Source organism: Vitis riparia, chromosome 1 (genome assembly GCF_004353265.1).
Source record: "Vitis riparia cultivar Riparia Gloire de Montpellier isolate 1030 chromosome 1, EGFV_Vit.rip_1.0, whole genome shotgun sequence".
NCBI lineage: Eukaryota > Viridiplantae > Streptophyta > Magnoliopsida > Vitales > Vitaceae > Vitis > Vitis riparia.
Genome location: NC_048431.1, coordinates 2,255,836 through 2,309,340, shown reverse-complemented (window position 1 = coordinate 2,309,340; position 53,505 = coordinate 2,255,836). Strand labels below are relative to the sequence as shown.

The 53,505-nt window shown below is 31.5% G+C and overlaps 6 protein-coding genes across 15 annotated transcripts; 3 read left to right on the top strand and 3 right to left on the bottom strand.

Annotated features, from left to right (window-relative positions):
* Positions 1 to 5,064: 5,064 nt before the first annotated feature.
* Positions 5,065 to 11,019, bottom strand: LOC117932142 (5'-deoxynucleotidase HDDC2-like). Of its 2 annotated transcripts, none has more exons than XM_034853263.1 (8): positions 10,693 to 11,019; positions 10,157 to 10,275; positions 8,565 to 8,602; positions 6,647 to 6,784; positions 6,475 to 6,554; positions 6,024 to 6,060; positions 5,518 to 5,568; positions 5,065 to 5,401 (listed from the first exon to the last, which is right to left on the bottom strand). In XM_034853263.1, the coding sequence occupies exons 1-8, from the start codon at positions 10,975 to 10,977 to the stop codon at positions 5,316 to 5,318; spliced, it is 834 nt and encodes a 277-aa protein (XP_034709154.1). In that variant the 5' UTR covers positions 10,978 to 11,019; the 3' UTR covers positions 5,065 to 5,315. The 2 variants fall into 2 exon arrangements, with proteins under 2 accessions (XP_034709154.1, XP_034709229.1); XM_034853338.1 differs by having other exon boundaries at positions 6,647 to 6,757.
* A 5,022-nt stretch (positions 11,020 to 16,041) lies between these two features.
* Positions 16,042 to 17,192, top strand: LOC117932577. Its single transcript, XM_034853886.1, has 3 exons — positions 16,042 to 16,170; positions 16,349 to 16,579; positions 16,862 to 17,192. Exons 1-3 carry the CDS (start codon positions 16,065 to 16,067, stop codon positions 16,975 to 16,977), a joined length of 453 nt encoding a protein of 150 aa, XP_034709777.1. The 5' UTR covers positions 16,042 to 16,064; the 3' UTR covers positions 16,978 to 17,192.
* Positions 17,193 to 20,320: 3,128 nt separating this feature from the next.
* On the bottom strand, positions 20,321 to 25,114 carry LOC117932267 (5'-deoxynucleotidase HDDC2-like). 7 transcript variants are annotated; one of them, XR_004654161.1, is made up of 10 exons: positions 24,776 to 25,114; positions 24,246 to 24,364; positions 22,830 to 22,867; positions 22,151 to 22,243; positions 21,978 to 22,057; positions 21,530 to 21,566; positions 20,983 to 21,024; positions 20,803 to 20,866; positions 20,517 to 20,662; positions 20,321 to 20,421 (listed from the first exon to the last, which is right to left on the bottom strand). XR_004654161.1 is itself a non-coding variant. In XM_034853469.1 (9 exons), exons 1-9 carry the CDS (start codon positions 25,058 to 25,060, stop codon positions 20,647 to 20,649), a joined length of 774 nt encoding a protein of 257 aa, XP_034709360.1. In that variant the 5' UTR covers positions 25,061 to 25,114; the 3' UTR covers positions 20,321 to 20,646. The 7 variants fall into 7 exon arrangements, 4 of the variants coding, with proteins under 4 accessions (XP_034709360.1, XP_034709510.1, XP_034709683.1 ...); XR_004654137.1 differs by having other exon boundaries at positions 20,321 to 20,418; XM_034853469.1 differs by having other exon boundaries at positions 20,321 to 20,662.
* A 1,453-nt stretch (positions 25,115 to 26,567) lies between these two features.
* Positions 26,568 to 27,421, top strand: LOC117914633 (uncharacterized mitochondrial protein AtMg00810-like). The gene is made up of 2 exons (XM_034830047.1): positions 26,568 to 26,630; positions 26,972 to 27,421. The coding sequence occupies exons 1-2, from the start codon at positions 26,568 to 26,570 to the stop codon at positions 27,419 to 27,421; spliced, it is 513 nt and encodes a 170-aa protein (XP_034685938.1).
* Positions 27,422 to 30,609: 3,188 nt separating this feature from the next.
* Positions 30,610 to 35,258, bottom strand: LOC117924506 (5'-deoxynucleotidase HDDC2-like). Of its 3 annotated transcripts, XM_034843133.1 has the most exons (8): positions 34,976 to 35,258; positions 34,437 to 34,561; positions 33,419 to 33,456; positions 32,342 to 32,452; positions 32,168 to 32,247; positions 31,721 to 31,757; positions 31,232 to 31,273; positions 30,610 to 31,115 (listed from the first exon to the last, which is right to left on the bottom strand). In XM_034843133.1, the coding sequence occupies exons 1-8, from the start codon at positions 35,243 to 35,245 to the stop codon at positions 31,030 to 31,032; spliced, it is 789 nt and encodes a 262-aa protein (XP_034699024.1). In that variant the 5' UTR covers positions 35,246 to 35,258; the 3' UTR covers positions 30,610 to 31,029. The 3 variants fall into 3 exon arrangements, with proteins under 3 accessions (XP_034699024.1, XP_034699032.1, XP_034699040.1); XM_034843141.1 differs by lacking the exon at positions 31,232 to 31,273; XM_034843149.1 differs by lacking the exon at positions 31,721 to 31,757.
* Positions 35,259 to 44,530: 9,272 nt separating this feature from the next.
* Positions 44,531 to 45,346, top strand: LOC117922451 (RING-H2 finger protein ATL18-like). The gene has a single exon (XM_034840586.1). It carries the CDS (start codon positions 44,537 to 44,539, stop codon positions 45,074 to 45,076), a length of 540 nt encoding a protein of 179 aa, XP_034696477.1. The 5' UTR covers positions 44,531 to 44,536; the 3' UTR covers positions 45,077 to 45,346.
* Positions 45,347 to 53,505: the final 8,159 nt, after the last annotated feature.

The following is a 53,505-nucleotide window of genomic DNA, read 5'->3' as shown; positions in this document are numbered from 1 at the left end:
AAATACAAAAAATGATATTCGGCTTTTAGATATAATATATATAAAATAATTTATTCTTAGAACAAATTCTCGAACCACACATGTTTGTGTTAAAAAATTATGAAAGTGTTTTCTATTTAAAAAACTAAAAAGCTATTTTTAAGGATAATTTGTAGGTAAGGTCGTTGTATTGTTTTCCAAAGATTGATTTTCAAAGAAAGTGTTATTTTTAATAAAATGAAGAATATTCACATATGTGATGGTTTTATATGTTGTGTTTATAATTGATTAGATCATATGAAAGTTATATCCAGCTCACCACCTCAGCTGATTTTGTCCGAATATGCTGCTGATACTATAAACAAACCCATGATTACTGTTCTTTGTCTTACTTTTTGGACCTTTTCATATCCAGCCCACAGTTTGACTGCAATTTTCTAATGCCGACCAACCTCTGCTCACCCCTTTGATTAATCAATATCATAAATGTGAAGGAATCAAACCCCAAAATTCTCATTAAGTAATTAGCATTGCAGAGGATGTGGAGCTAGGGTTTGTCAGAGGTAGTGCTTGGAAGGGTCGGGTCGGGTCGGGTGAGTATGAGATTTTTTATAAATCGTTTCGTTAAATCTAATTTAAAATTATTTTTGAGATGAGGATGAGGATAAATTTAAATAATGAGATGGGTCGAATAGATTAACCCGTCTCGAGGATGAAAACAATGGATTGTGGGTGAATAGGAAAATGGGTCCTACCCATTTGAGAATGTTCAATAAAATGACAAAAGTCTTTTTGTATAGTGGTGGACCCAATTTGACAATTATTGTCGAACCCGTGAGAATGAAATTCAGAAGTAGGTGTTGTACATTTTGGGATGATTCAAATCCTGCCATCACTTTCAATACTCCATGGTCCATTATTAACCCTCCAATGAGTCCATGACTTGGTCCTTTTTCAATTCAAATCTCATAGGTTAGGTTCTTCACCTTGAAATTTAGGATGGGTTTGCTAATGAGAATAAGAGTTCAAGATTGGAATAAAAAGAAAACTAAGAATAGATTACGTGAAAGAGAAGAATTAAAGTTTAATGCAGGTTAATTTTGTATTTAATAATAATAGACGTTCATAAATTTTATAATTTTTTTATGACGTTTGAGATACATCACTCAGACAATTTATTCTCGGGTTTAAAAATAACATTATTGCATTCTAAGACTATAAACATAAAAATAATTACAATTCTTTTAATTTGAATAATTTTTACACAAAATCTGTAACATGGTGGTAGCTTTTCCTTTTCCTTTTTCTTTTTCCTTTATTGCTCTTTTCTTTTGGTTTTCTCTTTATCTTTTGTTTTTTGATTTTTTTTCTTCTCCCTCCATAGAGGCCAAGCACTGTCGGTGGAGGTCAAGTGGACCATCCTAAGAACTTAAGGCAGAGTCCAATTAAGCTTAAGACCTAAATTTTGGCCTGCCACTCCCCATATGAAAATGACAATCCTACCACTTGATTACAAAAGACTTGAAGTAGGTCAACCACGAACCCTGAGGCAGTTCAGTGTGGTCACTGGGAAATGGGGAAGTTGAAATTGGAAGTAAACCCCAAGTACTATATCTCCATCCAACATCAATTGGACTTATTTTAAATAAAAATCATCATCTGGGTTGAGTAATTTAATCATTTGACCTCAAAGCTTAATCTTACAAGCTATAATAAGAAAACAAAAATAATTGATATTATAATTCATAACTTCTCATGAAAATAAGGCTATATATCATATTAAATAGATCGGTAAGTCTAAGTTGTCGGCTAATAATGGGTCAACAATGTAAATTAAAAGATGAAAATAAATGGGATGAAAGAAAAAGGGCTGAAAAATCTCTAGGATGGGAAGGGAAATTCCATATATAGGGGCCAATGGTCTGCTTTGCTACCTTGGATACTCCAAGGAGAAAAACTTCTCTTTTCTTTGTGGGAACACAAATATCTAGTACACTGGAGACAAAAAGATTTCTTAGTTCTTGTTAAAGATGTATACCACCGTAGATGAGTTGGTAATTTAAAAATATAATGCAAAGATCCTCCACATAGAGTTTTCAGTCTTGTAAATTTGTATGTTAGTGAGGGAAGGTTACATATAGAAGTGGTGGGTTTCTTCTTCTTCTTCCTTGTCTGGTTTAAGAGGAGTGGGTGCAGAGGGCAGGGAGCATGGTGTGTTGGGGTTTTTAAATTTTGGCGAAGTCCTTTTTTATACAGGAAGAAACAAAAAATCATGGATTGCGTGGCCCTCAAAAATCAGTTACAGATTGAACATATAATTATTTGTGGGCAAATGGTCTGAGCCAAGTCATCACACAAATGGATCCCCTTGATGGGAGCATATTGATTTGGCTTGGTTTTTCCTTTTTTTTTTTTTTGAAGGAAAAAAAAAAGAAGACAAATTCAGTTATTAATCTCATTCTATAAAGGCAGGAAGAGGTTAGCTAATTAACTGACCTCATAGGGACAACAATGTTACTGAAACACTGGCCTAGGACCAACATGTATCCTTGGCAACAGTGTGTAGAGACAGGGAATGAATACTTGCACGGTTCCACCATCTTCAGCCACTGAATGTGCAAAGTGTCAGCCCCACTAACTACTTCATACTTAAGTTTTTAAGCTTAAGTTGAATTATTAGTTTAATATCATATCAGAAATTTGATCAAGTTTAAGTCTTGAGTTGGGGTTTTTCTGTCTGTTTTATTGTCTCGTGTACTTGTTTATCTGTCAATTATGATTTACCTCCTTCTATTTCAAGTACAACAACAGTAAGGACCCAAGGAGCAAAACCATCTATTTGTTATTACTTAGATCTTTCGATATTTACGTAAGGTTATTGCTCTCAAGACAAATTATAAAAGGCAAGCAAGATAACTATTGGGAAATGGTCTGCTCCCCCTTCTAGAATCCTCCAAGCCTCCACAGTTGGTTATCAGATTTAGAAATATTATCTCAATTAGAGACCACATAGCCTGGCAAAACCAAGATCGTCCTCATAGGATGTTGCGCCTCTTAAATTTGTAAGCTAGTAGGAGGACGCATATATAAGTGGGAAATATGCTTCCTCTTCTCTTTCCATGTTCAATCCTTCCTTTCTGGTTTGAGAACCAAGGCAGTAGGGACGGTCGCTAAGGAAGAGCATGGAGTGCTGAAGCAGGTGCACGCTGGAGGTTTTGTGGAGGAGCACAAGAACCCCAGAACTGCTGCTGTAGTCATGGAGGAGAACCCTAGTCACTGTGTAACGCGGCAGACGTGTTCAGGTACCCATGGATTGTGGTTCGACATGAGGCAGTTTGAATCCTGGGAGAGTCTTTTTCATTGTTCCCTTCCGAATTCATCGCTTGTGTAATCTTCACAAATCAGTGGCACATTGGCCATAAAAAAGCAACCACACATTGTGAAAATTCAAAGTCAAACCATGAGCAAAGAGCAAGAGTGTGTGTGTTCACGAGCGTGTCTCAATATCATGAATGACAATGGTATTTTGTTCAACCATTTGACGCCACCAGTTCCATGAATACCATTTCACTGTCCATCCTCTTGACTTGGGTCATGTCATTGGTTTTTACATCGTTCTTCGTTGGCTTCCACATCAGACATGTGGATCCCTTGATTGGAACGCTACTTTGGCATTAGTGAACAATAAAATTCAGATTCAAAATGATTGGTTTACCGACCTCATTGGAGAGAATGTTGCCGTCTTCTGGCATCCTAGGTGCATGGAATGAAGATTTCGAAGATCCTCAATAGTACATATAATAGAATAAGCAACATTTCCAGCAGCCTCAGCTGAGCCCCAACAGAGAAATCACTGTTAAGACACATCTCAACAGCAGACACTAAGAATTAGAACCAACACCTAGGAAATCATCAATCGTTTGATGTCCCTCTTCCATGTGCCCACCCATCCGGACATCTCTTTCATCACCGGGTTATGCAGTTAGAGAGAGCCTCTCATGGAACACATGAGACAACAAACTTAGAAACTTAGCTCCACTGCAACTGTTACTATAAACACCAGCGTTACTTGGATCATTATGTAAAATATGAATATAAAAAGGCAATGAAGTTGGAAGAAGAATGAAAATTTCCCACTGCTATCATGTTGAAGTACAAAATGGTCATTAAAGTGACACCATCTTTGATCAATGTAAGGATAACAGGGAAGACAAAAAGGAAAAGAGATCATTTGTACTATGATACCACAACAAGATATAATACCTCTATGTGCTGGCTGCGACGTTGGCCATTGACACATTTTTCCGAGGCAACATGCTCGCTTGAGGACTTGAGGGCTTCTCAATGAGCCGAGAAAGGGCCGAGTGCATGGGGAGGGCACTCATTGCATGGGGGGAGGGGCATCCGTGTGACTTTTGATGGGCAACGTCGAGCAGGAGGCATGAGTGAGCCCCCATGGTGAGCCACGACGTTGGCCACTAGCACTTTTTTCCGAGGCAACATGCTCGCTCGAGGGCTTGAGGGCTCCTCGACGAGCCGAGACGGGGCCGAGTGCCCGGGGAGGGCACTCGTTGCATGGGGGGGAGGGGCATCCGTGTGCCTTTTGATGGGCAAATTCGGACGGGAGGCATGGGTGAGCCCCCGGGGTGAGCCGCGACGTTGGCCATTGGCACGTTTTTCCGAGGCAACATGCTCGCTCGAGGGCTTGAGGGCTCCTCGACGAGCCGAGGCGGGGCCGAGTGCACGGGGAGGGCACTCGTTGCATGGGGGGAGGGACATCCATGTGCCTTTTGATGGGCAACATCAGGTGGGAGGCATGGGTGAGCCCCCTGTGGTGAGCCGTGACGTTGGCCATTGACACGTTTTTTCAAGGCAACAAGCTCGCTCGAGGGCTTGAGGGCTCCTCGACGAGTCAAGACGGGCTGAGTGCACGAAGAGGGCACTCGTTGCATGGGGGGAGGGACATCCGTGTGCCTTTTGATGGGCAACATCGGGCGGGAGGCATGGGTGAGCCCCCCGTGGTGAGCCGTGACGTTGGCCATTGACACATTTTTCTGAGGCAACATGCTCGCTCGAGGGCTTGAGCCGAGATGGGGAGGGATGGGGCTGAGTGCTCCGATTTCAAAGTTCTGACAGTTTCAGTAGTTTGGTTGCTGATCATAGAACTGTGTTTCAATTGCTTTGGAGTGCAAGTCCAATTATTCATTCTCCCATATTCCAGGACAAAAAGAGGTGAATAAGGAGGACATTATCTCGTTAGAGGAGAATGCTACATGATTTAGCTTCAAAAAGACATCTTGGCTTTGCTGAACGAAAACTGTGATTGAGCCAGAGGATCAGTTTGGGCAGTTTCCCAACCATGAATTTCTCCTTGAAGTGATCTCAGCTGCCCAACTTTTTCCTATTTCAGTCTGAAATTTTCCTGCAAATCAAAAAGGGGAATTCAAATTGAACAATTTGATGGTTACTGAGGTAAATTGGCATAATTCATCAATTTGCATATATACCCTGCTTCTATTTAAGAAATTATCAATTTACCTTCGAGTGAAAGGAAATGTGCATCCAGCACAGCCAGCACCTTACCATGTTCTGCCATAAGTAAATATCAAATGGGAACAGTCAGATAGCTCCGAGGCGTAATAAATAAGCACAACTTTGTAAGTGTACACAAGTATAGAACTGAAAATATGATATTGGGAATAGAGAATTAACCCCAACATTTATAGTCAAAAAAGTTTCTTGAGCAATAAACTTGTCACCAACCGTTCTCTATTCAGGAGGCAGAATATTTTGATTGAAGTGCAGAAAAAAAAAAAAGAAAAAAGGGAAAACCAATAGCAAATACTTCGATGACCCAAGGAAGGAAGAAAGTCATTACAACTGTATATATTCATATATAACAGAATTGCCATAAATTTGCACCAGAAATTAGGAACAAAGTCTTAAGAAAGAAATAATATGACTATAATCCAGAATTTTAAAAAATTGAATGATACTGGGTGACTATCCAAAGCTCATACATAATTTCATGACCAACAACTTACCCATTTCATATTCTAGTGCTTGCAAAATCGGTTCAACCTGGATGAACATGAAAACTGGTGAGAGACATGTATAACCTTCTTTTACAATTTGTGTATGTTTATGTTGTGTCCACATATGTTAACCATCTTTCTGAATTTATCTTCTGTTATGTTATGACATCATTGGAAGGAAAATTCCGTAATTAACCATTTTCTAAAAATACTTTCAGATGCATATTATCAAATCTTAACAGAAGCATTCTCTAAGTTTGAGTAAATAAAATCTCAACTCCTAAAGCATAGCATGTCTTGTCAAAGGCAAGAAAATAATGTCAAGTAGTACAACAGAAGAACGCTTTTTTTTTCAATCCAACACCCTCATGTCATTTCTAAGATTTAAAAGTTCATATGATTGCTAATTGGTTAATGTCATAAAATTTAAAACCTTATACAAATGCTAGATGATGCATACTTTTTCAAAATCTTTTACAAGATTAGCCTCCAAGGAAGAGTTATTTTCATACTCCTCCCAAAGTTCTTTGAACTCTTCAACTGCAAGATAATAAAATATCCAATTACTTAGTTTGCTGCCAAAAAAATAATACATTTAACTGTCTTCCACAGTAGCAAGCAAAAGTGAGCACCTGTCATCTGTCCACCAAAAACTTTATGCATTTCCCTCAAAGCCGATTGCTTCCATCTCCTCATTTCTCCTTCAGAGATGTAATGATATGATTTTTTATCTCCAACAATAGCTATCAAAGTCCAAAACGTATCTAAAACTTCAAACCACCACAAAAAAGCATTTTCCTCATATAACAACTCAAGTGCAATAACATTTATTTTTTAGCATTAAAAAAAGAAGTGAATAGAATGTATGACTTGCATCTAGACATGCGTGAGAGGACATCAAAATCATCCAAAATGTAACAGTAGAGAAGGTCTATGAAATCTGGTAGAGATCTTTAAGAAGAAGTATTTATACAAATACCAAAGGAATACCATAGACCCACAACCCTTATTCTTTTGAATGGTGATTCTAATCAAGCTTGCTTTTAAAGTCTCTTGAACATCTTTCTTTGAAGAATCTCAATTAGATTAGTTGTTGTTAGATCCATTCACCTGATAAAAAGTGCGAAAAAGTAAAACAAAATATACCACTAGTCTGCATAATAGAAAATAGGGTAAAAATCTTCCAATTTAAAGGACCTAGTACTATTTTGAACTCTCTTGATGAGTGCCATATAAGCACCTATCCAGAACAAACCCAGGATAGAGCTAATCCTTGAGCAGATACCAAAATATGGGAGGACATGGTTCACTGGATATACAAACATCTTCACCCTAAAAATATTCCTATAAAGACCATCATAGTAACTTTGAGGCTGAAACATCAAATAAGCATTGGAACTTCCAATTTTCATGCAAAAGAACAATTCAAGTTTTTTTTATTGGCTCTATTGTTGGGTTGGGTTTCCCTCTCATGTAGAGGATGACCCATATATGTCAAACCCAACAAAGCCCATATCATATGGGCATTTTTGTCTATTGGTGTAGGGTTTTTTTCGAGAACCCCAAAAAAGGATCCACTTCTTGGAATACAGAAAGTGAAGAGTGCAGTCGATGATTTTGAGAGGAAAAAGAGAGAAGAGTAAGCGAGAAAGAAGAAGAAATTGAAGAGTGTGAAGGAGCCGTTTTCATCCAAAAAATAGATCTCCATGATCTATGGTTCATTTAAGCCGAAACTTGGTCAATTGGTTCATCACTTGTAGCTCTTCATTCTAGACAGTGGGATTGTTGATCAGAGTTGTCTACTTAATCCTATAGCCGCCTAAACAGAATTGGTTGGAAATAGAATCGCTTCAGAGTAGTTTTGATCAATCTTTTTTATCTCTGTTTTGCACCGTTGGATCGTGCTGAAATTTGGACAGTAGCTTCGTCTCTTATGTCTCTTGATTCTGGTCAATTAGATCGTTGATCGGAATAGTCAACTATAAAATATAATCATCTTAACAGAGTAGGGCGGAAAAGGAGAGGAGAACATCTCCGTTGTGTGCAGTCTTCATTAAAGAATGATATCTCTTTGATCCCTGGTCTGATTGAGGTGAAATTTTAATAGAAGGTTCAACACTTGTGGTTTTTCAATCTGAATGGTTGAATCATTGATTGGAGTTTTTTGGATAGATTAGTATACCTGAATAGAACACCGAATTTGTGATCTCTTTATTTCACTCTTTTATTATTTGATGTTTATGTTTGTGAAGCCAAGAAATTTTTTTCTTGATGATCGTTGTTGTTGATGGTCCCTAATTAATGTTGGGACAGATTGTGTACTCTCACTTTGGTTGATAATGAAGCCTGTTTGAGTGGACTCCGGTCCCATGGTTTTTACTCCTCACATTGAAGAGGTTTTCCATGTTAAAAATTTTTCGTGCATGCATGGTTGATTTTAGTTGATAAATATTGTTGTGATATTGTGTTGAACTTTCTTTCAACATCTATAATATGATTTAACATTTTGACCTATAGATGTTGAGTGTTTTAAAAGAATTAAAGACATACCTTCTACAATATCATGCACAATTGCTATCTTAATACACCTGTTTAAATAAAGACAAAAAATTTCAATAAGAATCTAGGTGAAGGTAGTGAATGAAAAATAATATTGACTGTGTACAAATAGCTATCTAACAAAGACACAGAACTGATGCCATGTTTCTGTTTGTGTACTAAAGTTGTGGCTGCATACAAATTGTTATCTAATCTATGGTAGTTTTGAGATATTTAGCATATACATTTGCTTCAGTCTCCTCCCCACACCACCACCCCTCTAGGTTCATATATGAAGCAAAAATCATTTCTTAATAAATCTTGTTTTCTACCATTTTCAATCATTTTCTCATCAACCAAACATGGAGAGTGAGGCCAGATTCTCTATGATTGGCAGCCAAACCTCTTCATATTTGGAAGAGGAGTATTCTGAAGTGAAAAACAAGTGGCATGCATTTCTTTATGGTAAATTTCAGTTCCCATCTTAGATTCATGAATATCATCTCCTGTGTAGAATTCTTCTCAAAACTATCATAAGTTTGACATATATATATATATGTATGTATGCATGTATATGATATTTAATAACACTTTGAATCCTTGTTGTAGGCTAGATACACTGTGAACAAATAGATCAAAGTGAATCTAGCTTATGGATTTGCTTCAGTTTCCTCCCCACACTGGCACATGTCCTATTCAATACATGAAGCGAAAGGAAATGTATTCTGAACTCTCTATGCAAGCTTGGGCCTTCTTCCTTTTATAATTTTCCTTCTTTTTTTTTTTTCTCTCTTTTGATAGGTTCCTTTTATTGTTTTCATTCTTCTATCCTGGTCCAATTAAATGTGCTTTGAGCACTAAATCAAAATACTCTGGTTTAGATATTATTTGGAATCTTGAACACAATTTGTTCAACTCATCAACAAGGATTCATAATAGATAAAATGCAGAAATCTCACAATATGGGTGGGAGAATGCCACAAAGTGATATTTCAGAGAGAAGGAAAGTAACTCTGTTTTTTGCATCTCCTTTTAAAAGATATATATATATATATAGATCTGTACATCAGGAAGTCTCTAGAATTATTGTTAAGACTTAAGCTGGTTATTAATCTTAGTTACAACAGTGTAACCACCTCAGTTATACAAATAACCTTTTTAGTTACTGTCACAATTCTAGAGACTTCCTGATGCACAGATATTGGTTACAACAGTGTAACCACCTCAGTTTTAAAAGTAACCATTTCAGTTACTGTTGCAATTCTAGAGACTTGCTGATATATATATATATATATATGTATATAAGAGTCTTTAGAACTAAGATTAACAACCAGCTTATGTCTTAACTATAATTTATCTCAGATAATAAATGATCGCATTTTGATCTTAGATAATAAATGATCACATCCTTATATAACTGATCTCTTGATAATAAAGTATGCCGAATCACCTAAAGAATCCTCTTTCTTGGCCAGTTTCACTCATAAAACTAAATAAAAGATAAAAGATCATTATCATGATCTTCTAGTTAATACTTAAACAAGCAGAAATATCACCAAAAAAAAAAAAAAAAACAAGCAGTGATACGTTCAAACAAGTCCAACCTTTCCCTGTTCACACCATGAAGGTCACCAGCAGTCATCGCCATGAAACGGTAAATATAATCAGCAATAGACTCCGGATCTTGCAGCCCACGATTGATCCATCCCTTTCTTTCTTTGGTCTAAAAGATAGATAAAAGTGAAATAACAATCGCAATCTTGTAAATGAGGACTCTACGCAAATGCTGATAGAATCAGCAGCTCCCGTCCAACAAGACACTTCCATTGAGATTATAGTTAGGTCATTAGCTCAATACTTGATTCAGCTTAATACTGTTTTGGTTCACATAGTATTACCGGCTTTAAATAAAATGTTTCGATCCAAACAACTTGATAAGTTTCACAATAGTGTGAAATTTGTAATGAACATATGAAACACATTTCGAGATCAAATGCAATCAAGCCAATTCCTAAATCCTCATTTCGTTGATAACAAACAAAATGCATTAAAATAAAATAAACTAAATCAACTATCGTGAATCTCCTCGTTTTCTTTTCCCCGTTTTTCACGATAATGAAACTGAAGGAAACATCCATACCATGAACCGAAGACACAATTCGAGGAAATCAATAGCCGAAGACGACGATGAAGAAGACGAAGAAGAACCGGAAGATCCGATCAAAGCGTCTGGACGATCCAAATTCGCGGATTTCCTAGGTCCGAACCCGGACGCATTAGAAAGGAATGGATCTCCAGAACCGGAGCTGAGCTTCTGAGATAGGATGGAGAGGAGTCTAGGCGGAGCCGGAGCTTTGTGGAAGGTCCGATGGAGGAAAGCGAGGGAAGACTGAGTCGGTAGAGACCAGTTCAGATGAACCGCCATGACTACTGAGCTTCTTGTTTTTTCAAGAAGAGAAAAAGGCAAGTCTGTCTCTCGCTCAACTCTACTTTCAGACAACGAAATTCCAAACGGTCCGCTGTGATTCAACCCCCTTTTATAACAACCAATTCTTTCTTTTCTTTTTATTTATTTATTTATTTCTATCAATTTTGTGTTTGTTTACTTTTACTTATTAAAAAAAAAAGGTGAGATAGTAATAGTAATTTTAGTTTGTTATTATGGAATTATTGATAAAATTTGTGCTACATATTTAGATTGGGTGAGAAAATAGATGGTTCCATTTTTTTTTTCAAATTAATGTAATTTTCAACTATTTTAATCACACATTTTTCTACTGGTTCTTATTTAATTCCTTTATTTTTCATTTTTTTTTGTTAATTTTTTTATTTTTATAATAATATTACGGTGTAAAAAATAAAAATAAAATCGCTAAATCATAATAATTCATACTACCAAGTAGACATAACTAGAAAGGATTAATTTTTTTAAAAAATAATAATAATTACCAATTATATGTCTTTGTGTAATTAATTCAATATAGCATCAAAAGTGCATAAGCAAATAAATTGAACTCCCAAATATCTATTTTATTGAAAGTGTAATAATAGAATAAATTGAAATTTGGATATAACTACTGTTTTTTATTTTATTTTACAAATACATTTGAAGTTGATTGTGTGAGTGGAAAAAAAAGACACAGAAAATCCTATTAGTTGATTTTATTTCATGGTTTAGAGCATTGAAAACTCAAGGTCCTGAAAATTGTTTTTAAAAATAATTTTTTTGGTCTCTAGAATGAAAAATAAATTTCTAAATTGAAAACATATTTGACAAACTTTTGACAAAAAAAAAACAATTTTTTGAGAATGTGTTACTAAAAGAGATATTAAAAAAAAAAAACAAATTTGATGTATTTTTAAATGCTTTTTATAAGGTGTTGTGAACAATAATTAAGAATATAAAAAATACTTATCAAATTTTTGTATTATTGGTAAATGAATAAATTACAATTTTTTGTATGTATAGATTGCTTTTCATATTTGAGTTTTCAAATAGAGTTTTCTTTCTGAAAATAATTACAAATTATTTTTAAGAACCGATTTTGAAAACATCCTAAAGGAAATTTGAAACAAGAAATAGCCTCCCTACCAGTTGGTTGATGGTAATGTAGATTTCTATTCCAAGTCTTAGTTCTATTTGGAGCAAAGGAAATTTGAGTGAAAATATAAGGAAAAAGTTTAACATTAATAAATAATTTGTATATGGTTATTGAAATCTATTTTACTTATTTTTAAAAAATATATATATAATTTTAATTAATTTTATTATATTTGATTTTCTTTCATATTTCTTGTGATAAATCAAAAATGAGATTTTTTTTTTTTTTTTTTAAAGTTATGTTTGATTCTCAAAAGGATCCAGAAAAAAAGAAAAAAAAAGGTAAAACAAAGAAAATATTTTATCATATTTGGACATAATTAGCATGAAAAAAAAGGAAAAAATGATAATTAAAATTAATTAAAATTTTATACACTATCAAATTATTTAATTTTTATATAAAAGAGTTAAAACAAGCAAAATAGGTTTAAGAGGGTATATAATTTTTTTTAGTAAATTTAAATTTGCTTTTTATTTTTTTTCACTTTCCTTTCTTTCTACTTTTTATACTTATTTTCTTTTCTTTTTTATTTTTTCACAAATTTTTTTCAAAACCAAACATAACCCAACAATTTTTTTTGTCCTTTTCATAGTAATTTCCAAAAATCAAATATTACTTTGGGAACCATCCAACATATCAGAGCTCAATTGTCTTGTCCTTTATTGTGACATCAGAAGGTTCATATTTTATTTTACTAGCAAACAAATGACTAGATTTCTAAGTATTTCAATAATGGAGTCCTTTGTTTTTTCCCCAAGTGCTGGAGAAAAACTTTTTAATAGAATGGATGGATTCAAGTTCACCCACTCAGGAAAAAGGAAAGAAACAGATGGAGTTTACATTTGAAATCATATAAAAATGACAATTCACTTGACTTTGGACTCATGTGTGGACTGAAAAATGGAAAGCCGATGAGCACTTGGCAATCAATGAAATCAGTTTGCTACACAACAAGACATACAGACTGACAAGTGAAAACATTATGGAATGGTCAATGGAACCATTCCATTCTGCCCATACATTTTCTCAAATATATTTGAAATAGCTTAAGCAATTTTCTAATATTTATAAATTAAATAATAATCCATGTATCGTTTATAAATTTGTTGTTATGTTTTAAATTTGAATTTGAAGCATTTTTTAAAGAGCATAAATGCTTTCTCATTGTTTTAATTTCTTTTTATATTATAAGATTGAAAAATAAATTAATTAATATATGTATTTTATTTTCTTTATTTTTTATTTTAGAAAATGGAAATTCAAATTAAAAACTAAAAATATTTAATAATTTAAACTTATTTTGAAAGTTTATAGATCTTAATTATGGAAAACTTAGAAGGTAAATATGTGTTCAATTATTTAACTTTTAACTTTTTTCTTTGAAAAACCACTCATAAAGTCTCGCAAAGATTTCATGGATGTAACCACAAAATTAGAGACCATAAAACTATAATCCACCAAATGTGAAGAAGAAATACATAGATTTACAAGATAATTACTATTCTCTGAGACTTATACCCCATAATTTACACTTAATTTTACATTTACGACATATTATCACCATATTCTTTAGTGGACTTCTCAATGCTTTAAAAACATGGGAATCTCTCTCATGAAGTTAGAACTTTTGAGCATTTAGGATTGAATAATGACTTAAAATTTAACTTATTAGATTTAAAATCAATTTAAAAATCATATTTTACCAAAAACCATTGACAAACTTAATAAGAATTTAAAAAATATTCATATTTTAAATTCAAAGAGATTTTGAAATATTTTTCTTTTAAAATTCTTAATTTAAATTATTTTCTAAATTCCTTAAAGATTCGAAAAAATTATTCTTTTTATATTTTCAATTTTGAAATTTTTCCAAATTAATTTTATTTTTTAGAAAGATTTTTCTTTTTAAATTCTTAATTTAAAATTCATTTTCAAATTATTTTTTATCATTTGCAAATATATTTCTTTTTCAATTCTCAATTTAAAATTCTTTCCAAATTAATTTTATTTCTAATTTCTATAAGCGTGCCTTTAGTATCATTATTCACAAATAACTTAACCATTCTTACCTATTTAATTTCAAGTTGACTTTGCAACAACCTTAAATCTCAAAAGAGTGTAAATACACAAAGTTATGAACCAAGATTGATGGACCAAAATTATCAACTTAATCTAAAAAATCTAATGCACTAACATATTCAAACTCAAAATAAAAAAAAAAAATAAATAAACATCATTGGGAAATAAGCTCATGATAAGACACCATTATTTAAGAAAAACATGATATGTTGAGAAAAATGTTTTTGTAGGCATTTAAAATAGGGATAATTGTGTTTTGGACTCAATTGGGCCAAAAAATTAAAATTTGAGTCATAAAAGTTGCATAATTAATGGAAAGAATATGAAATGTAAAGAGACCAATATACCATTCAAAACTATTTTGAGTATTTTCTATCATGGACAAACTTTTTTATCTTAATTTTTTTTAATAATTATTATGAAAATTTATTATTTTTAGAAAACTAATTTAAATATATATATATATATATTCTAAAATATATCATTTAAAAAAAATAATTTTGACATATTTTTAGTTATTTTTTACATGCATAATTTTAAATATATGTATTTTCCAAGATGTTTGATTTTTAAATAATAATAATTTTTTTATTTTTTTTAAAATGGTGTATTTTTTTCCAAATCACTAAATTAAATTAAATTTTATTAAGATTTATAAAATGAATAAAATTTAAATTAATATTTTTTTACTTTTTTTTCATAGTCAAAGACCATTTTTTAAAAGATAAAAAATCAATAGCCTTCTTCTCAATTTTCACACTTCCTCTATGTCTTGGGCTTAAATAGTGAACTTATATGAACTAAAACTTAATCTTTGGGTTAACTAGGTCCAAAATATAATTGTTCTTTAAAATACCATTTTATTTGTGAATAAAATTGGAAATGGTAAATAAAGAACATCATTCAAATATGAACTTTTGTTAATCATTTCTATTTGCTCCACTTTTTTATGGATTAAGATTTTAATTATCACATGACCATTTTTGAAACATTATTTTTTGAATGGAAAGGAAACTTGATAGAGAGCCAATTGACTTGGCCGGGTCAATTGCAAGCTTTTGTCTTGTAGATAGGGATTTGTCCCAATCTAGGAAATGGAGTATGAAGCTTCTCCTTTTCCCATCTCTTATGCAATTTAAATTTAAATTCAACAGCCAATATTTTCATTCAAAGAAAATAAGCACATGGTCTGACCCCAAATTTGGGCAAGAGTCAGCGGTCCTACAAACTAAGAATAACATTACTCAATGAGATTCTAATAAATATCTTTCCCATCCCTTTTGTTTTTCTTGATTAAGCTTGATTTAAGCGTTCTTCTTTTTGCATATTTGGGTAGAGTTTGAATGAAAATTAACATCCCAGTTGGATATTTATTTTATTTATCTACTTGTTATTATTATTATATTATTATTTGACGTTAATTTTCATTCAAACTCTAGACTTTGAACATGTTTTGCTGGAGAAGTCATACTGCATTTAATTTAGGGGAAGACTCAGAATTCTACGCAGAAAGAGAAAGGGAAGCTTAAAGAGAGAGAAGAGAAGGGATTAATTTACGTAGCTTCCAATCAAGAAGCTAGCTCTCTGGTGCTTTATATTATTATAATGAAAAAAATGGCCCTTTATTTTTCTTCATTAACCTTAAGTCGAGCTTTCTCCTTTTGAATCTTTGAACTTGCTTGCTCAAGTAGTCACATCTCATTTTAGAGGAAGACTGAGAATTATATACATATAAATATATATATAGAGAGAGAGAAAGGCGCAGGTATTAACGTACGTAGTTAGCTTACAATCAAGAAGCTAGATCTCCGGTGCTGTCTCCGACAATAATATGATGGAAAAGGCTTATTCCCTCTTTCTTTGCGTTCTCTTCATTTCAGTCCTCTTCTTGCCATCCACAGCAGCTGGAAGAGCACTGCTTCAGACAGCTCAAACGGGTATGTATAACTCAATACTCCAAAACCATGATTTGTGATTAAAATTTCTTGTACTTGCTAACAGCCTCAGAAGCCAGCAGTGTTTATGAGGTACTTACCCAATACCCATCCAGTGATGGACCTGCTGGTTTTGGAATATTGGTAAAGAATTTTTTATATGATTCATGTGTTATGGCAGAGGGTGAGGGTGGATACCACGGCGGAAATGGTGGGAGTAAAATTGGCATACACCGCCATCCCTCCAGCCCTGCCTCCTCCAGAACTGGAGCTTCATCTCCCCCCCACGCAACCCCCTCCGGCGGAAATGGTGGGAGTCAAAAGGGAGTAACACCCAGTCACTCCAGCACTGCCCCCTCCAGAACTGGAGTTTCATCTCCTTCGGGACCCATCACCGTCGGGGCTCTTAATCGTGAGTAATTCATCATCCCAATTTTCCAGTTTTGTTGCCAATTCAGTTTAACTCTATCAGCAAATATATGTCAAGTCAAAAACCAATATTTATATTTATTATTATATTAACTCAAATACCTCTGACCTACTATATAGCACGAAAACCCACCCCCGTCGGTAATTCATCATCCCAATTTTCCAGTTTTGTTGCCAATTCAGTTTAACTCTATCTCCAAATATGTCAAGTCAAAAACCAATATTTATATTTATTGTTATATTAACTCAATTAACTCTGACCCAGACTCTACAAACAGCAAAAAAGCTGCTCTGTCATGCGGTCGAGGGAAACGGTACGCTGAATGTATGCCCAGATCGAGTCCAGCTAAATGCGCCTCATATAAACGTAACTGCAAGTGAAGCTTTTGAAGTTGAAGTAAAGTGGAAAATCCAGAACAAGGAAAACAATAGTGATAATTATTCATACTTACGCTCGTGACGTAGTTCACAAAGTAGAATGCCCGCCTTACCAAGAAACTGGTTTCTTGGTGTGTGGAAATTGTATGTTTGATTGGCTAGCTGGTTCTTGTGTTATCTCTCTCTCTCTCTCTCTTCCCTGGGAATTACGGCTATATGGAGACCATAGTAATAATAATAGTTGTATTTTGAATTGTGCACCACTTTTGAGACTCCTTCGGGCAATTACTATTAGACAATGTTATTCATATTTTTATTTACAAAATTAATACAATAATAATTTTTTAAAAAATAAATCAATCAAACAAAAAACAAAAATTTTGGAGAGCAAAAAATGGGAATTCCATAATAAATCACCTGTTTTCTGAAGTTCATTTAGCAAAAAATAAAATCTTTAGAAAAAAGAAAGGTCAAAGTAAGTGGCATGGTTGGGGACCAATCTTGAGTCTCCGACTCTTATTCTAAAACAGGTCACAACTCTTTAACCCAAGAAATGGTTGGTGTGGGCAACTGGAAGTTTCTTTTATTTTTGAATAAAATTGAAAATGGGAAAGGACGTCCTCCTCTGAACTGGTAAAAGGAAAATATTTCTGCTAATCATCTTGATTTGCTTCACTTGTCTATGGACATATATTTTATATTTTTATTATGATATGGTGTTTTGATGGGCCATTTGACAAATATATACTTTTTGGAATCCAACTTTATAAAATCTAAAAATCAACTTTTAATTGAAAAATTATATCTTTTTTATGCACTCTAAGCCGGTTGCATTTTTTATACCGAGATTGCTTTTTTTTTTTTTTTTTTTTCTTTCTTTTTTTCCCTCCCGTACCCACCATCCGCCTCTCCCTCCCGTAAAATCGGCCGGCCGACGTCATCACCGACTGCCACTCACACCTCGTTTGATCCCCAAGAAAATCCATGCAAAACCTCCAAGGAAAACCAAAAAAATTATTATTTAAATTTCATGAACCCTAAATCCACGATTTTTGAGCCAGGCTAAAAAACACAACGGTAGCAATGGCGGAGGAAGCGAAAAAAATCCTCGTTTGATCCCCAAGAAAATCCATCCCCCATTCGATTTCCGAGAAAATTCATCCTCGTTTGATTTCCGAGAAAATCCATGCAAAACCCCCAAGGAAAACCAAAAAAATTGCTTTTTTTTGCTCCCTATGTTTTCGGGATCTGTTCTAGGGGTCTCTTTGCTTTTGTGCCATTGGATTTAAATTTCACGAATCCTAACTCCACGATTTTTGAGTCAAGTTGAAAAACACAACCTTTGCCTGCCAGATTTTTCAGCCTAGATGCTGTTGTGGAAGCTTGGATGTGGTTGTGGAAGAAATATTCGGAGGTGCCAAGGTCAACGCAGCTCCACATCAGTCCATCGCCCGTCGCACCACTGTAACCTTTTTTTTTTTTTTTATCGATAATGGAGACCAAAAGGACAATCTTGGCACAAAAAAGGGGGCCGACTTAGAGTGCACGAAGGCAATATTATTTTCCATATTAAGATCTGATTCTCATATTTCATAAAATTGAGTTTCAAAAACCATATATTTATCAAATGACCCCATCAAAACACAAGTTTCCCTATCTTATTCAAAATTGTATTTCATGCCGGAGCTCCCTAGTCTTCAGTCCTAGTCTTCAACCTCCTTGTAATAATACATGGGGCCAACGACATATATTATTATTGAGTACCCAGCCATCAGAAATCACCACAAAGTTCTCTATGTGCTTATAGCACAGAGCTCTAATCCTCATGTCCTCAAAACGTGCCCCCCCACCCCTCAGGAAGAAGAATCAGATTACAAGTTAGTAGTATGCCACATATCTCAGCCATCCCTCCTTCCCTTCTCGAATTCTTCATCTCCATCTGCCACAATCGTCTTCTTCCTAATGTCATTCCCAGACTGATCATGTTAACTCACATAATCACACCCATCACCTGGTCTTGGTTTTTGTTGCTTCACCATTTCTTTTCAGCAAATTACACAGTCGACATGCTACAAAATGGAGATGAAGAACCCAGCTTAAGCCACTATAAGCCAAAGTTAGGTTGTGAGGAGGGAGAAGAAGAATGTGTTGTCTGTCCATGCAAAATTGAAGGAGGAGAGGAGATTAGAAATTGAGATGTGACCATCTCTTTCACAGAATTTGCCAGGACCGATGGCTTCAATATAAGCACACAACCTGCCCACTATGTCGTGGTCCTCTTGCTCGGTATAGCTTCAAAGTATCGGTTGAATTTGGTACGACTCGGCTGAATCGTATCCACCTCAACAGCTGGCACAAAGATACCAAATACGATATAATGCATAAACTCGACATTGAACCAACAAGAGTTTCTGAGTTAATTTGATTGACTTGATTAGGTCACACAGAATTTTCCAACGCAATATGGAGATTCTCTTTTCTTTTCAATCACAACAAAAACTCAAAATTTTTTCAAAAAAATCAGAGATTCTCCAAAAGTGAACATCCATGATTCTGAAATTGAATCTTTTAACCTATCAGTGAGAAGATCAAACCAGAAGAATAAAACAAATTTAACCTAACCCGTGACCCTTTCCAAAGACTAGAGGAGAATCCACCAAAGGATGAGAGCACAAACAATTTAGGATTTACTTGATTTTATAGAAAATAGACCATTGCCGAACTATAGGATCTTTGGTATGGTGTTGGCAATACCGTGGTGGTGGCCGTCGAGTAGACTAAAAACTTCAGTCTTTCATCGGCGAGGATACCCTCCCTCACAATTAGATTCATCTCCACCTCTCCCTCTGGTTGTGGGTTGCAAAGCTAGAATTTTGCAGTAGTGGGTATTGTAGATTGTGGGTGTGAGGCAACCCTCCACAAATCAGTTGCAAATTGGCCATAAAAACGCAACTACATATTGTGAAACTTCAAAGTCAAATCATGAGCAAAGTGTAAGAGTGTTTGTGTGTTCAACATGTGTCTCACATACGAATAGAATAAGCAACATTTCCAGCTGCTTCAGCTGAGCCCCAACAGAGAAATCACTGGCAAGACACATCTCAACAGCAGGCACCAAGAATTAGAACCAATAGCTACGAAATCATCAACCTTTTGATGTCCCTCTTCAATGTGCCCACCCATCGGGACACCTCTTTCATCACCGGGTTATGCAGTTAGAAAGAGCCTCTCATGGAACACGAGACAACAAACTTAGAAATTTAGCTCCACTGCAATGGTTACTATAACCACCAGCCTTCCTTGGATCATGATGCAAAATATGAATATAAAAAAGGCAATGAAGTTGGAAGTAGAATGAAGATTCCCACTGCTATCATGTTGAAGTACAAAACACCCATTAAAGTGACACCATCTTCGATCAATGTAAGGATATGAAAATTCCCACTGCTATCATGTTAAAGTACAAAACGCTCATTAAAGTGACACCATCTTTGATCAATGGAAGGATAACAGGGAAGACAAAAAGGAAAAGAGAACATCACCTGTACTGTGCTACTACAACAGGATATGATACCCCTATGTGCTCGAATTTCAAAGATCTGATATTTTCAGTAGTTTGGTTGCTGATCATAAAACCATGTTTCAATTGCTTTGGAGTGCAAGTCCAATTATTTATCCTCCCATATTCCTGGACAAAAAGAGGTGAATAAGGAGGACATTATCTCGTTAGAGGAGATTGCCACATGATTTAGTTTTAAAAAGACGTCTTGGCTTTGCTGAATGAAAACTGTGATTAAGCCAGAGGATCAGTTTGGGCTGTTTGCCTACCATCGATATCTCCTTGAAGTGATCTCAGCTGCCCAACTTTTTCCTATTTCAGTCTGAAACATTCCTGCAAATGAAAAAGATGAATTCAAATTTAACAATTTGATGGTTACTGAGGTAGATTGGCATAATTCATCAATTTGCATATATACCCTGCTTCTATTTAAGAAATTATCAATTTACCTGCAGTTAAAAGGAAAAACTCATCCAGCACCTTACCATATTCTGCCATGAGTGATATCAAATGAGAACAATCTGATAGCTCAGAGGTGTAATAAATAAGCAGACAACTTTGTAAATGTACACAAGGATAGAACTGAAAAGACAATATCGTGAATAGAGAATTTTTTTTTTTTTTTGATCAATAACATCGTGAATAGAGAATTAACCCCTACAGTTATAGTCAAACAATTTCTTGAGCAATAAACCAGTCACCAACTGTTCTCTATTCAGGAGGCAGAACATTTTGATAAAAGTGCAAGAAAAAAAAATACGAAAAAAAGAAAAGAAAAAAGGAAATATTTCAATGACCCAAGGGATGGGCATGAGGAAGAAAGTCATTACAACTGTATGTATTCATATAAAACAGAATTGCCATAAATATGTACCAGAAATTAGGAACAAAGTCTTAAGAAAGAAATAATATGACTATAATCCAGAATTTTAAAAAATTGAATGATACCAAGTAACTATCCAAAGCTCATATATAATTTCATGACCAACAACTTACCCATTTCATATTCCAGTGCTTGCAAAATCAGTTCAGCCTGGATGAACATGAAAACTGGTCATAGACATGTATACCCTTCTGTTACAATTTGTGTATGTTTATGTTGTGTCAACATATGTTAACCATCTTTCTGTATTTATCTTCTGTTATGTTATGACATCATTGGAAGAAAAATTCCATAATTAACCATTTTCTAAAAATACTTTCAAATGCATATAATCAAATCTTAACAGAAGCATTCTCTAAGTTGAGTAAATAAAATCCCAACTCCAAAAGCATAATATGTCTTGTCAAAGGCGAGAAAATAATGTCAGGTAGTACAACAGAAAGAATGTTTTTTTCAATCCAACACCCTCTTGTCATTTCTAAGATTTAAAAGTTCATATGATTGCTAATTGGTTAATGTCATAAAATTTAAAACCTCATACAAATGCTAGATGATGCGTACTTTTTCAAAATCTTTTACAAGATTAGCCTCTAAGGAAGAGTTATTTTCATACTCCTCCCAAAGTTCTTTAAACTCTTCAACTGCAAGATAATAAAATATCCAATTACTTAGTTTACTGCCAAAAAAATAACACATTTAACTCGTCTTCCAAAGTAGCAAGCAAAAGCGAGTACCTCTAATCTCTCCACCAATAAGTTCATATATTTCCTTTAAAGCTGCCCACTCCTGTCTGCTCTTTTCTTTTTTAGGATTACCATCAGATAGCACTGATGAAATTGTAAAATGAAACACACCAACAGATAGCAGAGTATTATGTGAAGTCATTACTTTAAACTCCTATTGAACAATTATTATTATTTTTTTCAAACACCATCTAGATGTTGTATATCCTTCCTCAACACAAGAATACATAATAGAAAGTAAAACAAAATATACCACTAGTCTGCATAACAGAAAATAGGGTAAAAATCGTCCAATTTAAAGGATCTGGTACTATTTTGAACTTCTCTTGATGAGGACCATATAAGAACCCATCCAGAACAAACCCAGGATGGAGCTAATCCTTAAGCAGATATCAAAAAATGGAAGGACATAGTTCACACTTATCGAGGCAACTTCCTACTGGATATACAAACATCTTCAACCTAAAAATATTCCCATAAAGACCATCATAGTAACTCTGAGCTGAAAAATCAAATAAGCATTGGAACTTCCAATTTTCATACAAAAGAACAATTCAAGTTTTTTATTTTATTTTATTATTATTATTATTTTTATTTTTATTGGCTCTATTATATGATTTAACATTTTGACCTAAAGATGTTGGGTGTCTTAAAAGAATTAAAGACATACCTTCTATAATATCATGCATGACTGTTATCTTAATACACCTGTTTAAATAAAGACACAGAAAGTTTCAATAAGAATCTAAGCGAAGGTAGTGAATGAAAAAAGAATATTAACTGTGTACAAATAGCTATCTAACAAAGATACAGAACTGATGGCATGTTTCTGTTTGTGTACTAAAGTTGTGGCTGCATACAAATTGTTATATAATCTATGGTAGTTTTGAGATATTTAGCTTATGCATTTGCTTTAGTTTCCTCCCCGCACCACCACCCAAAAATCATTTCTTAATAAACCATGTTTTCTACCATTTTCAATCATTTTCTCATCAACCAAACATGGAGAGTGAGGCCAGATTCTCTATGATTGGCGGCCAAACCTCTTCATATTTGGAAGAGGAGTATTTTGAAGTGAAAATCAAGTGTGAATGCATTTCTTTATGGTAAATTTCAGTTCTCATCTTAGATTCATGAGTATCATCTCCTGTAGAATTCTTCTAAAAACTATCATAAATTTGACATATATATATATATGATATTTGATAACACTTTGAATGCTTATTGTAGGCTAGATACACTCTGAACAAATAGATCACAGTGAATCTAGCTTATGGATTTGCTTCCGTTTCCTTCCCAGACCACCACCCGTACCATTTCATACATGAAGCCAAAGGACAACTAGAACTTCATGAAGTAAAAAAATGTGTTCTAAACTCTCCATGCAACCTTGGGCCTTCTTCCTTTTATTGTTTTCCTTCTTCTATCCTGGTCCAGTTGAATGTGCTTTGAGCACTAAATCAAAATACTTTGATTTAGATATTATTTGGAATCTTGAATACAATTTGTTCAACTCATCAACGAGGATTCATAATAGATAAAATGCAGAAATCTCAAAATATGGGTGGGAGAATGCCACAAAGTGATATTTCAGAGAGAAGGAAAGTAGCTCTGTTCTTTGTGTCGAGAGCCTTTTGAAAGATATATATATTCTTAGATCTGTACATCAGGAAGTCTCTAGAATTATTATTAAGACATAAGCTGGTTGTTAATCCTAGTTACAACAGTGTAACCACCTCAGTTTTAAAAGTAACCATTTCAGCTACTGTTGCAATTCTAGAGACTTACTGATATATGTAGAAGTCTCTAGAACTAAGATCAAGAACCAGCTTATGTCTTAACAATAATTTGATCTCAGATAATAAATGATTGCATGCTTATATTGCTGATCTCTTGATAATAGAGCATGCCAAATCACCTAAAGAATCCTCTTTCTTGGCCAGTTTCAATCATAAAACTAAATAAAAAGATAAAGATCATTATCATAATCGTCTAGTTAATTCTTAAACAAGCAGAAATATCACCGAGAATAGCCTGAAAATATGTTAAAAAAAAAAAAGCAGTGATATGTTCAAACAAGTCCAACCTTTCCCTGTTCACACCATGAAGGTCACCAGCAATCAATGCCATCAAGCGGTAAATATGATGAGCAATAGGCTCTGGAAGTCGCCTCTCATGATTGATCCATCCCTTCCTTTTTATTGTCTAAAAGATAGATAGAAGTGAGATAATAATCACATGCTTGTAAATGAGGATTCTACGCAAATGCTGATAGAATCAGTAGCTCCCGCCCAACAAGACACTTCTATTGAGATTATAGTTAGGTCATTAGTTCAATACTTGATTCAGCTTAATACTGTTTTGGTTCACATAGTATTACCGGCTCTGACGAAAATGCTTCAATCCAAACAACTTGATAATTTCACAATACTGTGAAATTTGTACTGAACATATGAAACACATTTCAAGATCAAATGCAATCAAGCCAATCCCTAAATCCTAGTTTCGTTGATAACAAATGCATTAAAATAAAATAAAATAAATCAATCATCGTGAATCTCCTCATTTTCTTTTCCTTGGTTTTCACGGCAATCAAATAGAAGGAAACATCCATACCTTGAGCCGATGACACAATGTGAGGAAATCAATAACCGAAGACGACGATGAAGAAGACGAAGAGGAACCAGAAGATCCGATCGAAGCTTCTGGACGATCCAAATTCGCGGATTTCCTAGGTCCGAACCCGGACGCATTAGAAAGAAATGGATCTCCAGAACCGGAGCTGAGCTTCTGAGATACGATGGAGAGGAGTCTAGGCGGAGCCGGAGCTTTGTGGAAGGTCCGATGGAGGAAAGCGAGGGAAGACTGAGTCGGTAGAGACCAGTTCAGGTGAACCGCCATGACTATTGAGCTTCTTGTTTTTTCAAGAAGAGAAAAAGGCAAGTCTGTCTCTCGCTCAACTCTACTTTTAGACACAACGAAATTCCAAACGGTCCGCTGTGATTCAACCCCCTTTTATAAGTTATAACAACCAATTCTTTCTTTTCTTTTTATTTATTTATTCTATCAATTTTGTGTTTCTTTACTTTTACTTATAAAAAAAGAAAAAAAGTGAGATAGTAATAGTAATTTGAGTTTGTTATTATGGAATTAATGATAAAATTTGTGCTAGATATTTAGATTGGGTGAGAAAATAGATGGGTCAATTTTTTTCAAATTAATGTAATTGTCAACTATTTTAATCACACGTTTTTTTACCAATTCTTATTTAATTACTTTATTTTTTTCACATTTTTCTGTTTATTTTATTATTATTATAATAATAATACAGTGTAAAAAATAAAAATAAAAATCACTAAATCATAATAATTATGAAAAAATTTAACAAATCCATTAAATGAAATCCAAATTCAGTAAAATATCACTTATCACTTATCACTTATCCAAATTTAGTAAAATATCACTTATCTTTATTAAAAACTTCAAATTATGTACTAAATCCTTGAAAATATATAATTTTGTTTTCAGTAAATTCTCTCCATTCCAAACATTGAATTTGAGAATTTCTAAAGTTTATTTCCATGTGAATTCCTTCCTACTAAACACAACATTACAAGTCAAATTACACACATATTTGGTTAGCCTTTTATATCAAAACCACATCCACCAAAGACAATCCCCGTTGGCTCAACTCAACTCATGAACCCCACATCTAACACCATCACACTACTTGATTTCCTCCCCATAATAACAATATATGAATACCAAAACAAATTCAGGGTAGGCAACGTCCTCCAGCCATCTTTGATATACTTCCGCAAGCATAGGCTCTCACTTCTTTTTTGGGTCCGAGCATAAGAAGTGGGTGGTTTAAATTTTGATTCAACTTTAGCTTGATTTACTCAATGATTTTAGAATTAGATTGATTATTTAATCGAAAAAGTTATCAATTTATGAATTAGTGATTGCACTAATTCTCAAACTACGATTGAACCAATGATATCATGAATATATAATTTATATATAATTAAAAAAATAAAATATATTTCATTATTTTATCATTAATATTGTCAGATTAAATTAGAATAAGGATAACATGAAAATTTATTTAAATTTTAGTATCCCTAATTTTATTAAATATATTTAACTTATAATTATTCTTATTTAAAGATGTTTCGATTTTAATAATTATATATTTTATTATTTTTAAAATTATTTGTTGTTTTATTTATATTATTTTGATATTTAATATCCTATAATATTTGATAAATCCACCAATACATCACAACCCTTGGTCTTTCCCCACTAATACACAGGTTTAATCTTCACCACCCTCACTGCCTCACATGCCCTTTTAAATGACATTTGCCCTTTAAAGAAAAGCACATGTGAATCCCCCATCAGAAAAATGAGTGACCCAAAGTTCCAAACTACAAGGTCAGCATCAGTGAATTGTGAACGATCATTGGTGGTGTGCTTTTCGACTAATATTCGAGGCTCTGAACGGAGCGTGTATATATATATATATATATATATATATATATATAGAGGCGACAATAATACATCTCTCATTAATGATTAAAAATCAAAACTCTCTCATATTTGGAGTGATGCAACAAACTAAGAAGAGGAAGAGAGAGAGAGAATGACACATCTTATCCATAAGCTTAGTCATGCTCTTCTTTCTTCAGTAGGGATTTCGGTCCTCAAGAGTTGATAGTCCCATGCTTTTTCGGCATTCCACAACTGATGTTTTGATATTGTTTGTTTACGTTTGATGATATTCTTGTCACTGGCAATAACTCTTCTCAGGTCGCATCGTTTATTTCCTATCTCAACTCCACCTTTGCCATCCGTGATCTTGGACGATTGAATTATTTCCTTGGAGTTGAGGTTATTCACAACGAAACCATGTTGCATCTCAATCAGCACAAATATATCCAGGATATTCTCACACCTACCAATATGCTGGATTCCAAGCCAGCAGGCATGCCTGGAATGCTTGGCAAAACCCTTTCGCAACATGATGGTGCTCTCTTCTTGGATACCAAATTATACTGTAGCACTATTGGTGCTTTTCAGTATGTCACTCTCACCCGACCTGATATTGCATTTGTTGTTAAGAATGCTTGCCAATTCATGGCTAATCCCACTGAAGTTCATTGGCTTACCGTTAAGAGGATCCTTCGTTATTTAAAAGGTACCTCCACTTATGGTCTCCAGCTGCACCAACACAATCGCCTTATCTTCAAGGTTATATAGATGCAAATTGGACTTCTTGCCCAGATGATCACTGAAGTACCAGTGGGTATTTCGCTTTCCTTGGTCCAAACTTGATATCTTAGTCATCTACCAAACAAAGGGTAATCTCCTGTAATATCAGGGCCTAGCTTCCCTTACTTCAGAGATCATCTGAGTTCGGTCTGTAACGACCTGCACCCAATCATGTAGATATTGTCCGCTTTGGGCCCAAGGGGGCCCTCACGGTTTTAAAAAGCGTCTACTTGGTTAAGAGGAGCCTCTACATATATAGCGCCAGGAACTTGGGCCTAGCTTCCCTTACTTCAGAGATCATCTAGGTTCGGTTTGTAACGACTCGCACCCAACCATGTAGATATCACAGTTTTAAAAAGCGTCTACTTGATTAAGAGGAGCCTCTACATATATAGCGCCAGGAACTTGGGCCTAGCTTCCCTTACTTCAGAGATCATCTGGGTTCGGTCTGTAACGACTCGCACCCAACCATGTAGATATTGTCCGCTTTGGGCCCAAGGGGGCCCTCACGATTTTAAAACGCGTCTACTTGGTTAAGAGGAACTGGCTCTGATACCATGGGATTACGGAGCCAAACAAACCACCACACCGGGGTCGGGAATTGGCTCTAATACCATTTGTAACGACCCACACCCAACCATGTAGATATTGTCCGCTTTGGGCCCAAGGGAGCCCTCGTGGTTTTAAAACGCATCTGCTTGGTTAAGAGGAGCCTCTACATTGCTTCCCTATCCGATGTGGGACATCACACGATCCGTGCTCCAAGAATTGTGTTTCTCCTCATCTGTTCCTCCTCTTGTTGGGTATGACAATCAAAGTGCAACTCATTTGGCTGCTAACTCGGTTTTTCATGCTAGGTTTAAACACATTGAACTCGATTTTCACTTCATTTGGGATCAAGTTCTACGCAAAACTCTCATTTGGGATCATTTATTTAAAAATTAAAAATTATTTTTATTAAATTTTGAATAAAAAATTAACTCGATTTTAATAAAATATTTTATTTGAAATTTAATTTTTAAAATTCTATTACAAATTTATGGTGACAACTTTTTGCTGTTAAAATTAATTAATTTAAATAATTAAATTTATTAAAAATTATATTAATAATTATCTTATCAAATTAATTTTAATTTATAAAATATTAGAATTTTATTAATTTTTTATATTTTAGCAATTTTTGAATGAATTTATATTTTTAATATTTTAAAATAAAAACATTAAAGTTAACTAAAATTAAAGGATAAATATAAAAAAATTTAAAAGTGAAGTGATAATAATTTTTAAATAGAATTAATAAAATAATTATGAAAAATAATTAAAAATAAAAGGATAATATAATCTTAAAATAAAATAAAAAATTTTAAAATACGGAAAAAAATATTTTTAAAAATTGATGTTTTTTTGAAAAAATTGCCCATTAATTGGCGATTTTTTTGGCTCACTCACACGTGTACATGTGTTGGCAATTTATCGGTCCAAATCCGATATTTTGCCAATATTTTGTGATTTTTCCAATTTATCAGTCCATATAAAGATAATTTATTACTTATATTCTAGTTATCAATATTTATATAAGGTTATTGCTCTCAATAAAAATCATGAAAATCATTTTTTCATAAATCTTATATACAATTTCGAATATAGAGCACAGATATAACACACAAAATTTTGGATATATCATGAAAATAAATGCAAACAATTTCTTGTTCTTAAAAAGAATCAAATACCTATGTTTGGTAATCCAAACTCCATTTCATGATACCGATATTACCATGCATTCCTTCATTATCCAGTATCACGATATCATATTTATTATTTATAATATTTATTTTAAAATTTTTAATTAATATATGTATGGGAGAAAGTTGAAAAATAGCTACCATTGAAAGGGAAATTCCATATAAGAGGCAAGCATGATAACCATTGGGAAATGGTCTGTGGCCCCTTCTAGAATCCTCCAAGAAGATTTTGTGTTTGTATGTGTTTTGCTGTAGATAACCTCCATAGTCGGTTATAAGATTTAAAAATATAATCTCAATTGGACGCCACATAGCCTGGGCAAAACGAAGAATCCTATGTAATCCAAAGATCATCGTCATAGAGTGTTACGCCTCTTAAATTTGTAAGCTAGTAGGAGGAGGATGCGTATATAAGTGGGAAGTATGCATCCTCTTCTCCTTCCATGTTCAATCCTTCCTTTCTGATTTGAGAACCATGGCAGTAGGGACGGTCGCCAAGGAAGAGCATGGAGTGCTGAAGCTGGTGCACCCTGGAGGTTTTGTGGAGGTGCACAAGAACCCCATAACTGCTGCTGCAGTCATGGAGAAGAACCCCAGACACTGTATAACGTGGCCAGACGTGTTCAGGTACCCATGGATTGTGGTTCGACCCGAGGCAGTTTTGAAACCTGGGAGAGTCTTTTTCATTGTTCCCTTCGGAACAATTCATCGCTTGTGTAATCTTCACAAATCAGTTGCACATTGAACATAAAAAAGCAACCATATATTGTGAAAATTCAAAGTCAAATCATGAGCAAAGAGCAAGAGTGTTTGTGTGTTCATGAGCGTGTCTCAATATCATGAATGACAATGGTATTTTGATCAACCATTGACGCCACCAGTTCCATGCATACCATTTCATTGTTCAGCCTCTGACTTCTGTCATGTCATTGGTTTTTAGATCGTTCTCTGTTGGCTTCCACATCAGGCATGTAGATTGGAACGCTACTTTGGCATTAGTGAACAATAAAATTCAGATTCAAAATGATTGGTTTGCGACCTCATTAGAGAGAACGTTGCCGTCTTCTAGCATCCTTTGTAGGTGCATAGAATGAAGATTTCGAAGATCCTCTATAGTGCATATGATAGAATAAGCAACATTTCCAGCTGCCTCAGCTGAGCCCCAACAGGCAAATGACTGGCAAGACACATCTCAACAGCAGGCACCAAGAATTAGAACCAATAGCTAAGAAATCATCAATAGTTTGATGTCCCTCTTCCATGTGCCCATCATCCCGAAACCTCTTTTAACACCGGGTTATGCAGTTAGAAAGGGCTTCTCATGGAACTCATGAGACAACAAACTTAAAAGCTTAGCTGCAAAGCAACTCTTACTATAACCACCAGTGTTACTTGGATCATTATGTAAAATATGAATATAGAAAGGCAATGAAGTTGGAAGCAGAATGAAAATTCCCACTGCTATCAATTAAGTACAAATCAGTCATTAAAGTCACACCATCTTTGATGAGTACAAATCAGTCATTAAAGTCAAACCATCTTTGATGAATGTAAGGATAAGAGGGAAGACAAAGGAAAAGAGAACATCATCTGTACCATGATACTACAACAGGATATAATACTCCCGTGCGCTCAAATTTCAAAGTGCTGACAGTTTCAGTAATTTGGTTGCTGATGATGGAACCATGTTTCAATTGCTTTGGAGTGCAAGTCCAATAATTTATCCTCCCATATTCCAGGACAAAAAGAGGTGAATAAGGAGGACATTATCTCGTTAGAGGAGATTGCTACATGATCTAGTTTCAAAAAGACATCTTGGCTTTGCTGAATGAAAACTGTGATTGAGCCAGAGGATCAGTTCGGCCTGTTTCCCAACCATGAATTTCTCCTTGAAGTGATCTCAGCTGCCCAACTTTTTCCTATTTCAGTCTGAAATTTTCCTGCAAATCGAAAAGAAGAATTCCAATTGAACAATTTGATGGTTACTGAGGTAGATTGGCATAATTCATCAATTTGCATATATACCCTGCTTCTATTTAAGAAATTATCAATTTACCTGCAGTTGAATGGAAAAACTCATCCAGGACCTTACCATGTTCTGTCATAAGTAATATCAAATGAGAACAATCAGATAGCTCAGAGGTGTGATAAATAAGCAAACAATTTTGTAAATGTACAGAGGAATAGAACTGAAAAGACGATATCAGGAATATAGAATTAACCCCTACAGTTACAGTCAAACAATTTCTTGAGCAATAAACTTGTCACCAACTGTTCTCTATTCAGGAGGCAGAATATTTTGATAAAAGTGCAAAAAAACAAAACAAAACAAAATACTTCAATGACCCAAGGGATGGGCTTGAGGAAGAAAGTCATTACAACTGTTTGTATTCATATAAAACAGAACTGCCATAAATATGTACCAGAAATTAGGAACAAAGTCTTAAGAAAGAAGTAATATGACTATAATCCAGAATTTTAAAAAATTGAATGACACCAGGTGACTGTCCAATGCTCATACATAATTTCATGACCAACAACTTACCCATTTCATATTCCAGTGCTTGCAAAATCAGTTCAACCTGGATGAACATGAAAACTAGTCACAGACATGTATAACCTTCTGTTACAATTTGTGCATGTTTATGTTGTGTCCACATATGTTAACCATCTTTCTGTATTTATCTTCTGTTACTTTATGACATCATTGGAAGAAAAATTCCATAATTAACCATTTTCTAAAAATACTTTCAAATGCATATAAACAAATCTTAACAGAAGCATTCTCTAAGTTGAGTAAATTAAATCCCGAGTCCGAAAGCATGGTATCTCTTGTCAAAGGTGAGAAAATAATGTCAGGCAGTACAACAGAGGAATCTTTTTTTCAATCCAACACCTTCTTGTCATTTCTAAGATTTAAAAGTTCATATGATTGCTAATTGGTTAATATCATAAAATTTAAAACCTTATACAAATGCTAGATGATGCATACTTTGTCAAAATCTTTTACAAGATTAGCCTCTAAGGAAGAGTTATTTTCATACTCCTCCCATAGTTCTTTGATCTCGTCAGCTGCAAGATAATAAAATATCCAATTACTTAGTTTACTGCCAAAAAAATAACAATTTTAATTCTGTCTTCCACAGTAGCAAGCAAAAGTGAGTACCTCTAATCCCTCCACCAAGAACTTCACACATTTCCTTTAAAGCTGCCCGCTCTAGTCTGCTCTTTTCTTTTTTAGGAATGCCATCAGATGGTGTTATATCTCCAACAATAGCTATCAAAATCCAAAACGTATCTCAAACTTCAAACCACCCCCAAAAAATGTAAGTGTGCTAACTAATGAAATTGTAAAATGAAACACACCAACAGATAGCACTGAGTATTATGTGAAGCCATTACTTTATACTCCTATTGAACAATTATTATTATTTTTTCAAACATTATCTAGATGCTGTATATCCTTCATCAACACAAGAATACATACAGAAACATATTGATATTGTGAACAAAGAACTAGAGCATTTTCCTTGTATAGCAACTCAAGTACAACACATCGATTTTTGAGCATTAAAAAAATAATTGAATAGAATGCATGACTTGCATCTAGACATGCCTGAGTGAGGATGCCAAAATCATCCAAGATGTAACAGTAGATAAGGCCTATGAAATCTGGTAGAGACCTTTAAGAAAGGAATACCATAGACCCACACCCCTTTTCCTTTTGAATGGTAATTCTAAGCTTGCTTTTAAAGTCTCTTGAACATCTTTCTTTGAAGAATCTCAATTAGATTAGTTGTTGTTAGATCCATTCACTTGATAAAATGTGCAAGAAAGTAAAACAAAATATACCACTAGTCTGCATAATAGAAAATAGGGTAAAAATCTTCCAATTTAAAGGATCTGGTACTATTTTGAACTCTTTTGATGAGTGCCATATAAGCACCCATCCAGAACAAACCCGGGATAGAGCTAATCCTTAAGCAGATATAAAAAAAAAACGGAGGGCATAGTTCACACTTTTCAAGGCAGCTTACAATTTGATATACAAACATCTTCACCCTAAAAATATTCCCATACAGACCATCATAGTACATCTGAGGCTGAGAAATCAAATAAACATTGGAACTTCCAATTTTCATGCAAAAAAACAATTCAAGTTTTTTTCTTTTATTGACTCTATTATATGATTTAACATTTTGACCAAAAGATGTTGAGTGTCTTAAAAGAATTAAAGATGTACCTTCTGCAATATCATGCACAATTGCTATCTTAATACACCTGTTTAAATAAAGACACAAAACATTTCAATAAGAATCTAGGTGAAGGTAGTGAATGAAAAAAGAATATTGACTATATACAAATAACTATCTAACAAAGACTCAGAACTGATCAATGGCATGTTTATGTTTGTCTACTAAAGTTGTGGCTGCATACAAATTGTTATATAATCAATGGTAGTTTTGAGATATTTAGCATATGCATTAGCTTCAGTTTCCTCCCCACACCACCACCCCTCCAGTTTCATACATGAAGTAAAAATCATTTCTTAAATAATCTTGTTTTCTACCATTTTCAATCATTTTCTCAACCAAACATGGAGAGTGAGGCCAAATTCTCCATGATTGGCGGCCAAACCTCTTCATATTTGGAAGAGGAGTACTCTGAAGTGAAATCAAGTGTGAATGCATTTCTTTATGGTAAATTTCAGTTCCTATCTCAGATTCATGAATATCATCTACCGTGTAGAATTCTTGGAGGCTAGATACACTGTGAACAAATAGATCACAGTGAATCTAGCTTATGGATTTGCTTCCATTTGCTCCCCACACCACCACCCCTCCTATTTCATAAATGAAGTGAAAAGACAACTAGAACTTCATGAAGTAAAAAAATGTATTCTGAACTCTCTATGCAAGCTTGGGCCTTCTAGCTTTTATTATTTTCCTTCTTCTATCCTGGTCCGATTAAATGCACTTTGAGCATTAAATCAAAATATTTTGGTTTAGATATTATTTGGAATCTTGAGCACAATTTGTTCAACTCATCAACAAGGATTCATAATAAATAAAATGCAGAAATCTCAGAATATGGTTGGGAGAATGCCACAGAGAGAAGGAAAGTAACTAAATAAAAAGATAAAGATCATTATCATAATCATCTAGTTAATACTTAAACAAGCAGAAATATCACCGAGAATAACCTGAAAATATGTTTAAAAACAAAAAGCACAAGCAGTGATACGTTCAAACAAGTCCAACCTTTCCCTGTTCACACCATGAAGGTCACCAGCAATCAACGCCATCAATGCCATGCGGTACATGTGATCAGCAATAGACTCCGGACCTTTTATCCCATTATTGATCCATCCCTTCCTTTTTGTGGTCTAAAAGATGTAAAAAAAACGTGAGATAACAATCACATGCTTGTAAATAAGGATTCTTCGCAAATGCGGATAGAATCAGGAGCTCCCGCCCAACAAGACACTTCTATTGAGATTATAGTTAGGTCATTAGTTCAATACTTGATTCAGCTTAATACTGTTTGGTTCACATAGTATTACCGGCTCTGACGAAAATGCTTCAATCCAAACAACTTTATAATTTCACAATAGTGTGAAATTTGTACTGAACATATGAAACACATTTCAAGATCAAATGCAATCAAGCCAATTCCTAAATCCTAGTTTCCTTGATAACGAACTGCATTAAAATAAAATAAACTAAATCAACTATCTTGAATCTCCTCATTTTCTTTTCCTCGGTTTTCACGGCAATCAAACAGGAGGAAACATCCATACCTTGAGCCGATGACACAATGTGAGGAAATCAATAACCGAAGACGAAGAGGAACCAGAAGATCCGATCGAAGCTTCTGGACGATCCAAATTCGCGGATTTCCTAGGTCCGAACCCGGAAGCATTAGAAAGGAATGGATCTCCAGAACCGGAGCTGAGCTTTTGAGATCGGACGGAGAGGAGTCTGGGAGGAGCCGGAGCTTCTTGGAAGGTCCGATGGAGGAAAGCGAGGGAAGACTTAGTAGGTAAAGACCAGTTCAGGTGAACCGCCATGACTATTGGCCTTCTTGTTTTTTCAAGAAGAGAAAAAGGCAAGTCTCAACCCCTTTTATAACCACCAATTCTTTCTTTTCTTTTTCTTTTATTTTTTATTTTTTATTTTCTATCAATTTTGTGTTTCTTTCCTTTTAGGCTTTTACTTATAAATAAAAATTGAATAGTGAGATAGTAATAGTAAATTTTGTCTGTAATTATGGAATTAATGATAAAATCTGTGCTACATATTTAGATGAGTGGGAAAATAGATGGATAATTTATATGTTAATTCATTAGGAAATAATATCTTCCTTAGAAATATAAACGTAAAAGTATAAAATTGTGAATTTTTTTCCTAATTAAAGTAATTTTTAACTATTTTAATCACATGTTTTTGAGTTTTTTTATTTATTAAATAATAATTACCAATTAAAAAATTAAATAAATATTGAAGGCTTTATTCAATCACATAGTTGGGCTTGGGCTGTGCAACCTTGGGACCCATAATTTTGGTCCAATTGGGCTTGAACCTTCCACCAATACTACAAAATCTTGATTTTGGGTTGGCCCTAAAAGGGTGATTGTGGGCCTTAACAGTGTCGGGGAAAATGATGATGATTTCCCATTATTTCCATTGGTCGCTGTGTTTATAACTTGATTGGGTGAGTGGAAAAAAAGACTTAGAAAATCCTATTTAGTTGATTTTATTTCATGGTTTAGAGCATTGAAAACTTAAGGCCTGGTATAAAATTGTTTTTGAAAATAGTCTTTTTGGTCTTTGGAATGAAAAATAATTTTTAAATTTTTAAAAAATGTTTGATAAACTTTTGACAAAAATTTTTTTTTATGTATTTTTAATTGATTTTTATAAAGTGTTTTGAAGGGAAGGTTATGTTTGGTTCTAGGAAAATTTAAGAAAAAATGTGATGAAAAGAAAATATAAAGGAAAACTATATTAAAAAAAAAATTGATTTAAAATCAATAAATTATTTTTATATAGTACTTTAAACTCATTTCGATTATTTAACTAGTCTATATAAAAATTAAATAATTTTAAAATATATAAGTTTTTTATTAATTTTAATTATATTTTACTTTTTTTCATATCATTTTTATTGGGTTATATTTGATTCCTATAAAGTACTAAAAAATAAAAAATAAAAAGAAGGAAAATAGTTTTTTCATTTCACTATAAAAAATACACAAAAGAAAATCAAATATAATTAAAATTAATAAAAAAAAAAATGTAATTTAAAATTATTTAATCTTAATACAATGAAAAAAAAAAAAAGTTAAATGAGTTTAGAGAAGTATATAAAAATAATTTTTTATTTTTTATTTTCTTTCACTTTTTTTTTTTTTTAATTCCATTCCACTTTTCCCCTCTATCTTCTTTCTCTCACATTTTCTTTCAAATTTTCCATGAACCAATCATAACCTTAATATTGATAAATTATTTTCACATGGTTATTGAAATTGATTTTCTTTTACATTTTTTTAATGATAAATCAAACACAAAAAAAAAAAAAAAAAGTTATTTTTTTGAGCATATGTCAGGTTCAGGTTCTCCAAAAGCACACTGAAGAAAGAAAGAAAAAAATTATTATATCTTGATTTATCATAAGCAATAATAAAAAATTAATTAAAAAAAATTATAAATTTCTAAATTATTTAATCTTCATATAAAAGATTTAAAATAAATAAAATGAATTTGAAGGATATATAAAAATAATTTATTAACTTTAACTTTTTTTTTCTTTTTTACTATTCTTTCTCTCTATTTTTTCTCTTCAAATTTTCCTCTAAATATAAACTAACAATTTTTTTTGCCCTTAAGTAATTTCAAAAAATCAAATGTAACTTTGGAACATAATTATCTTTTTTATTTGACTATGTTTGGTTAGTAGAAAATACAAAAGAAAGAAAAAAATAATAAGAAAAATTGTTTTCTCATATTTGATTTCACAATAAAAAAAATCAAATAAAATTAAAATTAGCTAAAGATTTATGTAAGTTAAAATGATTTAATCTTTATATAATAAAAGAAAATAAGTAAATTAAATTTGAAAAAGTATATAAAAATAATTTATTAATTTTGATTTTATTTTTTATTTTCCCTAAATTTTTTTCTTTTTATTTTTTTCCCACACATTTTTTCTATTACATATTTTTCAAGAATCAATTGGATAAGTGTTATTGTATACATCAACAAAAAGACATTTTTAGTAATGCACCTAAAAATTACTATTCAATCACAGACCATGTGCTCCAACGATGACTTCAAGAAAATACTCAATGACAAAGAACAAGTAAATTGAAATTTTATGATAGATGTTCCTTCTATTTAAGACCTAGAAGAGGCCAATTGAACAATCCAACACATTAGAGCTCAATTGTCTTGTCTTTTATTGTGACATTCAAAGTTCATATTTTATTTACATCAATTTTACCCATAAACAAGTGACTAGGCCTATTTGGTTCTTGTTTTCAAAAACTATTTTCTATTATTGAAAATAAAAAACATAAAAAACTTGTTTGATGAAGTGGGTGTGTTTTTGTTTGTTGTGTTTTCTGTGTTCTCAAAAATTATTTTTTTGAGAACAATAAAAAAAATGTTTTTATTATTTTTTTACTATTCAAAAAGTAGATTGTTTTTTTGTGTTTTTTTAGTTGTTTTTTATGTTTTCATGAATATGAGCTTCACCTAAACACCACACCCTCACCCGTAAACCATTTCTTATTTCTTAAATAATTGAAATTAGTATACTTAAACATGGTAATAAAGTCATCATTTGCTTAAAAAAATTATAACTAATGTAAAAATTTTAAAATAAAATAATCTTTTTTAAAAATTTAAATAAATTGTGCATATGAAAATTGTTTATATATTTATAATATCAAGTTAATAGAAGAAAACACTTTATTAATTAAAAAAAAAACTTTCAAACATATTTTTTGTTTTACTTATTTTTTTTTTAAAAAAAATATTAATTCAATCCAACATGTTTTTTTTTTTTTTTTAAGTATAGCAGTACGCCACAAATCTCAGCCATCAATCCTTTTTCTCTTTTCAAATTCTGTATCTCCGTGTGCTACAATCGTCTTCTTCCTAAGGTCATTCCCAGACTGATCATGTTAACTTACATAATCACACAGTGGACATGCTGGAAAATGGTGATCCTGAAGAACTCAGCATAAGCCACTATAAGCTAAAGTTAGGTTGTGAGGAGGGAGAAGAGATTAGGGAATTGAGATGTGACCACCTCTTTCACAGAATTTGCTTGGACCGATGGCTTCAATATAAACACACAACCTGCCCACTATGCCGTGGTTCTCTTGCTCGGCGTAGAGCAGATTCAGAGCTTGGTGAGCAAGAGCTAGTGTTCAGGTTTTGTTCTTTCAGTTCCGGCGACCGGAGTGATTGGTGGCTCCGCTAAGTCATGGCCATATATGCAGTACTCCATGTAAACCAGCTTATTTCATAAAGTGCATTCACAGCTATTTAGGCACTCAAATATTTGTTGCCTTGATGTTTCTGTTTTTGGGTATTATCAAAGCCATATTTAATTTCACTAACAGTCATACTTTTGTGTGCATAATTCATAGATGAGTTTATAATAGTTGGTCCATTCTCAGCCCTAGGAAAGTTCATCTTGTTGTGATAGGAATGAACAAAAACAAATAAGTTTCGCCTAATGTAATGAAGATACCACTTGTGGACCAAATACTTCACTTCACCCACTTTATTTATTTCAAAAAAATCTGGAACAAATATATATGGAATAGAGAGATCCTAACCTCCCAAGTAAAGAATTGTTACAAAGCAACATAAAATAAACCAAATCAGATACCTGAATTTTCGGTTTGGTAACCTACTACTAATTCTTCTTAAATCAGAAGGCAATCTTTCACATTCGACTAAGGAAGAAATCAAAAAGTGTTTGTGATATTCAATCTCGGATTGGGGAAAAAGTTTTTGATATTATATACGTATAAATTCATTTTAAGCTTATAAACATATTTTAAATTCGTAAGAGTTCCTTTAGATTCAAAACAAACAATTTCTATATGGTTGAGAGCAAACTATTATAAATTATATTATAATCGATTTTTAACCCTAGTATGATATTGGGGATGTTTGTTTATCTCTTTAACCTTATAATTTGGAGCATAACGAATTTAATAATTTTTAAAAAGCATTTGGAACTCAAAAATAAATTATGAATCATATTTTTAGTGTTTATCCTATGTATGATAACTATAGTTTTTCACTTTTATCACCATGCAGATAGATTGTAAATCAAGTAAGGCCAAATTAAGTGAGACTTAATGTTTTAAATTATTTAGCGAATTTTTTGTTTTTAAGAATAATTTGGAATAAAAAAAAAAAACTAACTTGAATCCAAATGAGTCCAAAAATACTCTATTCTTAATTGAGTGTTAAATATGTATGCATAATCAAAAACTTTTTAAATATTTAAAAAATATATATTTTTTGCTTCTAAATTTATTTTTAAATAAAATATTCTTAATAATTTATTTTTAAATTATTATTATGTTTTTACAAAGATGTTATTTTTATAATGAAAACAAAATAATATCACTTCTATGAAAAAATATAATTAATGATTTTATAATAATAATAATAATAATAATCATATTTTAGTAAAATTTATTTATTTTTAAATTTTATTTATTTTTAAATTTTATTTATAATTAAAAAATATTTTTAAAATTTTAAAGGTAAAAACAACTTTTAAATACAAGTATCCAAGGGCCCTAAGTAGATAGTGAAGATTCTATAGCATAGTTTGATTGGCCTTGTCCGGCCAACTTAATAAATTCTGGGGAGAATTGTGTTTTGGACTCAGTTAGGCCCAAAAATTAATAAAAGATTCTCCAAACACCTATAATTGATTGTAAGGATATAAAGTTGGAATAGACAAAAATACCTCTTTTTACTTACACCCATCATTTTGTTTTTATACCACCACTCTTTACATGCCCCATCCATAAAATTTTCCTTTATTTAATCATTTTTTTTATTATTTTTTAAACTCCTTTAAAAATAATTGAAAAATCAATATTATTTTCTATTTTTAAATTATAAATAAATAAAAATTATATTAATGATTCAAAAATTATTTTGGAACATACTTTTGAAAAAATATTAATTTAAATGAATAAAAATTATTTTTTACATTTTACAAGTAAATAATTTAATGATTAAAACACTATTTAAAATAAATATATTTACTATTTTTTTCTTTTATACTAAAAAGTATTTTAAAGTTTATTTTTTTATTATTATAAAATAAAAAGTTTAAAGTTTTTTTTTTAATCTTTTTCTTTCCATAGTTTAATAATTTTTTGAACATAGACTTTTGTAATAAGTTATATGAATATTCCAATTTTGTTTATTAAGGAATTTTTTTAATGATTTGAATTAATTGAAATGAGAAAAAAGAAAAAGAGAGAAAGATGATAGATGAAGAGTTTTTATTTTAAATATCCAACTAAAATGTTTTCATATTTAGAAATGGATTATATCAATACATAGTATAGTAGAGATTGATTTTTTTCTCATACAAAAGGGTTAAATGATATGTTTACTCATTTTAAATAAAAACAAGTAGTTAAAAATTATATAGATTATGTTTGAGTTTGGTTTTAAAATATTTTTTCTAGTTTTTATTATTTTTTTATTTTTAAAAATTATTTTTATTTTCTATATTGTCTCTTTTTGAAAATACATTTAATTAAAAAAAATGAAAAATATTTTTAAAAATGAAAATTGAAGACTTTGTTTAATACTAAGATAATAAAAAGAATTAAATTTCATTTATTAATTATTCTTTTTTATTTTTAAAATATAATATGTTCACAATTAAATAAAGGAATTGGTCAATTATATATTTTTTTTCACAAAAATGTAATATGTTCATAAAAAAATTGGATTGAAGTTTTTCATCATTTTTTAAATCAAACTACTAGAATCATGTTTAATACAAATATAGGCATATATGCACTACGGGAATATGAAATTTGTGTCACTATACAAGAGTATTTACTAACTGTATAAGGGAAATGTACTAAGTGTACAAGCAGTGTATAAGATTACCATTTATAAAATATTTCAATCTATTTTGAACCACTCCTTTATTTTCCTTGTCACCCACAAATTGCATACTCATGTCATGTACTTTATTTAACTCCCATATGGAAATTCCGATACTTTCCCCAATAATGATGTTTGGGAAAAAAAAAAAAACTAACCCTAATTCATCCATCCTTTTATTAGTTAAATCATTAGAAATATGGTTAACACACCTACATGGACATATTACTTAGGATAGATATATTGTACAATGGTATTACACTAATTGTACAAGGGAAATGTACTAAGTGTACAAGGGTGTACAAGACTACCATCTATAAGACTACCATCTATAAAAAAATTTAATCGATTTTGAATCATTTTTTCATTTTCCTTGTCACCCATAGATTGCATACCTACGTCATGCAATTTATTTAACTTTCACATGAAAATTTCGATACTTTTCTTAGTAATAATGTTTGGGGAAAAAAATTTAATCATAATTCATCCACCATTTTGTTAGCCAAACCATTAGAAATAAGATTAATATATCTACGTGGACACACAACTTAAGAGGGATATATTGCACCATTGTACAATGATGTTACACTAACTGTACAAGGGAAATGTACTAAGTGTATAAAGGAAATATACTAAGTGTACAAGGGTGTACAAGGCTACCATTTGTGAAAGATTTTAGTCGATTTTGAATCATTTCTTTATTTTTTTTGTTACCCATAAATTGTTTATGAAATTTGCACTATTATAAAAGGGTGTTACACTAACTATAAAAGAGTATTCCAATCACTATGTAAGGCAATGTACTAACTGTATGGGGTAAATGAACTAATTATACAAGGGTGTACAAGGTTATCTTTTATGCAAGATTTTAATCAATTCTGAACTTTTTTTTTTCTTGTCACCTAAGGATTGAACACTTTTCCCCCACACATTCCTTCACCTAAAAATTGTTTTAATTTGAAATTTTAAATTTCATCATCCAAAATTTGTAATTGCATATTTCATTTAAGTAGTTTTAACAATATTTTTTCTTACTACATTTACATCCTATATAAAGGAAAATTAACCATAATATTTAGGTATTACCTTTTTTTTTGTGAAATCAAATTAATATAAATGGATAACACATTAATGTCATTGTTTCAAATAACTTAAGACAATATAAACAACATATAATAACTATTGATGAAAAATTATGAATATTTTTTTATCAAACTATGTCATTTAGATCTTCTCTACCAAAATTAAAACATAGGAAATAAAATTAAAATAATCACATTTAAAGTGTTTATTACAAGTAAACCGAATGAAATATATATTTTTACTATTTTACCTTTATAAACATAATGTTAGCAGATATTAAAAAAATCATATTTAAATAGAATTAAAAAGGATAAAAAATTATCTTTGTAACATTTGTAATTTTTTTTTTATAAAAAATCATTAATTTAAATTATCAAGTTAATTTAAAATATTTTTTTTGTTGTAATTATAGTTTTAAAGATTCTACGATTTTTATATTATTACTTTTAATTTATTTTCTTTGATTTTTTATTTTAAATTTCATCTAAACTTGTTTTTTTCTTACATTTATATGTTTTCTATTATATCCTTATTTAAAGTGATTTTCATCTAATTTATATTCCATTATATTCTCTTTTCAATTTTAATGTGTTGTTATACCTCTTTGCATAACAAAAGATTTTATTATTTTTCATCTACAAAACTTTATACAAAAGATATCATGTACGAGGAAAAAAAATAAAAAAATAGAAAATTATGATATAATTTACATACACATCTCTTAATATGATACATTTGCTTGACTTAATGACATCATGCTTTAATAATTTAAATCATGTCAAGTCCACATCTATTTTAGATTTAAAAAGGCATTTGAATATTTTTCAAAGTATTAAGTTATAATACATTATTCAATTAAAAATTAATTATCATCATTAGTTAAAAGATGATCATGTTACAAAATAATATATTAAAACAATATCAATGTATTGTCCAAAAAATAGAAAAAATATTCAAATAATTATCTACAACCTTAAAGATATTTATATATATATTGGATAAAAAAGAATAATAATATTTTTTAAGGTGTTTAAAAATTATTTATTATATATTTTGTAAGTTTAAAAAAAAAATATTTTATGAGGTATTTAAAAAAAATTTACTTTAAAAATATAGTAATAATCCTTTTCAACCATTGATTACCAATATTTAATTTATTAGGCATGGTTTTTGGGAGAAAAATAATTGATGAAAATAATAACACCTTTCTAGAAAAGAATTAATTTACATGTCCCACCGATTAATATGTGAGAGAAAAAGATAAAGGTGAATGATGAAAGAGAGAGGGAAAAAAAGAATGAAAGAGAGTGGGAAGTTAGTTGTTTTCTTTTTCTTTTTGACAATAAAGGGCATTTTTCGGAAAATTAAATGTTTTATATCCTTCTTTTCAATTTGTAGACTTTCTTTAGGTGTTGGGTTTAAATATGAAACTTATGAGGATCTTTTATCAATTTTTGGGCCCAGCTGGGCCAAAACACAATTCTCCCTAAATTCTGCCCGTGATCAGTCCTTTTCTGCTTATGATTCACATGGGAGTAAGTTCATGACAGATATCACATGGAGCTTGGTTCAATGTCTTTGATTAAATTGACATTTCCAACGATTTCGTATCCTTCTACGTTTCTTATGGAAAACGAAAGCAAATTAACCTATGGATGATGAGAAGAAATTAAACCAAAACTCCAAATTAATCTGCAAGTCTACAATGGAATTGGCACGTGGTTCGATGGACTCGACTCGGTCCACTGTAACCTTATATGCATCCCCATGCACTACAAGAAAAAATTGGAAACAATGATGTTTTTTGACAAGTCGAGAAACGTAAAAAAAACGAGACTCCTCTGAAGTATTCAATTTACATCAATAATTCATAGGTTGGAAGTGACGTTTAGGTACATTTGTTCTTTTCCATGGTGCTGACTTCGGACTTACTTGTAGTAAATATCCAAGTAGGTGGTTGGTATTGCTCGGACGGTCTGTAAACAATTGGCCTTTCTCAAGAAGGCTGTTCGTGGTCACTGGCTAGAAAGGTAGGACTCGTTAAACACATGTTGACAACTGACATGTAGTTATAAATATAGCTCAATGCTCAGAAGCTAGTTTTCTTCATGGAATCATCGTCAAACATGAGCATTCTACCAGCAAGTTCAGCTCTTCCTCTCTCCCCCATTCTGATGCTATGCTTCTTCATCTTCATCTGCTATAAGCTCTTTCCCAAGATCATCCCTCACCCCATCATGTCCAATTACATAATTCCAACCGCTGCCCATCTGACATGGGCATGGGATTTCTTGCTTCACTATTCTCTCTTTCCTAATTCTCATCACAATACGAATGTGCCGGCAAATGGTGACCAGGGACTAAGCCTGGGGCTCTACAAACCTGAGCCGGGGTCGAAGGAGGCAGTAGATTGTGTAGTGTGCCTATGCAAGATTGAAGAAGGAGAAGAGATAAGAGAGTTGAGGTGTGGTCACATGTTTCACAGAGATTGCCTGGACAGATGGGTTGGACATAGAAACGGAACATGTCCCTTGTGTCGAGGTTGTCTTGCCCCTCCAAGAATGGTGAATGAGGCGGGAGAGGAACTGATAGTTTTCAACTTTTGTTCATTCAGTTCCAGTAGTCGCACTGTGTGGTGGCTGCGCTAGCTGAATTCATCATCCAATGATAAGAAACATTAATGGAAGATTGAAATACTGTATTAGCATTGTCCAGAGGAGGAGTTTCTTATGATTCTCTTTGGCCTTAAAAATATCCCTAGTGAGTGTATACTGTGGATTCTGTTTGAGAATAAGCACCATCTTTGTAAAGAGCTGAATCATGAGATACCCAATGTAATGGTGCTGGATAAATTAAAACCAGTACAGTTGCTTTTTCAGAGAGATAATATCTATCAACCCTATCAGAATTAAGATGAATCATGTCATCTAAGTATAATAATATATAAAATAAGATGAATTATTCATTTCCATCATAGCAATTTTTCTTTTGAACTTCTTCTGGTATCACTCAATTCAAGGTTTTCATGCCAGTAAATTCAGCAAAAACTTCAAAAGTGGGCTCTGAATGTTCCTAAAAGGACATATAAATCCTGAGAAATTTGGTTGAATGGTTATGTACTATTTGAGCTTGTGGTGCAATCCTCTCCTTTAAGTTGCCATTTTTTGGATTTTCAATAATTGTAGGGTGAATTTAAAATTAATTTTTTAAAATACAATATAATGAAAAATATTTTCAAATCTACGATACTTTTTATCACTTTAAAATGTGTCTTTTAAAAAAGACACTTTTCATCATTTTTATATTCATGTTAAAAAAAATTGAATTTGCATTTGAACATATTTTTTGAAGAGACACCTTCCACAATTCTTTTAATATAAATTCAATTATTTCAGTGAATGACCGATACAAAAATGGTTAAAGGTATCTCTTCAAGAGACACTTTTAATATAAATTTAATTTGTTCGATAGGTGACTAATAAAAATTGTGGAAAGTATTTCTTCAAAAGATACATTTAATATAAATTCAAGTGAATGGAATTATGGAGACGCTTTCAATGTAAATTTAATTTTTTTTTTACTATGTAACTGATATGAAAATTATCGAAAATATCTCTTGAAAATACACTTTTAGTATAAATTTGATTTTATGGTATTATGAAAATGATATTTTTTTTTAGTATAAATTCAATTTTTTTAATATGTATGACTAATAAAAAAAATTATAAAAAAATAGTTTTTGAACAGACACCTTTGTAAATTGACAATTCAATTTTTTTAATACGTATGGTTGAAATGAAAAATAATAGGATGTGTTTCAAAATGATAAAAAAAAAAGTGGTGTAGATTGATCAATATTTTTATAACTACCGTATTTTAAGATTTTTTTTTTCAAAGTACCATTTTTTAAGAATTTTTCTAATAGCCGTACAAGTTTAAAAAGCCCGGCATTTTTGCACCACTCAATTCCTATGGCAAGGGTTTAAAGCGTACAATTTTGGGCCCGACACTTCTCATCAGAGATAGAAAGACAAAGCCATTCCTTTTGGCAACATAAAGCATAGACCAAGTCTAGGGCGGCTCCACTTCTCCCGGCACAACGAGGCTCATGTTGGAAGTCACATCTCTCCCCATTATTACTAGGGAGAATTGTGTTTTGGGCCAGTTGGGCCCAAAAATTAACATTTGGTCCTCCAACTACCCATATTTAAGCCCAAGGATATAAGATAGTAATTGACAAAAATACCCATTTAATTGATCAATATTTTTATAACTACCGTATTTTAAGATTTTTTTTTTCAAAGTACCATTTTTTAAGAATTTTTCTAATAGTCGTACAAGTTTAAAAAGCCTGGCATTTTTGCACCACTCAATTCCTGTGGCAAGGATTTAAAGCGTACAATTTTGGCCCCGGCACTTCTCATCAGAGATAGAAAGACAAAGCCATTCCTTTTGGCAACATAAAGCATAGACCAAGTCTAGGGTGGCTCCACTTCTCCCGGCGCAACGAGGTTCACATTGGAAGTCACATCTCTCCCCATTATTACTAGGGAGAATTGTGTTTTGAGCCAGCTGGGCCCAAAAATTAACATTTGGTCCTCCAACCACCCATATTTAAGCCCAAGGATATAAGATAGTAATTGACAAAAATACCCACTGGATTCATTTTTGTTTTTATTCTACTACTTGCCACTCTTCTTTCTTATTTAACCATTTTTGGATTTTTCATTTTTTTAAAACTCTTTTATAAATAATTGAAAAATTACATTATTTTTTATTTTTAAATTATAAATAAACAAAAATTATATTAACGATTCAAAGACTATTTTGGAAAATATTTTCTAAAAAAAATATTAATTTAAATAAATAAAAATTATCTTTTACATTTATTTTTATAGCTTATATTTTAGAAGTAAATAATTTAATGATTAAAATACCATTTAAAATAAATATATTCACTATTTTAATTTTTTTTATACTAAAAAGTATTTTAAAGTTTTTTTTTACTATTATAAAATAAAAAGTTCAATTTTTTTTTTAATCTTCTTCCTTCCTCATTTTAATAACTTTTTGAACATGACTTTTAGTAATAAGTTATATGAAATGCTACAAATTTGTTTATTAAGGATTTTTTTTTAATGATTTGAATTAATTGAAAATTTATTAAAATAAGAAAAAGAAAAATAAAGAAAGTGGATGGATTGAAAGTTTTTATTTTAAGTACTCGATTAAAATGATAATGGATAGAGAGTTTTTATTTTAAGTACTCAATTAAAATGTTTTCATATGACCTAATTTTAGAAGTGGATTATATCAATACATTGTAGAGATTTATTTATTTTATATAAAAGGGGTTGAAAGGTATATTTACTTGTTTTAGATGAAAACAAATAACCAAAAATTATATAGATTACATTTGAGTTCGGTTTTAAAATATTTTTCTAGTTTTTATTTTTATTTATTGTTATTTTCTATATTGTCTCTTTTTGAAAATACGTTTAAGTTATGACAAATATGAAATTTGTGTCATTGTACAAGGGTATTACACTAATTGTACAAGGAAAATGTGTTAAGTGTACAAGGGTGTATAAGGCCCTTTATAGGTTTTGTACGATTTTTAAACAACTTGAATTTGATATTAAGACGATTATTGATAGTTTTTTTTTTCTTTTTTTTACCAAACTATTTCATTAAGACATTCCCTACAAAAATTAACACATAAGAAATAAAATTTTGAGTTATTTGAGTTATTGTACAAGGGTATTACACTAACTGTACAAGACAAATTTATTAATTGTACAAGGGTATACAAGATTACTTTTTGTTATGGATTTCAAGTGATTTTGAAAAACTTTCCTATTTTTTTTCACTCAAAGATTTTTCCCCACTCAAATTCTCTCACCCAAGAATTGTTTTGAATTTTATTTTTAAATTTCATCATCAAAATTTTTTAATTGCATATTTTGTTTTTGTAGTTTTAGCAATGTTCTTTCTTTTCACTATTTTTTTTTTTTTTGGTGAAATTTTATCCAAATGAATCTATATTTAAAATTATAATCATATTTATCAAAATTTTTACTTAGATTATCTTTAATTCTTTTAATATATTTATACTCATTTATTTAAAAAATAAAAAACTAATTTTTTTTTGTAAACATGTTCTATTACCTTTCAAGTAAAAAATTAGATAAGTTTGAAAGTCAATAAATAAAAAAACTAAATACCGCTTTCAATAATTTTTAGATAAAATTTTATATAATATATTTTATTTGAAACTTAATTTTTAAAGTTTAACTAAAAAATTGTATTGACAATTTTCTTGTTGTGGGTCAAAATACTTTACATTAATCTATCTAGATAAGAAAAATTATTAATATAATATTAGAACTTCATATCTTAGTTATTTTTTTTCAACAAATTTATCTTTTTAAAAATTTTAAAATAAAAACATTAAAAATTAAGAAGCTATATATATAATAAAGCGAAGTGATATTTAATTTTAAATTTTTTTAAAATATGGTTAATGTAGAAAATATTAAAAATAAGAGAAAAATATAGATGAAAGGGTAATATAAATTTAAAATTAAACTAAAAGATAAATACAAAAAGATAAAAAATATTTGAATGAAAAATCTCAAAATTTTTATCATTGCTTTTAATAAGAGCAAAAAGATTCAATATCTTTAAAAATGAAAAATAAAAAAATATTATTGCTTTTTATTTGACATAAAATAGAAATATATATTGGAATAAAAAGGAAAAAAAAAAAGTTAGATATGAGTAATATTTAATAAGGAATAGAAAAGGAAAAAAACACAAAAAAAATTAAAATTCACACTTAGGCATATAAGGGATAAGGGTATTTTAGGAATTAATGAAAGACAATATCCTTTATCTTAAATTTCATACTTTGTTTGGGTCTTGGGCTTAAATATGGGTGGTTGGAGGACCAAAACACAATTCTCCCTTATTACTATTGCTGTAGAAGTTTGGACTGATGCCCTAGGAGATGTGTCACACTTCATCAGAAAAATGGCTAAGAAAGTTGAGACATGGGTTGGACATAGAAATGGAACATGTCCTTGCGTCGAAGTTGCCTTGCCCCTCCAAGAATTAATGGTGAATGAGTTGAGAGAGGAAGTGATCATTTTCAACTTTTGTTCATTCAGTTCCAGTAATCGTTCCATGTGGAGGCAGCGCTGAATTCATCATCCCCACGATAAGCAACTTTAGTGTAATATTGAAGTAGTCCTGTATTGGCATTGTCCAAAGAGGGGTTTCTTATAAATCCCTTTGGCCTTAAAAATACTACTAATGAGTATATTGTAGTCTGTAGATTCTGTCTGAAAATAAGCGCCTTGTTATAGGCTTTTTTTTTAAAGGAGCAGAATCATGACATAGCCTAACATACCCGGCTTTAAAATAAAGCAAACGTTACGAACTTTTCTTTTAAAGTGGAATGTCATAAACACCCTCCTATGCAGACACAAGGGACTTTGTAACGATTTGCTCCGAACCGTGTAGATATTGTCCGCTTTAGATTCAAAAGGCTCTTCACGGCTTTAAAACGTATTTACAGGATTAAGAAAAAATTTTCCCCTTATCCGATGTAAGGATGTCACATAGTCAATGTGTGGTGGTGGAATAAAATTAACTAGTAACTTTTTCTGGGAGAATAATTAATTGTCTATTACAATATTGCTTTTGTAGATAAATTTTAGGATCATGGTTTCTTCTTATACTAAAAAACAAAAAATTGAGGAAAAATGAAGTCTTGTTTGGGAAACCATCCACTTGATTTCAACTATATCACGTCATCACACTGATGTATGCTATAATGTTTGATATACGTCTATGCCACATGGATGTTTACTTATAGTTAAATATTAAGAAATAAAAACAAATTGAACAAAACACTTGATAAAAAATCATTTTTTAAGAAATATTTGAAAATACTGAAAAATGATTGAAAATATTTCAAATTCCTCCATAGAGACCATTAGTATTTGTTTAGATACAATTCTTACTTTCTTTTTTTTAATAGAAATTTTAATATAAAATAAAATAATTTATACAAATAAAATTTCCACTTTAGAATTGCGGTGAATGATTGTATTAGCATATTGTCGTAGCTAACACTAAAAAGATGATGGATACCCATTCCTTGTTCTATTCTTCGGTGATAACAGTTTATTTGTCTTTTTTCTTTTTACTTTTCTCTCAAGCTTCTTCTTCTTCTTCTTTAACTAATAAATTCCCACCTTCCTGCCCCCAAATTCAACAATAAGTCAAAAATTGTCCTCTGAACTACCATCGAAAGGTCTTAAATGAGTACAAATTTAGTTGAAAGATCGTAGTTTTTGAGCTTGTGGTCCAACATTCTCCATGGTTATGCACCACCCAATTCCCGCGGCGAAGGATTTATATACACTGCAATCTTGCCCACCACAATCTTCGGAAAGAGGGAGATGTACGACGAAACCTAGACCAAAGTCTTCGGCTTTAACCAAATTTTTTTTTTTTTTTTTTTTTTTTTTTTTCTGTGGATCCAAATACGTCTAGCTTTGCCATGCGGTTCACGTTGGAAGTCACATCAATCTCTCCTCATACTGTCACTGTAGTGGGACTATTAGTTACGTCATTTTACAACACATGAAGGCTTTCTGTGAGAGGAAGAGCTCTCTATACTACCTTATGAAATGTCTGCTAAAATAGATTTTGAAAGCCTTTTAGGTTAGCTTTCAAGGAGAGACCCAAGTCAGTGATGAAAAATAGGAAAATATCGTCGAACTGGGGAGTATCCGCGCAGAGGAATTTTTTCCTAAAACAATTCGCACATTTTTTCGCTATTTACCAGCGATTTTTCCTATTTTTCTGAAAATTTGCTGTTTTTTTTGTGATGCCATTTTTTGCCGGTGTTTTTTTTTATTTTTAATTTATCTTTCATTTTAAATTTATATTTTCATTTTATTTTATATTATCCTTTTATTTTTAACTACTTTTCATATTTATCTTATTAATTCTATTTTTAAAAATTATTATCACTTCACTCTTAAATTTATTTTTTATATTTATCCTTTCAATTTCGTTTAATTTTAAATGTTTTTATTTTAAAATACTAAAAATATAATTTTACCCAAAAAAATTAAGGAAGTTATAATATTTTATAAATTAAAATTAATTTGATAAGATAAATTATTAATACTTTTAATTATTTAAATAAATTAATCTTAATAAAAAAAAGTTGTTACCACACATTTTTAATAAAATTTTAGAAATTCAAATTCCAATAAAATATTTTATATAAATTAATTTAATTTTTCATTTAAAATGTAATAAAAGATGTTTTAATAAAAGTATTTTAAAATTTTTTAAATAAATGAATATAAATATATTAAAAGAATTAAGCTAATTTTTTTATAAAAATTTGATAAGTATTATCTTTAATCTTAATTATGTCAATTACACTTAGATGATGTTTATTTTTTTTTACTGATATTTGACTTTTTCTATTAAGTTAAAACTAACTTGTCGACATCATTCAATATAATTAAAATGAACTTATTATTAATAGGTTCAGTTTAGTTATGTTGGATGATGTCAACAGGTTACTTTTAGTTGAATAGAAAAATCTAAATATTTTGGTTTTTTTTATTCAACCAAAAAACAAACACCACCTTACAAAATAACTTTAATAAGTTTATTATTTCTTACTTTATCATTTTTTGAAAGTTTTTTAAGCATTTTCATTAATTTTGAATCATTTATATTGAATCGATATTTGTCTATTACACTGTTGCTTGGGTAAATTTTAGGATCATGGTTTCTTCTTATACTTAAAAAACAAAAAATCGAGGAAAAATGAAGTCTTGTTTGGGAAACTATCCACTTGATTTCAACTCTATCACGTCATCACATTGATGTATGATATAATGTTTGATATACTTCTATGCCACATGGATGTTTACTTATAGTTAAATATTAAGAAATAAAAACAAATGAAACAAAATATTTAGACTTTTTTTGGAGTTATTTTTAAAAATAAAATATTTTAATTATTTTTTATTGTGTTTTTGGATTGTTTTAAAAAATAATTATATAAATTATTGATAAAAATCATTTTTTAAGAAATATTTGAAAATACAGAAAAATGATTGAAAATATTTCAAATTAGACCATTAGTATTTGTTTAGATACAATTCTTTTTTTTTTTTTAAATGGAAATTTTTATATAAAATAAAATTTCCACTTTAGAAGTTCGGTGAATGATTGTATTAGCATATTGTTGTAGCTAACACTATAAAGATGATGGATACCCATTCCTTGTTCTACTCTTCAGTGATGACAGTTTATTTGTTTATTTTCTTTTCATTTTTCTCTCAAGCTTCTTCTTCTTCTTTAACTAATAAATTCACACCTTCCTGCCCTCAAATTCAACAATAAGTCAAAAATTGTCCTCTGAACTACCATCGAAAGGTCTTAAATGAGGACAAATTTAGTTGAAAGATCGTAGTTTTTGAGCTTGTGGTCCAACATTCTTCATGGTTATGCACCACCCAATTCCTGAGGCGAAGGATTTATATACACTGCAATCTTGCCCACCACAATCTTCGGAAAGAGGGAGATATGCAAGCACGAAACCTAGACCAAAGTCTTCGGCTTCAACCATTTTTTTTTTCTGTGGATCCAAACACGTCTAGCTTTGCCATGCGGTTCACGTTGGAAGTCACATCAATCTCTCCTCATACTGTCACTGTAGTGGGAATATTAGTTACGTCATTTTACAACACATGAAGGCTTTCTATGAAAGGAAGAGGTCTCTATACTACCTTATGACATGTCTGCTAAAATATATTTTGAAAGCCTTTCAGGTTAGCTTTCAAGTAGAGACCCAAGTCAGTGATGAAAAAATAGGAAAATATTGTCGAAGAATTGGAAGTGAGGAGTATGCGCGTGGAGAAATTTTCTCCTCAAAAATTCGCAGATTTTTTCGTAATTTACAGCCGATTTTTTCGTCAATTTATTAGTGATTTTTCTGAAAAATGGCCGCTTTTTCTGAAAAATCACCGTTTTTTTG

Bases quoted from the DNA above. Each gene is read 5' to 3' on its own strand.
- LOC117932142 (XM_034853263.1), bottom strand. From the start codon at position 10,977: ATGGCGGTTCATCTGAACTGGTCTCTACCGACTCAGTCTTCCCTCGCT. The intron at 6,785-8,564 runs GTATGTCTTTAA...GGTGGTTTGAAG, and splicing joins TGTGCATGATATTGTAGAAG to TTTTAGATACGTTTTGGACT. The intron at 6,061-6,474 runs GTATGCATCATC...ATGTTCATCCAG, and splicing joins TTGTAAAAGATTTTGAAAAA to GTTGAACCGATTTTGCAAGC.
- LOC117932577 (XM_034853886.1), top strand. From the start codon at position 16,065: ATGATGGAAAAGGCTTATTCCCTCTTTCTTTGCGTTCTCTTCATTTCA. The intron at 16,171-16,348 runs GTATGTATAACT...GTGTTATGGCAG, and splicing joins GCTTCAGACAGCTCAAACGG to AGGGTGAGGGTGGATACCAC. The intron at 16,580-16,861 runs GTGAGTAATTCA...ACTCTGACCCAG, and splicing joins CACCGTCGGGGCTCTTAATC to ACTCTACAAACAGCAAAAAA.
- LOC117914633 (XM_034830047.1), top strand. From the start codon at position 26,568: ATGAGTGACCCAAAGTTCCAAACTACAAGGTCAGCATCAGTGAATTGT. The intron at 26,631-26,971 runs GTGTGCTTTTCG...AACTCTTCTCAG, and splicing joins ATTGTGAACGATCATTGGTG to GTCGCATCGTTTATTTCCTA.
- LOC117922451 (XM_034840586.1), top strand. From the start codon at position 44,537: ATGGAATCATCGTCAAACATGAGCATTCTACCAGCAAGTTCAGCTCTT.
- LOC117932267 (XM_034853469.1), bottom strand. From the start codon at position 25,060: ATGGCGGTTCACCTGAACTGGTCTCTACCGACTCAGTCTTCCCTCGCT. The intron at 24,365-24,775 runs GTATGGATGTTT...TCTATCTTTTAG, and splicing joins CATTGTGTCATCGGCTCAAG to ACAATAAAAAGGAAGGGATG. The intron at 21,567-21,977 runs GTACGCATCATC...ATGTTCATCCAG, and splicing joins TTGTAAAAGATTTTGAAAAA to GCTGAACTGATTTTGCAAGC.
- LOC117924506 (XM_034843133.1), bottom strand. From the start codon at position 35,245: ATGGCGGTTCACCTGAACTGGTCTTTACCTACTAAGTCTTCCCTCGCT. The intron at 34,562-34,975 runs GTATGGATGTTT...TACATCTTTTAG, and splicing joins CATTGTGTCATCGGCTCAAG to ACCACAAAAAGGAAGGGATG. The intron at 31,274-31,720 runs GTAAGTTGTTGG...TACTTATGACAG, and splicing joins AGCACTGGAATATGAAATGG to AACATGGTAAGGTCCTGGAT.